The following is a 72089-nucleotide window of genomic DNA, read 5'->3' as shown; positions in this document are numbered from 1 at the left end:
CTTGTAAAAATGGAGGTTATATTGAGATTAATTTTCATATCGATATCCATAAAGTTTTGGAGTTTTGAACTCATGTGATAGGTATCATCACCAATGACTTTATCACAATAAACGTCGTGGATAAATTTTCATTTAGATGATTAAGTCCCATGAAAATGATCAGCTTTGGGTTTTGAGTCATTATAATATCTCTTTTGGGTAATTGACTCATATAGCTGACGGATGTTAAGTGTCTTGACGAATTGATATTAAGTGTGTAGGCGTTATGTATGCTTGCTTGTTGGGTAGAAGATCCAAACTCAGATGCATTCAAAAAACATCTAGCAAGAATTCCAGATTACTTGTGGATGGCTGAAGATGGACTCCGAATGCAGAGTTTCGGAAGCCAAATGTGGGATACTGGTTTCGCAGTTCAAGCACTTTTAGCAAGTGATGATCTTACAGCCGAAATTGAGGAAACTCTTATGAAGGGGCACAACTTCATAAAGTCTTCTCAGGTGCTCTTCAAAAAAATTAATACACTCCTTTAAAAAATATCATTTCATTTGTAATTCTCACTTGTTTATGTTTCTGAAGATTAAAGACAATCCCACTGGTGACTTCCGAAAAATGTTTCGTCATAATTGTAAAGGAGCTTGGACATTCTCAGATCAAGATCATGGCTGGCAAGTTTCAGATTGTACTGCAGAAGGACTTCTTGTAAGTGCCTAGCTTTGATATAAATAATAATCATATATATAGGTACCTATACTTTGCGTTATTTCAAGTTTATTATGTACAATTTATTTTGATATACTAATGAAAAAAGTATCAAATAATTTCATAGGCTTGTCTCCTGTTCTCACAATTACCACCCGAAATTGTGGGTGCAAAAATGGCAGATGAACGATTATACGATTCAGTTGATATCATCCTTTCCCTTCAGGTAATTAACTAGCTATCCTAACTATAATGTAATTACCCTCCGTTGATTGTAAGAGTATGTCGCTATATTTGTAGAGTAAAAATGGTGGTTTGGTAGCATGGGAGCCAGCATCACCTCACAAGTGGATGGAGGTAACTACTTTAATACTAATTGTATCGGAATATATACTAATTGAGGACATAAGTATGGAAGCAAACATTTTTGTTTGATTTTTTTTTAGGTTCTCAATCCAACAGAATTCTTTCAAGATACCATAGTCGAGCACGAGTAAGAATTCTTATCCCTTCTCCCTCAGAATTATTGCCGTAAAGTTGGATTGACATCACAATAAGAAAAATGTAAATGAACAATTACAGATACGTAGAGTGCACATCAGCCGGAGTTGAGGCTCTAGCAACATTTACGAAGCTACATGGTGCGTACAAGAAGATAGAAATTCAAACATTTATCGACAAGGCAGTGAAGTACTTAGAAGATCAACAAAATCCAGATGGTTCATGGTAATAACTTTATTAATATCGCATCTCATGAAAGTGGAATTCTCCCCTTAACCAGTGATTTCCGTTTCGTGCACAGGTATGGAAACTGGGGGATTTGCTTTACTTATGGGACATGGTATACATTGCGAGGTCTTGCTGCTGTTGGGAAGAACTACAAAAACAGCAACATTGTTCTTAAAGCTTGTGACTTCCTACTATCAAATCAAGAAGTATCTGGTGGCTGGGGAGAGAGTTACCTCTCATGCCCAAATAAGGTGATACATACTACCAAACCGCACAAATTGTTATCCAAGTGCTGTTATTTAACTTCGTATATGTCATTTTGGATTTATGAGAGCAATTCTCACGCAACAATATTTTATTTTTGATGTTGGCGAAACGTAGGAATATATTCCTCTAGGAAACAACAGAACAAATTTGGTACAAACTGCCTGGGCACTTATGGGTCTAATTCATGGCGGTCAGGTAAATAGTTAAGAATATCGGTTATAACACATACACTCATTTTAGCACAAATTTCGTACTGGAGGCTCAATGAAAATGACCAACGATTCCTTGTGTCATGAACTAAATAGGCCGATAGGGACTCAACGCCTTTACATTCTGCGGCAAGAGTTCTAATCAATAATGAAATGGAAAATGGTGATTTTCCCCAACAGGTAAGTTTGTAAAGAAAAACTTGTTCTAATCCTGATGTATGCATATATAATGTTTTTTATTTTTAATGCGAAACGAATTATATTTGAAGGTAATTAATTTGTGCCAGTTTTGCTGTGCGTATGATATATAATGCAAACCGACAGGAAATGACTGGGGCTTTTATGAGGAATTGCATGTTACATTATGCAGCATACCGAAATACTTTTCCAATATGGGCTCTTGGAGAATATCGAAAGAAGGTCTTAAAGAAGTCCAAAACATAATAACACCCAAAAAATTATGTAATTATTTTGATTTTATAGTTATAAACCAAAGTTTATAGTTATAGATCTACGTGTGAGCATTTGCATTCATATCTTGTTAATAACTTAATAGTGTGTATGGATCCAGTAAACGTTTTTATGTATTTATTTCGCCAACCAGCCACAGTGTTGTAAGAAATGTTGGCATATTTTATACGATACATTCTAATAAAAGATGTTTTTTTTTGTAGTGATAATAGGGAAAGATGAACAGACAGGCAAAAGTTTCAATTGATCAAAATTAGTATGTGTTACATAGATATAGTCATTTATATACCATTAGACTAACACCCTAGCTACTATATTGGACCGCACTTCCATGGGCTACAAGTCCTACAACACTCCCCCTTATGCGGTCCAGTAAAACTTCATATGCAGTGTTTCACATTTAGTGCTTCGAATTTAGTTCTTGAATTGTCGTCCTCTCATTGATGACTTGTGCCGAAATCAATTTCCTCGTTAAAACTTTGACAAGGAAAAACCCAGTGGGACAAAACCTTGGCACAACTCTTCACATGTAGTACTTCACATGTTGTCTCGTATTTTACATATAGTTCATCACATGTAATAAGATATTTAGATATCCCCGAGTCTAAGTTAATTGTCTCCTTAAAACTTTGTCAGGCTAATCCATAGGGGGAAAACCTGAACTAAAGAAAAAGAGTACAATATTAAGTAATCTTAGAACATAGTTGGATGCGTATACGTTGCCTCATTAAAACCTTGACAAGGAAAACTCAGTGGGATAAAACCTTGACGAAGGGAAAAGAGTACAACGTGACAGATGTAAGTAAAGGTGATCCATTGCGGATGATCACTTTGCTCCATTGAAGTTGACTAGTTACTTCACAACTCTTAAGGAAGAAAATCCTCGTGGGAAGACAATAGCCTTAGCTGGGAAATTACATTCCCGGTGTTTGTTGTTGTCTCATTGATAACCTTGCCGAATAACAAACCTTTTTGGAAAAAGCAACCTCGGTGAAGGAAAATAGTTCAACACACCATTAGATGCTCCCCCCGATGTCAGACAATTATCACACTTTACTTTGGTGACTTGAATGTTGATAAGACCATGTTATTGATTCTGGAAGTTACGTTGCTTAACAGGCTATCGCTTTTCATTTCTTTGGTTCAGATATTTTCAGTAATATCAACGCGATATTTATGTCTTCAACGTTCAACATACTTAATGCTTTTAGTGTTGTCTCGCTAAAAACCTTGTCGAGTAACAAAACCCTTTGGGAAAAACTATTCTCGATCGAAGGGAAAAAGAGTACAACACAACATCAAGTTCGAAGTGAAATATGTCGACATCATATCCTTGGATCCTCCCCCTGATGTCGGAATCACTCCCTGATTACTTTCAGAGTTGTTCCAGACAGTTCCTTTAGTCATGTACTTTTCGAAACTGAATATCGGTAATGACTTAGAAAATAGTCTACCATATCTCCCCCTGATTACTTTGGTTAGAGAAGCGATTATTGTTCCTTCATAATCAACAACTTTTGGATTGCACTTTCATTATAATTCCTTTTTATTTCTTTGCAGGGATAAAACAAATTTATGTTTATGGTTACTTTTAAGTACATGATTACATTCATTGTACCATTCCAATGACGTTGCGTTGGCGCTGAGCTATATCTAACTAACAAGTTCCTTAAGGATGCTAAATTTTATGGAGTACATTATTATTTATTGTACTTGGATATGGGAATTTCATCTCCCAACACATCTTCGTCATCTTCCTTTAGATAAAATGGTCACTTACTTACATTTGAACCTCGACTAATCATGGGAGTGCTATCAGGATGCATGTCTTTGTTAAATTGCCTGGCAATGCAACTTTAGACATACGCAAACTGGTGGAATAATGTACCACAAGCTTAGTATTCGGTCGAGCTTTCCCCAGATTTTTCATCTCAAATTCAAATTTGAAATAGCTTTTAAGGTCTCTTATTAAATCAAGAGTACCCATCATGTCTCTACCATCGACATAGATAGCTAAAATTCCAAATCAGGAACTTTCTTGGGAATTCGCAAGTAAAAATAAATTACTTGTCTATCCCCTCCAAATCAAATAGCCACTTAGACGGGTATACCACATTCGCCTGATTTCTTCAATCTATAAGTGAACGTTCTATCTAACTGTAAACGCACTCTGTGGTTTAGAGTCACTTGATTTGGGAAAAAAAGGCTATCAAGTACTTTTGTAAATATCTGCTATCTCTTGATTCTTTCAGAGATACGTAACAAACACATGCATATGCTGCATTTCATGTACTTTTAAAATTACCAAGCTAATTAAGTAGTGGAACGCTATTATGTTCATTACAAGAGAAAAAATCAAGGGCTTTGTGAGAAACCTCGTGCCACAAGGAGAGTTTGTATACTCTAAGACTACTTTCTTCTCATTATGCTTTGTGAAAAATTAATCATGTATGTCCAATAGGCTTTACACTTGGTTGGTTAGCACTACCACACCAAATACTTGTATATTTGTCAAAGAACCAAGTTATACATGGATTGTATGGGCCAAATATGCTATCCGTTGACATTAAGCAACAAGGAGCTTGGTTCGATATTATTTTGCTCTATTTCCTTAAGAAAGTGTGTAAGAAATTAATCATCAATATGCCTGCATGATCTTTCCATTGACCCGTGCGCATTCTCATAATCCACTTGGATGTCATTGTTCTCTGGAATCATTAAACTTCAGAGCGTCTTCCAGTTTGATTCATGGACATATTCAGAGACAATCTTATAAGATGATTTATGAGGATATAGATAAGTTGTGCCTTACTCAACTACTTCCTTTCTAGATGAGGATTTATCGAATCAAGTGGTCTTTCCAACTTCCTTTACCGAGCCACGGCCTCAACCACACTTCCATTAAATGTAGTTGTAGCACCTTGGTCTATGGTGTATATGCCTTATTATGGATTCGTAACCTTGCAGGTATGTTTGCAGCTGGTATGCGTGATCTCATCACTTTAGCGACATCAGTATACATTCTGATAATCGATTATTCTTTGTCACTTTACATTTACATTTGTGGAGTAAAAGAATCAATATGAGACACAGTGGGAACAAACCACGACATTTCCTGTCGTTCCCTTAGAAAATACTTTTTATTATCTCCCCCTAACGACGGGAAGACTGTCTCATTAAAGTGATAACCCGCAAATCTAGTGGTAAGATATCTCCTGCCAAAACTTGTAAAATGCGGATAATTGTTGGGAACTCATTTCCAACATAACTACTTAACAGTTTTGACCCATCATAGTACGATGTGGAGTCGTAATGGCACATATATAGTGCAACCAAAAATGCGTAAGAACACGAATGTCAGGTCTTAAATCCAGTTACCAACGGTACGCAGAAAAGGTTGACTAATATTGGGTTCTAAAACTAATTAAGTAAAGATGCGTGTAATATTGCATATCCCCAAAGCCATAAAATGTAGTTTGGTACGCATAACCCATTCCTTATACACCATCTGTAACCTTTGATGGTAGCCTCTACGAGACCATTGGGTATAAGATGCTCTATATTGATCCTATTAAACGTGCAATATTCATCAAGTGCTTTTGATGTCAATTCTCTAGCATTAACAAGGGTGGTGAGCCTTTGTACTTTGCATTATGTAATATGTTCTAGGAGTTTTATAAAAATTAAACGCATCGTTTGTTGTGAGCAATAACTGATTCAATGCGTCGAATCATCCACCAGAGCCATGAATCACTTGAATGGTATGCATTCTGCATGGATATATGTTCACTAACAACACTTTATTTCTTTGGAGAATGAGTTATTTACCATTTTCATCTAAGTAAAAAAGGATGGTCTCAATCATGTTTTACTAAAGAAAGACTTTGTAAAGTGAGTGGCGTGCTTTCTTACTCTAAAGCATAATGGGAAGAGGCAGTGTAAATCAAGTAACTTTAGAAATCACTGATTGCGATAGATGTCGTAACTTCGCATTCTATTAGTTCATTGTCTTTGTACACTCAAATGAAGTGATGCCCGTGTTAGTACTTTCAAAAAGGAACATCGTGTCACAACCAATGTGCCTTAGTGTTATGTCAAAGTCTTTATGAATCAATCCCAATCAGTTCATTGTTGGGGTTAATACAGATTCCATAATTCAAGTTCCAGTGATTTACAATTCACTATATTGACACATTAATTTTCTAAGAATATGCTTCCTTCCACTTTCATTAGAAATAATCTATAGATGCAATCAACTCCATTCTCACTGTAAGTTTACAAAAAAAAAGAAGATAATAGTTCACGCATGAACACCCTTTGGTGTGATTATCCCTCAGTACATACAGAGCTTAGACATTGAGTTTTAAGAGATTTAATAAGTGGTGTGGCCTTATTATGTAACAAAAGTCAGATTCAACTCAGTTACTTTATAGTGAATATATGTTACGTTTTATCCAGATATATATCAAGAGCTTTAGAGAATTTATACCTCGTGGTTTCATTCCATAAGTGCAGACATTGGATCTAGTTCAACTGAATAAGATAGTCAATTGGCCAGACAATGTTCTTGTTCCCATTAAATTTGATGTAAAAATTGGTTGTTACTATGATACACACATTACATTGTATATAACAACACTTATGACCAGGTGCGTTTCCAACTCTTTCATTTATGATGGGAGCTAGAATTACATTTTAGCGGTTGATACTTGTGTGTTGGTGTTATTACTACCGAAGACAAAAATAAATCTTTGTCTCATGATACATATGTTCTTCTGCAAATATTTCACTATGCCAGCAAGTGGATTACATCCCACAGAACATTCAAATTTGGGAAAAAATATCAAGTATCCAATGATGGTGTTCAAGTACTTCTAAACCCAAAATAAATATATTTAAATCGAGTTGGTACAACCAATTGAACAAAAGAAACCGTTCAACTATAGCCGATATCATATTCAAGAGAACAAAATAACATTAAGACCAAAATTCTTAATGATCGAGATCAACACTCATAATTTAAATTGACTGATTATGGACTTATCTTAAGAAAAAAAACAGAACTAGGCATGTTCTAAGATTCAAAATAAAATAAGCCCAGCAGGTATACAATGTAAAAAAAAACATTGCATTAGTTACATACCTCATATATTGGTTCCCGCTGTATATACACAGAATCGGAACAGCTTTGATCGCGCGCATCCGAAACAGAGAGAGAGTTTAACCCGCTGTATAATATTAGAGTTTAACCCGTGCCATTTTTATATAAATTATTATCTATAATCATGTTAAATTATTTATTGAAAATAACTTCTAGTCAAATGATTCTGGACTTTGAAATAGAAGCCTGGAGAACAGGGGCTTTTGTATACATGTAAGATCATTTTGTAAATACCAATCCATTGTCAAATTATAACGTGTAATTTGAATAATCTTATAAGTTTCTCTTTAAGTGTACCTATTAAGATAAAATCAAAATTCTATTTCCACTAAGTCTAAACAAATATAAATGGAAGATAGGTTCTTGAGAAAATCTCACCTTTCTAGACCAAAAGGTTGTGAATAGATTGAAACTCCCGACGACCTGTGATAGAAAAAATTTCATAATCTGGCTAATCACAAAATACAGGCACCCCTAAATTCAAACCATGAGGCTATTGTAATCAATAAGGTTATCTTTGAAAGTGTATACTTCAACTAAATATACAACAAATGATATTTAAGTTTTTTTATAAATGATAGAACCCCCAAAAATATGAAACAATGTAAAAAAGAAAGGATTTTGTCAAATGTTGTTAGCTCAGAGTAGTTTAAATGGTCACAAATATACGTTTTGGTGGATGAAGGTTGAGAGAAAATTGAAAGAAGATTGAGCGGAACTATTCTTTTGGATTTGAGTTTTTTCCCCTCCACAATTCATCTCCCTTCCCAACTTTCTAATTTTCGTTTGCTCCAAAGTAAGGAATTAGAGTTTTCAAACCCACTCATCCTACTGAATGTGAGCGAGAGAATCAATTGTTCAGTTTTATGGGAAGGTAGGTTTGTTATTTTCAGTTGATCAAATTTTTTCCTTTTGATTTAGACTTTTGAGATGGGAATAAGAGAATATGTAATGAATTTTTCTCAATTAATGCGTGTATTCATGGGATCGATCGAAACCGTGAATTTACCAATTGGGAGAAAAAATCAGGACTGGTATTTAACTAATAATGTTGCATGTGTTGTAAATATACAGAACTAATAATGTCCACGACTATTCACCAACATCACCACCATAAAACCACACATCGGCATTATTTTTTCCACCACCAATGATATTATCGCTTCCACCACCACTGCTTCAACCACCCACTACTTCTTCCACTACCAACCACTAATTTCTATTGATATACTTTTTATTAAAATTATTTATTAATGTAAAAATACATATTTATTTGTTATAAGAGATTAATGAGACACTAATAAATAAAACACTTATAATGATTAATTTTAATTAGAGCAAACTACACCCATGAATTTAGCTTTCCCCAGAATACATCATGACCGCTCTTTATCTAGGCTAAATTGTCCAAAGTATGCTTTATATTCTGGACTCTTTATCTAATAATAAAAATTGAGCTATATGCAAGGAAATCCAAACGTTTGGATTTTGCCTTGTATGCAGACACCTATTCAGTCAACTGAAGTTGACGGACAAAATCGGCTGTCCGTCTCGTTTTTTTCCCAAATTTATCCTTCAACCATGGTTAATATAACCAACCATAGTTACCTTATAAATTGGTTTTTAATATGGATACTTCCTATTACCCGAATCTAATATGGGTATGAGAGAGAGAGCGAAAACTGTGAAACAAAAAATGGAGAATTCTGTTTCCTTGAAAACAAAATTTGGATTTTGAGACATGGTAAAAGCATCCCAATGATAAAGGCGTCATCGTGATTTCTTTCGTTTGTTTTCTTCTATCTGCTTCGGCTCCCTTGGCTGATTTCTGATGAGGCTCGCTGGTAGTCAAGCACGACAAACTGTTCAACTAATGTAGTAGTACGTTGTTGGAGCTTTGCTTGTTAGACTTCCAACTAGTTTCTTGTAATAATGCTAGAGTTTAACTCGTGCCATTGTTATATAAATTATTATCTATAATCATGTTAAATTATTTATTGAAAATAACTTCTATTCAAATGATTCTGGAATTTAAAATAGAAGCCCGGAGAACAGGGGCTTTTGTATACATGTAAGATCATTTTGTAAATACCAATCCATTGTCAAATTATAACGTGTAATTTGAATAATCTTATAAGTTTCTCTTTAAGTGTACCTATTAAGATAAAATAAAAATTCTATTTCCACTAAGTCTGAACAAATATAAACGAAAGATAGGTTCTTGAGAAAATCTCACCTTTCTAGACCAAAAGGTTGTGAATAGATTGAAACCCCCGACGACCTGTCATAGACAAATTTTCATAATCTGGCTAATCACAAAATACATGCACCCCTAAATTCAAACCATGAGGCTATTGTGATCAATAAGGTTATCTTTGAAAGTGTATACTTCAGCTAAATATACAACAAATGATATTTAAGAAAATGATAGAACCCCCAAAAATATGAAACAATGTAAAAAAGAAAGGATTTTGTCAAATGTTGTTAGCTCAAAGTAGTTTAACTGGTCACAAATGTACGTTTTGGTGGATGAAGATTGAGAGAAAATTGAAAGAAGATTGAGCGGAACTATTCTTTTGGATTTGAGTTTTTTCCCTCCACAATTCATCTCCCTTCCCAACTTTCTAATTTTCATTTGCTCCAAAGTAAGGAATTAGAGCTTTCAAACCCACTCATCCTACCGAATGTGAGCGAGAGAATCAAGTGTTCAGTTTTATGGGAAGGTAGGTTTGTTATTTTCAGTTGATCAAATTTTTTCCTTTTGATTTAGACTTTTGAGATGGGAATAAGAGAATATGTAATGAATTTTTCTCAATTAAAGCGTGTATTTATGGGATCGATCGAAACCGTGAATTTACCAATTGGGAGGAAAAATCAGGACTGGTATTTAACTAATAATGTTGCATGTGTTGTAAATATACAGAACTAATAATGTCCACGACTATTCACCAACATCACCACCATAAAACCACACATCGGCATTATTTTTTCCACCACCAATGATATTATCGCTTCCACCACCACTGCTTCAACCACCCACTACTTCTTCCACTACCAACCACTAATTTCTATTGATATAATTTTTATTAAAATTATTTATAAATGTAAAAATACATATCTATTCGTTATAAGAGATTAATGAGACACTAATAAATAAAACACTCATAATGACTAATTTTAATTAGAACAAACTACAACCATGGATTGAGCTTTTCCCAGAATACATCATGACCGCTCTTTATCTACGCTAAGTTGTCCAAAGTATGCTTTATATTCTTGACTCTTTATCTAATAATAAAAATTGAGATATATGCAAGGAAATCCAAACGTTTGGATTTTGCCTTGTATGCAGACACCTATTGAGTCAACTGAAGTTGACGGACAAAATCGGCTGTCCGTCTCGTTTTTTTTTCCCAAATTTATCCTTCAATCATGGTTAATATAACCAACCGTAGTTACCTTATAAATTGGTTTTTAATATGGATACTTCCTATTACCCGAATCTAATATGGGTATGAGAGAGAGCGAAAACTGTGAAACAAAAAATGGAGAATTCTGTTTCCTTGAAAACAAATATTGGATTTTGAGACATGGTAAAAGCATCCCAATGAGAAAGGCGTCATCGTGACTTCTTTCGTTTGTTTTCTTCTCCGGGTTCTCCCCAATTTTTGGTTTATTTTATGAACATGTTCATTATTTGTTTTTCTAATCTCTTCATGTAAACCCTTAATTTTTGATGAATTAGTTTGATTTCATGCTAAAAGAACTAGTAATTTTCATCAATCAGGAAAATGGGGTTCTTTTGGAATATCAATTAGCTGACGAAGGTGTTAACCAAGCAAGATTAGCAGGTGAATCACTCCAAAATGCAAGTTTTTTTTTTCTTCTTCTTTCTGTTGAATTTTCATTGTATGATTGTAAATAATCAGAAACATTAGAATTTATAGTTTAGTAGTAACCAGTTGTAATGTCCCATTAGAAGTTCGGTATTATTCACTGTGTGTTAGTTAGTTAGGTGAAATCCACGGAGAATGGCATACCAAACATGACAATTTATTGTCCGTCGGACAATCAGATGAAAATTTATTAGACTTCATGTCAATATTGAATCGTAAAATCATTGCCATTTTTTTTTTTTTTTGTGATTCAGAAAATCATTACCAATTATTTGATAGATGAGGGACACCCTTTGAGCATATCAGCTACATTGAGTTTTGGGATCACATGATGATAGCCAGAGGCTTGATCTTATCCATAGGATAAATAGAAATGGTAGTCGTATAGTTAGTGAGACATGATGTGGCAACAAAAACGGATCAAATAACTTAAATATTTTGTCTATGAACCTAAAGCTTTTTGTGAATTCTTGACTTAATTACTGCATCAATTTCATTTGATTAAAGGGTTTCTTCATTTACCACTATGTGCAGGTATTAAAGGATAACAATATACCAATTGAAAATGTTAGAATTTGCTACTCTCCATCTTCAAGAACAAGACTGCTCAAGTTGCTGCTTTTGTTCTCATTGTTTCGCTCAAAGGTCCTTAGTGTAACGTAAATGATTATATATGAAAGAATAAAATTTTCTCTCCAATAGAAGCATGTTTACCCTAGGTATTTTGTTGTATATGTGTATTTAGATTGCATTAGGTCTCTTCTATTAAATGTTTAAGGGTGCATATCTCAGGTTGGTGTAAAGTTGCTGCATTTTAAATTGTTGAAATTGTTGGTTGTAGCCATGATGAGTTGGATGTGTTAATGGGGAAAATCTAATAGAGTGTAATTGTCAAGTTGTAGCGTATAATGGTCAAATGGTACTGATCCCTTAATGTTTACCAGGTGATAGTTCCCATGGAGGTACGCCAGTGTGTGTAATATTGGCGTCTGATATAGATAGCAAATCCCACGAGTCTAGTGTTTTTGGTGGGATCTGAAAATATACTAATGCATAGAGTTTGTCCTATAGAAATTACAGTTTTACTACTTTTGAGATGGTTGATAGTAACAAAGCTTACTTCTTGTTTTTGGCAATTAAATTTACCTTTGTGAAAGATATAACTCCTATACATTGGCTTAGTATCTGCTTAGTGCTTCTATCTGACAAGATTTTGAGATTTTCTGGTCCGGCAAACATGTTTCATTTTTTTTGGGCTTATAATGGTTGCATCTATTAGGCAGATATACCACATTATACATATTTAATTCTGTGAAGTTTGAGTGCCTCATACCTTTGGGAAAGTTTTCATGTGCAATAAAATAAATTGGGTAGCCTTCTACAGTATCGTATATAATAAATTGGGTAGAAACTGAATTGATCATATAAAATAAGTTGGATTTTCTTTCTTGGCTTTTAGGAAGTTTTTCGTTATGCCACTTCTGTCAAAAGTGGATTTCGTTTTAAAACTGAATGCGTAGCCATAACTATTGATAATTTACACCAAATCGCTGACATCAAGTTGGTGTAAAAGTAACAAATCTGTGGTATACTCTGTTCAAATGTTTTTCTACATTAATGCATAAAGTAGCAAGATGGGTCTATTGTTGTTATAAAGAGTATTAACAAGACAAGTCTGAATAAGCTCAGTTCTTAAAGGGAATGAGTCTTTTGACCTCACCGAGACATGATAACCTTGTCGCCAAAAAGGTCAGTTTTAGTTAGTTTTATCCCATATATTGAATGTCTGGGTTCTAAAAAGATATGGTGCATTAACTGACAAGTTTTGAGGTGTTTTTGAATTATGTTTTTAAAACTCATATTTGGTAAAACCAGTTTTATTTCATTTGTAGAAGTTCTATGGAGGCATTGGGTAGAATTTTTAACGGGCCCTCTGTATTTTGGTTTGTACTTTGTACCAAAGTTTTTCTGACAACCCCAGGATTGTACTGAAGTTGATATCCATGTATTTTTGTGTAGGTATAGAACTTACATGGGAACTAAGTAGACAAGCCATCTCTAGTTCGCCAAAGATGCATATATGTGATGCCAACATGTTCAATATAGGTACTATCTGGTTTCCCTATTAGCCTTGTTTACCTCGATAGCTGACTCTTCTTCTCCTCTGTTTTCCTTCGCAGTCACTCAGTTACTCAATTTCTTCTTATTATTATTTTTATTTGATTTCTCCGTTGAAAGTTGAGAGGAAGAACAATAAATGATTTGTATCTTGAAGAAGCTAATTGGACATACTTTTCATTATCATTTGACTGGTTCAATCAGTAATCTGATTCAGTCAATACTCAGTTACATAGTTATTATTTTGGTTCTGAATCAGAGGGATATCTATGTGGTTGTTTAGAAGCGAAAATGGTCCATCCGTGTTTTCATCTTCTAACCCAGCTGAGGAAGTAACTAATGGAATTGATGCATTTGCTCTTACTGCCATTATCACTGGTAAGTAAAGTTCTGATCGTTGTTAAGTATTTCATTTTTCTTCTTCATGAAATATATATGCTACTTCAATAATGGTTTGTGTGGATACGCCTCTAGGCGTGCTTAATTGTCGCCTAGGCTGTGCCCCTAAACATATCTCATCAGCTAGAGCCAACTATAAATGTCCATTTTGTTTAGGCTTTATATGGCTTATGTAACATACTGAAATTTACATAGGCAAGGTATGTACTTGAAATGTATAGTAGGTTTAACGTAGCTTAATCAGTTCTATCACTAAAAACTTCTTTTATCTTTAAATCCAATCAAAACCCTATGTTTTCTGAAACCCTGATTGCTGACTAACAGTTACATGTGAAGCGTTAGATATTGGTATATATACCAAGTGCCTAATCTTAGAGATACTTAAGGCCATGCACCAGACTTTCGTCAGAAAGTTGCTTGTAAATGACAGGTCCTTTTTTAGTTTACTATACACTCAACAAGCTTAGAGTTCCCAGGTGCTGTTTTGATGGTTGCGGTCCGTTGTGTTTATAACTTGTGTATATAACTTATCTTTTGTTTTATAATGCCAGTGATGCCTCTTCTCCTCCTCCAGTGTGTCACTGTAAGCGTATGCCGCAGTTTTGTTCATGTGTTTGTCGACGAAATTGCGTCTGCCATGGGGATAGTATCAAATTTCTCCAATGACGTACAAATGAGTCTGCCTAGATAAATTTCTGAGGTTTGATTACCCGTGACGTGAGCATGATTTACAAATATCGGATTTCCTTGAAGTGTATGCCAGTATGCACTGTTACTCTATGAATACCTTATTACTATTTGGGAAGTATTTAGTTTTGATTCTGTCTAAAAGTATCAACTATCTAGTACCCATTTAATTTATATGACCGTTTGGATCCGCTTCCCATTTTAATTTATACAGCCTTCTCAAAGGGGTACCCGATTTATTTCATGAGACTTTCGGAAAACCAATATATGCTTATTTGTCGTCTGGACAGTGTATTTTATGAAAAAAACGTACGAAAACTAAGTAAGCCAATAAAAATTAAAATCACCATTCATGATGACAAAGCTATGTTCTACCCCCGAGTTAAAGGGATCAATCAACAAACCACCACTGAGTTAAAGGGATAGATCAGTGAACCAGTCACAGTCCATGCCATAGCCTTTCTTCATATCCCAGTTGAAATAATAGCTCACCCATTACAAATACAGTAAGAAGGAACACCTAAAATATTATGCTGTGAAGAGTTAAAATCTCCGAAAGAACGCTTAAAATATATGACAAAGGGTTTTCTTCATCGATAAAATCTTTCGAACAGGTGAAGGGCACAATCGTTTGTAAGACTTCAGCCTGCCCAAAACAAGGTCTAGCATTGTTCTGCTTCCCTTTTCAGAAATTTGATGAATAGCTTATCATTGCATTATGTAACTGCAAGCAACCCTGCAGATGTGTAATTCTCCATCATTAGAGAAGTAAATCTCATGTAACTGCAAGCAACCCTGCAGATGTATAATTGTTCCATCATTAGATAACAACACCAGCTGTCCAAACAAACTTGGTAAAGGTTGACATCCAATCGTAAACACACAACTAGAAATATCTAGTTAGAAATTTAAGCAAAATAAAATTTAGATAGAGCTATTGATACGTATGATCTCTATACCTTGGTAACTATTACTATAAAGGCGGAATTCAAAATAATAATAGACGAGAAACTTAGAAGAACACATCACACAAGTAGTAATTCGAAGAAAATATATTCTCTAGATTATGAACAAGAAAACGATTACAATTCTCTCTTTGTTACGCTCACAATCTTCTCTAAACAGTGGATCAACCTTAAACTGTTTGCTAGGTTTTATGTGCCTAGAATCTTTGTGTAGGTGCGTCAATATCAAGAACACACTAACTAGATGTGTTTAGTTATGAGCTAAACATACCTATTTATAGGCTTGGTTTGGTTTCCCAAACCTCTTAGGAATCTATTTCCTTTTCTACGTATATTACCTAAACTAAGAATACTGCTCAAAACAATACCCCTTCCTAAACTAAGAATTTATCCTAAACAAGGAATCCTTCCTAATATATGATTTTATCTTCAATTCGTCTTGAGGATCACTAGTTCCCAGGGAAAGTAAGATACACATGTATCATGCGCCCCCCTCAAGAACTTGAACTCATGTGAAAGTTATATTTGTAGGTTAGGGAACTCGTGAGTTCCTTTCACCCTGCTGAACCATCTCTCCTTGCCGGGAACTTGACCTTGACATCTACTTAGGAAAGTCTCATTCCCTTCCTGGTGTGTCTTTGTCGCTCTTAGCTCCATAATGCAATCTTCTTCGAGTGATTCTCCTCTATCAAACCATAAGTCTTTCACATGTGGCAAGATCATCTTGTCATCTCCATCATCATCTAGTAATGGTGGTTCAAACATACTTAACCTTCTTAGGTCTTGTTCTTGTTGTTTGGTAATGTATTCCAAACTAACTCTACTCGGCTTCTCGTCAAGAGAACGGATCACAAGGAGAATGAATTTTGTACTAGCATTCACCAACCGCTTAACCTGAGTGGCTTTAATCAAACTTGCTCCTTCAAGAGGATAGTTAATAGCTCGTATTACAAAAGATTTCCCATCTTTGGTAAAGGTATACTTCTGCTGACTCCTATGTAAAACTGCATCTCGATCCCACAAGTAAGGACTACCAAGTACAACTTGACAAACATATAATAGAACCACATCGCATGTAACCTCGTCAATGTATGACTCATCAAAAGCAAACTTGAACGTGCATTGTTCTGCAACCTGTAGCCCACCTTCCTTTTGAAGCCACCCTAAAGGATAGGGTTTCGGATGTTTGAAAGTCTTCAAACCCAACTTCTGTGCCAAAGAATGTGAAAGTAAATTCTTCTGACTTCCCGGATCAATAACAACATCTATTAGTGTTGTCTTAACCTGCATCTTAACTGTGAAGAGTCGTTCCCTAAGATCGTCTTGTGTATGTTCTTCTACACCCCCTGTCATTAGAGAGAGATTTTGATTAGGTTCTGTTAGTCCTTTGACTTCTTTTGGAGCTTGTGCGACTAGTGTTGCCCTCATGGCTTCTTTCTTCTGCAACCCTTTTGGTTTTAGATTAGGATACTTCATACAACACTTGTCAACAACATGCCATGTTTGTTTGCAATAGGTGCAAGACAAACCTTCCTTGTCACTTGACTTCCCTTCTTCTTTGCTCCTTTCATCTTCTTTAGCGACTAAACTTCCAGAATTCCCCTTGAAGTTTCCCTCAACATCAGTTTTCTTCAGCCTGCCTTCAATAGTATTAGCTTTTATACTTGCTTCAGCAATATTATCAACTGAAAACATCTTCAACTCCTTCCGTATATACTCATAGAACACGGAAATATACTTCATATAGATAGTATGATCTTCCAAGTGTAAATCCAAAAACATAACTTGATTCTGAAATTCCGAAGTATATTCTTGTACGATTTGGTTGTATGACTGCTTCAAGTTGTACCACTTGAACCATCTCTCCTCAAGGTAGCCAACCGGATAAAAGTGCTTCCTTACAACTGCCTTGAATCTTTTCCACGACAATACTCTCTTAACTTGGTTTTGTCTTTGATAAGCTTTCCACCAGGTTAGAGCATGCTTTTGTAGCTTCAATGCCGCGAAAGCAATATTTTCCTTTGAACCATATTCAAAGAAAGAAAAATACGTCTCTAGACGTTCAATCCAATCATCCAATTTCTCTACGTCGACACTTCCATCATAAAGTGGGATATCAACACGGAAATCAATTTCCAGATTCTTACTATGAAGTTTAGTTGAAGTAGGACTTTTGAGAAACTCACTTTTCTTCTTTTCGTCCTCATCTTCTTCCTCCTCTTCTTCTTCTTCTTCTTCTTCTTCTTCTTCTTCTTCTTCTTCATCCTCTACTTCTAAAACTTCAGGTGAAGATATAATCTTCTTCTTCATCTTCGTTTTGGGTGTATGAGAATGAATACATTCAGTCAATTCCTTAAGGGTAACTTGAATTGACTTCATGTCTGTTTGCAGCGCAGCCACCTTTTCTTCCGTAGTTTGTGGTTCGCTTTGCTTAGGATCATCATCCAACTTTGTCATCCTTGATCCCCTTGTTCTCCTAACGTCTTCTAGCTTCTCTAGTACCTAACCAAGCTTTATGTATAGAGATCTAGTGAAAACCATAAACTACAGGGATCTACCCTAGAAACTAACCTTTCTCCTGGTACCAACTTGATACGTTTTGATCTCTGTACCTTGGTAGCTATTCCTATAAAGGCGGAATTTAGAATAATAATAGACGAAAACTAGAAAACAGAACACACTAGAAAACCAGATTCGAAGAGAATATCTTCTCTAGATTATGAAAAAGAAAACGATTACAATTCTCTCTTTGTTACGCTCACAATCTTCTCTAAACAGTGGATCAACCTTAAACTGTTTTCTTGGTTTTATGTGCCTAGAATCTGTGTGTAGGTGCGTCAATATCAAGAACACACTAACTAGATGTGTTTAGTTATTAGCTAAACATCCCTATTTATAGCCTTGGTTTGGTTTCCCAAACCTCTTAGGAATCTATTTCCTTTTCTAGGACTAATTCTTTTTCTAGGTATATTACCTAAACTAAAAATACTGCTCAAAACAATACTCCTTCCTAAACTAGGAATTTATCCTAAACAAGGAATCCTTCCTAATATATGACTATATCCTCAATTCGTCTTGAGGATCACTAGTTCTCAGGGAAAGTAAGATACACATGTATCAGCTATGGTGTTACCTATAGTATACTCGCGTGCCATTCTCTTTTTCATGCCCAGATATCAACATATTCCATTTGTGATTCATTATTTCTTGCTGCAATCGAGTCAAGGGCTTTCATTGTGTCGCATCCTTAAAAACTAAGGCATTGTCGAGTTTTGTCAATAGGAACTGGGTCTTGAAACTAAGGTGTTCCCCAGTTCCTCTATATGAAGTGAGTATATTAATGGCATGTAGGGTGGTTAGGAATCGGTACGAGTGAACTAAACGACTTTGTGGTGCTTAATGGGTGGGAGAACCTCACGTGTGATAGCTAGTCTGAACAAAGAAAAAAGTCAATTCAAAAGCTATTCATCTTAGAAAAACTCCATCGCCAGTATCTGTTGTTGGATCCATCTATAGCAATCATCAAAACTCCATAAATAGTGCTAAATTCAATCTAAATTATTCGATAACATTCACAGTTTTAAAGAGATTTGGCATGATAGAAACAGTTCTGAGTACTAAGCACAGCACTAGTTAACCCCTCTATTTACAAGCATCATTTCTACTCTATATGGGACATACCCATATTATATAGCCTAGGTTGACACAATTAAGAAAAGTAGTGTTACCTAGGATCAACATATTGGGGTATTCGCAGAAAGCTCAGTTCCAGGCTCCAGCGTATTCAAGTGGCAAACTCTCAGCAAGAACTTTGTTCTTCAATGACTATAAATTGCTTCGAATCTCAGAGATCCTTAAGGCCAGTGCAAGCGAAGTCATACTGCATAAGAGTGAACTCTAAAGATCCCAAGTAACTTAGACGGAAAAAGACTTTTGCAAATGTGTCAACGAACAATTTTGACAAAGACAGTTTGAGTCACCTAAAGAACAATTTTGCCACATAGTAACCAAATGGGGATCATGTTAAGAAATAACCTTTAATCAGCCCAATAAGAGTTATGATCAAGCGAAAGGGAGAACCAGTTTTTCCTTTGTATCCTTAGCAACGACAATCATATCACATATCTGCATTTTAAAACTTAAAGTTATCATCATGGTGGATGTTAAAAATTGCGAAATAAGGTTATTTAAAATACAGAAAACATAATAACTGGACCACAAATTTCATCTGGTTCAAGCCGCAATTCGCATTTATGGGAATACATGCATTCAACTTTTTCTCCAACTCTGCGTGACATAAGCAGGATACATCATACATGAGAAGCCTATAATCTCCAAGGCATTTCATAATTACTGGGATTAGTTTGAAATTTTCTGAGTTTTTGGTTGATTGAAGCATTTATTTACACTATCAGGCAGCTACCTGAATGCCGAAAAAATAAACAAGAAAAAAGCTCCATAATAGTTGCTTATCTATAAATCTTCAATAAAAGAAACGAAAAGAATTCCTACTGACAGATGTTAATTCACCATAACCACAATGTTCTCATGACCATGACCTTCTATTCTAGATTCTACCATCATTAAGGTTCCAGAGATGGTATCAGCAGGAAAATGGTGGAAAAATATATGTACTCCTGGTGATGCATATATATAGAGAGGAACTATAACCCTAGAAATGATTGCAATGATTGCCCAAATTGGTGTAAAAATCAGTGTTCCTCGATGAAAAGCTCAGTGGTCTGAAACGAGTGCAGGTCTGGATTTATAAAGAATTGGGTGGCTTGTCAATGCTGTTGTAAAAAACCACCCTCTTCTCCACCGTCGCCACCTCTTCCTCCGACTCCACTTCCATCACCTTTTACTGAAAACAATCAAAGCCCCGTAAAGATATGTACGGCTCAACAACAATATTTAGAGCTTAGACATTCAAAAGGCACAGATTGCGCTCTTAAACCTCGATGCGAGAATGAATGTAAGAAGAAAGGCCGTTTTAATGCAGGGAATCAATGCCTTGGAAGCTGTGGACTTGGTTGCAAGACTAACGACTATACTTGGATAGAACAATGTTGTTGTGGAAACGCAATACCCTCTCCACCTCCACCTCCATCCCCATCACCACCTCCACCTCCACCCTCACCACCGCCTCCATCTCCACCACCACCATCACCTCCTCCCCCGCCTCCTTCACCACCTCCTCCATCTCCACCACCACCATCGCCTCCTCCTCCGCCTCCTTCACCCAGGCCTCCATCCCCATCACCACCACCACCACCATCCCCTCCTCCTCCATCTCCATCAACCCCACCTCCACCATCCACCCCAATAAATATTTGCGCGCCGGGGGATGCAGTTACACAGACCATTATGGATACCAGTGATTGCACCCGCTGTACATCTTATTGTAGAAGTAAATGTATTGGAACCGGTGCTGTAATGAGAAAAATTGGATGTAGGGAAGACTCTCCTTCTACAATATTGTGCAAGTGTTGTTGTAGGAGCATTATCTCACCATTATCTGCTCTTGGTTCATTACTATTCACAGAAGCGCAGTGGATAGTACTTCAGTAAAACTAGTCTAAATCCAGTTATTGGCTAGCTAGCTGCAGCTTCTAGAATATATAACTAAGAAGATAGTTCATCTTAGGCATGTGCTTTTAAGTAAGCATATGTATTTGTTTACTAGCATATGCAATAAGGAACATGTGCTTCATATTGTTTCTTTAAGCATCTAACTAGGCGTACCTTTTTTTCCTCTTTTCTTTTCATCTTCCATTTCATGTATTTGCTAGTACTACCATTGGTACCGTGTATCGGATCGATATGCACCCAAGTATGTAGTGTGGTTTCTTTTGATTAATAACAAATTTGTCATTGCAGAAGAGAAAGGCTTGTGTTGCACAAAATTAAATTGACTATCCCCTTTAGTACATTGGTTTGTCCGACCCCCCTTACGGGGGAGGTAACCGGGGAGTAGGGATTTGATGGAAGCTTGTAAACCCCATTTTCCTTCCTATGGATAGCGATCAAGGGGGTGTCCGTAGTGCCCTGTTGGGGATATCACATGGTCGAACCAGTAGTGGGGCCCGTTCGCATCTGTTTGTGATTGTCAATGGGTGAGGCCTGCATTGCCGTATCAACGAAGAGGAGGAAAATACTAAATAAATTGGATGGCAAATCCGAACAGATATTAGCAAGTATTTTCCGATTGTGGAAATTTCGCTAGATTGGTAACTGAATAGCCTCTGTGGACCTAACGGTGATTAACTTAGTGGGTCTCGCTGCCACATCGGATTGCAGTCAAAGTGTTGTCAGTATTTTGTTTCCACCGAACTACCAATGATGACAATGTCTTACAAATTCTACATCGCCACAGAGGGATATCAATACAAGAAGGACAATGTGTTCAAGTTTATTTTGTTTTATTTGGATTGTTACGTGTTGGTCCCCAATATTTTTGGGGATATGTGTAAATGGATTGAATTTATGTTGTAGATCAAATTCTTCGGGAAATTATTGTTGAAAGCTGAAATTGATGCCAGAAAAGAGGGGTATCTCTAAAGATACTTCGGTGCTTCAGTCCAAGAGAGCTCTATGAGCAGGTGAATTGTGGAGAAAATGAATAGAAAATATGTATCTTTTCAGTTGGATGCTACCTTTATTTACAGGCAAAAACCTAAAAAAACACCTAGATTTGTTGTTGTTCTCTGGTATTGGTATCTATCCTAGAAGATTCATATCTATTTGCTCCATATTTATGCTTATCTTAAAAGATACATGTCTATCTAATCAAGATTTGAATCTATCATGGAAGATTCGTATCTATCTTCAGAAGATGTTTGTCTGGTACCTTTAAAGATCCATATCTATCCGAAAAATATTTTCGTCTATTTAAAAAAATGCATGTCTATCTCATCAAGATTCATATCTATTTTAGAAGATCCGTGTCTATCTTTCGAGATTCGTACGTCTTGGAATTCTGTCTTCCAAGATTTGTCCGTATATTGAAATTCTATCTCCTAAGATTTGTGCCCATCTCAAAATAACTTTCGAAAATAAATTTTTGGGCTTCCAAAAGCGTAGGATAGGGCTTCTAAAATAATCCAAGAAGATTTCTATAATAAACCGAATGAGCTTCCATATTAAGCCAAGTGGATTTCCATAATAAAATGAATGGGATTCCATATTAAGTCGAGTAGGTTTCCATGATAAACCAGACTTGGCTTCTATATTAACCAGGTGGTTTTCTGTAATAAAAAAATGGGCTTTCATATTAAGTCTAGTGATTTTCTAAAACAAACGGACTGGGTTTCCACATTTAGCTCCTTTTTTTTCGCCGAAGAAAAGTAAGATATTTTAGGATTCTCTCAAATCAACTATGGATCCATCTGGATCTTAATTGGATGTCATGCCACATGATCCTAAAACTTATGCAGCAGAAGCATCATTTCACGGAGCCGGTTTTTGCAAACTAAGGTTATTTCTTTTTTATGGAAATTCAAACTATTACAAAACTTTAATAAGAAATGTCCATTCAAACCTATCAAAGGTTTTGGACATTTCCAGTCTTAAATAAAGCCATCAACGTATCTGCCACATTTTAATTTTCATAGAATCCGTTGTTCCTTATGCAATGCCTATGATATCACTAATCAATCTCCTACCAAACAAGGTGAAACTTCCTTTTCCATAAGTTGTTTCATTCTATTAAACAAGATTTTGGAAATTACCATATGAAGTGTTACATAAGATAAGATTTTAGAAATTAGCATATGAAGTGTTACATAAGACGATTGGCATGCAGTAGTCTCCCAAAGAAAAAAAAATACTAAAATCATTTAAAAGCTCTTATATTTTGTTGTTAGTGCACCTTCTATTTTATATTTAGTTCACTAAAATCCATATATTTATATGCAAAACAAATTTAGCCTCCTCATTTTTAATTTCTGGCTTCTCCATAGCATATTTATTAAGATGCTCTGTATACCCATCAAAATTGAGCATAATCTGAGACATACATAACATCACTATCTACCAATCTGATCAATAGCCGTTGAAGATAAAGGTTGGTATTATAATTAGTAGATTGTGCAATTTTGTATCTCAAAATACACTAACTTTTTATAAAAATGTCGATCACGGTGAATAAAGCATATTCACAAAGGATGAAATATTAGGTTCAAATTCGTAGTTATTTGGGATTTCAAAAGTGGCGTTGAAATTGTGAAAAATAGTGTTTCTTTTCATTATCTTCCAATAAATTTTAAGTCAAACTCTTAAACGCAATCTATTAAAATGAAATACGATATTTAATAGTTTGAACGAGATCCAATCAGATCAACTAAAATCGAAAGGGAAATATGATCTTCATCAATGCACACGCTGTGACATGGACTATTTTCGTGGAAATTAATTGATTCAAAATAAAATAAAAACAAAAATTATATTTTCTTCTTATGTAATTTGTGCAGTTGTGGCATGTGTACCAAAAAATAAAACAAATGAAAGAAAAAAAAAATTGTAAAATGTTTGAATATATTGTTATGGGTTCAGGTGGGTAGCCAAGTCAGATTTTCCTCTATAAATAGAGAAGTTCTCGGTCACACAAATAGGCACCACTAAAGCTTCTAAAGTCTTATCACAAATCAAGCATGGTGGTTTCTAAGAGCTGCAAAATTCGGTTGTTTTTCTTTGCAATATTTTTTTATCCGTCAACTTTGGTAAGTATCAGCAAATCATAAATGTCTAGCTAACGAACTTCTTGTAGATCAAGTCTTATGGTGGAATCCAACCTATTCCAATCTCGGAAAAAGTGCGGATGTCAAGTCTAATGGATTCCAAGTTGGTGCAATCCATACTTTTTCTAAATCATGTTCCATGATTTTGTGGAATGGTGTATGAAATCCAAAGAAAACGTTATTCAAAATAACGTGCTAAAAGACGAAATACATTATTTTGAATAGCTTTAAACAAACACTATTCATAATAGTTTTTCATCTTTTAACACAATTCAAATGCATATAAGTCACTCTTAATATCAACCATGCAAATATTTTAGTCAAATACCATTGAACAAGTCAAACGATATTCTTTTTAGCGTTAATTAAAGGCTATTCTTTTTAGGATTTATGTGATTCCACCAATAGACTTGATCTTTCATAAACAATTCAAAATAGTGAGGTGGCACCATAAGGCTTACTCTTACTAAACTAGTTTGTTTTGGGATCGTTAGTATCTAACGATATGCATTTGATGACATTTATGTTTACAGACAAAACGTCGGCACAAAACCCTTTTACATGTTGACATCGTGGGACTACCAAGTATCAACGAACTTCCATAGAGTTTTTGGAACTTTGCTCGAAGCTAAATATACTTCTATCCTACTTGAATGCGAAGCTAAATGTAAAGCGCAGGGAAGAAATATGACTTGGGGTATTTGCGAGTAGAAAATTATACAACCGTTGTACGCATTCACAACTTGCTGTGGATTTGTTGCTTGTCCTCCACCACCACCACCTCCTCCTCCATGTCTACCATTACCCCCTCCTTCATCGCCACCAGCAACTGATCAACCATCACCCCTGCCTCCATCTCAAGCACCAGAATTACCACCAAGTGATCAATGAGGATATGTATGATCCATCTGAGACCTTCTTATTCAAAGCAAGAAACAAGTTTTTCGGCTTGTACAACTTATAATAGTGACAGATAGTATCAGGAAATCGGAGCTAAACAATCGCCATGTTTTTTATTTTACTTTCTACTACATCTGTTGTTGCACTAAAAGTTCCCTTATATCATCGACTAGGAATAATAGTACTCGTGGTTCATCATGATTCAATGCAGCACAATAAAGCTAGCTAGCTGCAGTTAAGATTATCTTTATGCCAATGTTAAAATTATCTTTATGTTAAAATTATTTTGATGCAGTTAAGAAGCAAATCCCCAACCAATTTTCCATGTTTGCAAGAGATTCAATTTTGTGGTAATATAATCGTATTAAGCATGCACAAGATTATCTATTCGCAGTACCAATCAGTGGGCTTAATCAATGCATTGGACCAAGACAGTTTAGAGTTGTTCTTTGTTATCGTCTTGGCATCTCTTTGTTTGTGGAGAATGGTGTGTGCTAAAGCTGCAATAGATCTATGGACATATCTGGTGACCACGCGCTCCATTGTGCTAAGGATGTTGGAATCAAGTTTCGTCATGATCATGTATGTGATGTAATTGCTGACATTTGCTACAAGGCTGGAGTGCATGCGCGTAAGGAAGTTGCTCTTGGGTTTTTGTCTGATAATGACAGAGATTTACGTCCTGCTGATATCCTTGTTCATAACTGGGAGAATGGACAGGATGTTTATATGGATGTCACTAGTGTTTCGCCTTTCACTGGTGAAGGTATCCGTGCCTTTCTTCCAGGTAAAGCTATTTCGACAACTGTTTCGCGCAAACGCACTAAATACCTGGACAAATGTGTCTCACATGGTTATGGTTTGGGTGTTCTTGCTTTCTCGATTTAGGAGAGTTTAGTGAAGATACTTTGTGTTTTTATAAGCGTCTGAAAATCTGTCTTGTTAGTAATGATGCTAGTAGTGGTTTTGGTAGTTTTATTTTTCATAGATTAGGCATTGCTATTCAAAAGGATATTGGAGCTCAGCTTGTTGTTAGGCTACCAACCAAAGCTCGGTATGAGTCATGATGTAATTTTGACTTATATAAAATAATGAAAATAAGGTGTGTGGCTTATTTTGTTTGTTACAAGAGTTTTGGGTGTAGTCTCAAGTTCAAGAGGTAGATTTTGGTAGTGTGAAATATCAATCGTGATACAAAAACGCAAATGTTGGGTCGTTGACCAGATTTTATATCGGCTAAGAAATGAACAAAGTTCAAATTGCAACAAAATCAATTTTGATGATCTGATCCACAATAATGGGGAAAACTATATAGAGAATCCCATGTTCACCCGTCGCATTAGTATTCAGGACGAAATAGTGATAGGTTTTTATGTCTCTGTGAGTTAAACATTTGTCCCAGGATCTACATCGAAAGCTTCTAGTTCATCTCTGTTATTAATTGGTATAAATTAACTGGAGTATACTGACTGGGACCTTATCTAAAATCTTTCCCAAATCAACAAGCATGAGAAATTATGATACCAATGCAAACTAAACCATACGATGTGCGACTTCTGCATAGAATATCAATTACACCTACGAAATATTAACTAAATTAATCTGACTTCCTTCCATTTCCCTGTGCGTTTTAACTCCAAAACCGTGTTGAGTTCGTGGTATACATTTTTTTATCAATATGATGACTTGCATACAGTGGATACATGGCAATAGTCGGTTGAAAAAGAGGAAATATGATAACAAAATCACAGGTTCCATATTCAAAAACCAAAGCAAACCTCGATGATCTGTGTGGATACAAAATATCGTCTCGCCATATTCAAGAAAGTTAAGGGCACGACAAACAGAAAGTGTCACGATGACTAGATAACGATAGGGGTTGATGATGAAATAAGCACGATAAGGATGTATCACAATAAGAATGTGGATATAAACCACGATGATCAGTCGAACTCAGCACGAACATCTCGGCGATAAAGACAAAGTTCGCATAAAAAGCGTGATATCAGTGCGATAAGATCATTGACCTTGGATTATGCGATAAGGAGACAACAGAGCAAGGGTTGAGTTTGTAGGGGAACAAATCACTTTATTAGCTGTCATCCCATATGTAAAAGACCTATATAAGGGGGAAGAGGGCCATGTGGAGGGTAATGAGGTTTTTTTCTAGCCCAAGTGATAGATTGGTGAGAAAAGTTGTAAGAGTGAATTAGGGTTTGTATTCTTTGAGAAATATCTCCACCTATGTGTATAAACCTTATGAGAAAATAATAAAATGGCTTAAATCTTATTATTTTCATTAGTTTTGGTAAGTTTGAGTGTGAGCAATCATTTGGGTGTAGTCGTAGGATTTCATGCGGCTATATTTTGGCGCTAGAAACTGGGAGGATTATCCTCATCTGTGAGTTATTATTTAGAATCATGGTATAAGTTTTAAGTTTTGCTCAGTTTCTTTGCCATCATGGTTGCAGATTCCGTTTTTTGTCATCGTGTTTTTTGTTTCATCATCTAAGTTCTATTTTTTCCACGTAAAAATTTGGTTTTATAAGTTTCTTGTCTCAAGTTTTATTAGATCTTAAAGTTTTCTGTCATAACTTGTTTTAAGCATGTGGATCTAAGAAACCTTTAAGGTTTATCGAGTTTTTATCAAGTTTTCAAGTAAAGAAGAAGAGTTATAACCTAGATCAGGTTTGCATCGGACTGGTGATAGAGGATTATTAAGCTTGAGGAAAGAGATCATTATCTTGTATCGAAATATTTTTAGATTTCAGTAGAAGTTTTTTTTATTTGAGAGTTTTAATCATCAGACAATTACTTCCTTTTTCTTGGATCTGTCAAAACCGTTATCCGTTGGGTCAGTTTAGAAAATATCTTCGTGCCAAGTCACATATCTATACCTTGAATCGTACGATTTAGGGTTCAGAGTACAGTATCTTGTCAGTACAACATAACTGCAGTCAAGTAACACAGGAAAATATTCATGGTGAGAGCGGGCGGAACACTTTATAGATACACGAAGAAGCAGGCGGGTTGTAGAAGGGAGAGGAATTGAATGCTGGCGAAACTTCCGCTGCAGGAAAAAGGCGTGGTACAATCCAGAAGCCAAATGTTAACCCTAATAGAGACACTTACGCAGAAGGATCAGTCTACACAACCGACACCGATACTGCAGAAGATGAAGAGCAACCATTTCGCGATGAGAGAAGGGAAGCGGACGATAAGGAGAATATGACTATTGAAGAACTGAGGCAGAGGCTGGCCCAGGAAAATAGGATAGAGAGAGAACTGGAACAGGAAAGGGAAGATCTCGTGCGACATCACATAGAATTGATGGAAGAGAACGATAGACTCAACGAAGAAAGATTCACGCGTACCCAAGCGAGATCGGAAACCTAAACAAGCAGAACGACATCTAGATAAAGAAGAAAATATCTCCGAGACCAAAACGAAGGAAGAGGCGATAATAAAGTAGAAGAACGAGGAATAGGGCGACATCCCAGAGAAGCCAACGAAGGAAGAGAAATGTGAGAAGGTGAAGCAGAAGAACGTGGGAGAAGGAGACACCGCAGAGAAGATCATGAAGAGAGAAAAGTCCGAAGAGATGAAGATCAAGATGAGAACAGAGGTCGTCAAAGGCGTCACAGAGATAGTAGCGAGGAAAGGGATTTACGAAGGTCTATAGAATAAAGTGGGCGCGACTACAAAAACTTGCAAATGGAAAGGGAGCAAAGCCGGAGAGAGGAGCAAGAAAGAAAAACGAAGCATGCAAACGAACAAAATCTAAACTGTGCAGTATTGAATGAACTGAAGGGAATGCGAGCGCTAATGAGCAATACATGAGGTGGAGGAGGAGGTATTCAGTTAGCAGAAGCTATCGAGGAAGCAAGAAGGTCACCCTTCACTATCGAAATATTGTATGGAGAGATACCCAACAAATGTTTACTTCCTATCTTCAACAGTATATTAGATAGAGAAGGAAATGCGGTGCAACACATCAGACTGTACAATTTATCATTGCTGCAGTGTGAAGGAAATGATGCAATGAATTGTAAGTACTTTCCTGCAAGCCTATCGGGTAAGGCCATAATATGGTTCAATGCCTTGCCAGAAGGTACCATTGCATCATTTGAAGAACTACAGAGTGTGTTCCTTGAAACCTATATGCACAAAAATTTGCTAAGTCCGAGAATGGAGACTATTTAATTTAAAAACAAAACAAGGAGAAAGTCTATGAAACTTGGTGAATCAATGGAGGATTTTGTGCAGCGAGCTCGGAGATTAGCTTAATTCTCGCATTCGTTAAGGCACTATTTGGGACGGATATTCTATATATACAGATATTCAGAATTAAAGACACCATGAGAATGAAAGAATTGCGATGAGTACCAGGAAAAATATATTGCTTTAGAAGAAAAACAGAAGGAGGTGGTAGATATTACATTCAAGCAAAAAAGAGGAACTTCAGTTCTTCTTCCGAGAACAACAAATGTGTAGAAAAATATTGAATAAATAAGCACGAAAGAAGTGCAAGATGATAAGAAACAAAAAGGATTATAAACAAATATAGGCATGATTTATTATCCGATAGATAACCATAAGCCTATTTTTTTCATATTTGTAAATCTAGACCTCCATCCATGTTACCATCCAAATCCGTTATTTTTGTCAATTAATCGGTCAACACGGTCAATTTCTTATTAGATGAGATGAGTTAATGACACCTAATTATCCATTTGCCCTCTATGCACGTGTAACCTTTTTAAATCTGTAAGAAAATGAACTCGTAGGATCCACATTTGAAGGCATCGAAAGTTGTCAGGTGTCGCAAATAATTAATCTATCATCTATCTAAGTTTATCTCTAAAAACATCAACGGTCCTAATAAACCACCTTTAAAAACCCCGAAAGCCTTTTAGCAAACTTAACATTTCATCGTCTTCTTCACTATCTTCTTCTACACAGTGCCTTTGTATAGACGGAAAATAACTTCTTTCGTATTCGATCTAACCCTAGATAAATCAGCGATTTTAGGAACTTTTAATTCGATTATTTATATCAAGTTGAAGAAAAAATTTCAATGTTTTGATCAGTTCAATTGATTTGGCAGAGAATTGAAAGTTATGAAACTAATTGGATTCAATCTTCATCATTAAAAAGAAAATTTGAGTATCAATTAGCACCCGGTTCAGCGAGATTCAACATGCATAGAAACCTAAAATCGTCATCAGCGTCATCTGTACTTCTAAAAAATTCGATGAGATTCAATATCACCAAATCAATTCGACAATTTCATCAGCAAAATCGATCCAGAAGATAAGTTTAATCTCCTATTATACTTTCTATTTAATCGATTCTAATGTATGAACATGATTGGAAGTTTTTCTAGAACTGTTTATATAGAAAGTGTTGTAGGTAGTTGTTGCCGCAAAAAAGAATTAGAAGTTGGGAAGAATGTTTGTTCCCATGGGAAGGCGTTGATGTCGTTTGCCAAGGGTTTGAGTGGATTTATGTTGCTGTGGACGTTTGAGTATTGTTTCTTGTAAGGGGTTGATAGTGATAATCTGCATATGCTGAGAAGAAGGTAATGGTGCAGATGGTAAGATATCCGGTGTTGGTAATGACTGGGTTATGCAAAAGAAATTGGTAGAATGGTTTGAGGTGGTCGCTGTGGAGAAGCAGGGAATGGTTGGTGGTTAATGTAGGAATGATGTTGCAGCTGTGTTTGAGTAGTTTGATGATTGAGTGGCTGTGGAGAAGACAACACAGGGGTGCTGTGGTTGGATTTGAATTCGAATTCAGGGACAAATGAAGATGGTGCTTAGGTGGTGGTTTGTACAGAACTTGGGGTTTAGTATGGGTCTGAAATTGAGTACAAGTGAAGGGTTCTTGAATGATAAGGCAGGAATGGGATTCAATCAACCAGGGTTTATGGTGAATTTATACTGCACTGCGAAGCTGGGTCCTGATGTTGGTTGGTAACAATGGAATCTGGATGGGTGTTGACTGGTTTTAACTGCTATGTGCAGAAATAAGTAAATGAAAAGCTTAGTTTCATTGAGTTTAAGCTTATAAACTTGGAGGTAATTACTGAATTAATGACCAAGGATTTTTGAGAATTATGATGTTATGACAGCTTATGTTGTTCTCTCGCAACTGAGATATACTCCCTCCGTCCCACTCCTAAGTGACCTATTTGAAATTTGCACAATTTTTAAAGCAAGCAAGGAAGATATTACTTTTAAGCATTTTTTACAATTATACCCTTATGAATAATAACTATCGAAATTTAGAAATGGTTTACCTCTCAAAATACTCCACGGATGTTCGCAAACTTCATACCATTGAAAAGCATTTTAAAACACCTACGTAACGAATATAAACATGCCTATCAAATTATGCATATTTCGTATATTCTTTATAATTAACTAAAAGGATAATTCCGGAATATCTCATTGTTTAATGATATAGGTCACTTATCATTGGGACAAAATCTAAAATCAAATAGGTCATTTAGGAGTGGGACGGAGGGAGTATTTTGCTTGTCAATTTAGTCTATATCTGGATCTAACTCGAATTTCTTAGGTATATTTCAAATGGTTAAAGATGCTTTTAACCCCTGTTCTGCAATTTTGTAAATTTTATTCATACGCTCTACAAAACTTCACCTGTGAATAGAACAAAGGGCGTATATACTGCTGCATCAGCTAGCCAGCAGAACTTGGGAAACATTTTGATGAAATTTAATCGTTACTGTTAAAACAGTTTTGTAGTTAAGAAAGTGTTTGGGTCAATTTCAGTCGAAGCGTGGTGGCTGTAATGGTTGTATGTGTTTGATGGATGGATTGCAGGTGGTTATGTCATGCTAAATTGCAGCAGCGAGATGGAGTTCTTGATATCCTCATTTTTGAAGTGCCACGTGTCAACTAGTGGTGATGTGTACATGGCCACGTGGACAGAAGCTGTACACATGAGATACATATCGATATGAGTTATATAATGGAACTCATTGAGTTGGAGAACTGAAATATAAGTTGAAGGACATAAAAGTATTTTTCCAGTATTTTAACGGTGCCATAAAACTACATAACTGCTGTTAGCCGTTTTTTCAATAAAACGGTCAAAACCGACCTACATTTGTAAAATTTTAAAAAGCGGACCTATGATTGTAACCTTGAAAAAAAACAGGCCTATATCTGTTTTTTCACCCCAAACAAAAACAAGTGGCCATTTCCAATAAAGATGAGGAATGGTTCGACAGAGAATACAGAAATAAGCAATATCAAGGTAGCAATCAGGGGAATAACCAAGAAAGAAAGTACAACAACCAAGGAGGAGGGTATAATCACGATTCACAAGGGATGGTATAATGACCCGAGATCTGGAGGGCGAAAACAAGGGTTCAAAGAGATAAAATTTCCTAGGCTTAACACGACAATCGACAAAATTTGGGAGTCAGTCGTGTTAACTGAAGAAATTCCAGTTCTAGGAAGGCAATGAAACCCCCTCCTGGGCCTCAGAATCATGAGTTATGTTCGTATCACGGGTTTCACAGCCACACAACAGCTAATTGCAGGAATGTCCAAAGGTTAATACTTCATACAGCAAGGACGACTAAACCATTTCTTAGAAGCACCACTTTTCCCACCACCACCGATTCTGCAGGAACATCAACCACAGACACGACAGCGGGGACAAGTGTATCGCATAGCAATAGAAAGAGATGCTCAGCATTTGTAATGCAATTCAATTATTCATTCAGTAAAGAATATCGCAGAGTTCCACGAGAAGGTTTTAAGCAGAGTGCATAAAAGAGATTATGACGGCAACGAGATTCTTAGTGTCACAAAGGCTTCAATTCTCAACGATTGGCAAAAACAGCCAATCACATTCTCATCTGAGGAAGCTCGAAATGGAGGAAGATAACATACGGATCCTCTCGTGGTCACGATGACTAAAGGCCAAAGTTACAAATGGGAAGACGATATCACAGTAAAGAAGAATAAATTTCCAATAGACAGAATCCCCGTGGATATAGGAATTTCAGTCCACATCTTATTCTATCATACCTGCAAAACTATGGGGTATTCAGATTTAGAACTAATTCCATCTGTTTATAACATATATGGGTTTAATGAAATAACTTCAAAGCCGAAAGGCGAGATAGTGATGAATATCCTTGCGGGATTGTTAGATACAGAAGTTATACTATGTGTGGTGGACATTGAATCTCTCTACAATGCTCTTACTGGGAGGTCGTGGATTCACATAATCAAAGGGGTAACATCAACTTGGTACTAGTGTATCCGATTCCCAATGCCTATTGGGATAGGATAAATACCATGAGATGCTAGAGAAGCCAAAGTCTGCAATAAGAAAGATGTACGTAACTACGAAGGGAAAACAAGAAAGAAGGCAGAGCAGAAAAAGAAAGCTCTGGGAAGATAAGACGGAGGAAGAACTCTTGTGAAGAGTAAAAATGTATCAGTGAAATAATAAAGGAAATATATTATGTAGTGATAAAGAAAAGTGTTTTAATGAGAGTGGAATATTTTCTAAAAAATGAAGAATGCGTATCGGCGATAAAGCACCTAAGTGAGCACGGAAAGTGCAAAAGAATACAATAAGACCTTCAACAACAAGGCAAAATAATATCTTATAAAAATTTATATTTAAAACCTCGCTAGGAGGCTAGGTACCCAATTTTTGGAGTGCACCCTGGTTCGCACAAAAATGCAAGAGGCAACAATAACACCTATCACACGTCATATTGGGTAAACCCTAATATATGGATTAGGGAAATCAAACTTGGTTCATGAGATAGGGGCGACACAAAAGCCTATCCGTCAGGAATCGTTGAGCAAAAAACTCGGCGCGATATCTGGCATGGGGTATAAAAACATGTTTCAGTTAGACATAGTTCTGGCAGTGATACATCCGGTCCCATAGAAACCCCACTTAGGGTGTGATCTCGTAACCAAGAGCCTCATCGGCGAAGGGATAAGAGATCACGATAACAGTGATTGTCGGCATAACATGACGGGAGGAGCCCAACTACATCAGTTAGGGGTAATGTTCCTCGAAGGTGAAGTCAAGGGGAATATAAAGGGACGGCACCCACCATTAGGGATCTCCTGAAAATTAAGGGAAAAATGTGGATACAAAATATCGTCTCGCCATATTCAAGAAAATTAAGGGCACGACAAATAGAAATTGTCACTATGACTAGATAGCGATAGGGGTTGACGATGAAATAAACACGATAAAGATGTATCACGATAAGAATGTGGATCAGACCATGATGATCAGTCGAACTCAGCACGAACATCTCGACGATAAAGACAAAGATCACATGAAAAGCGTGATATCAGTGCGATAAGATCATTGACCTTGGATTATGCGATAAGCAGACAACAGATAAAGGGTATGGCCGAGTTTGTAGGGTATGAAATCATTTTATTAGATGTCATCCAATATGTAAAAGACCTATATAAGGGGGGAGAGGGCTATGTAGAGGGTAATGAGGTTATTTCTAGTCCAAGTGATAGTTTGGTGAGAAAAGTTGTAAGAGTGAATTAGGGTTTGTGTTCTTTGAGAAACATCTCCACCTCTGTGTATAAACCTTATGAGAAAATAATAAAATGGCTTGAATCTTATCCTTTTCATTAGTTTTGGTAAGTTTGAGTGTGAGTAATCATTTAGGTGTAGTCGTAGGATTTCCTGCGGCTACAATCTGATTCGTAAATTAAAAATTGTCCAACCAGGATATCACAAGTTCAAACATCAATATCATGTTGTAGGAATTTAGGCCTATGCGTTTGCAGCTTATCTATATGTACACGCTCCACGTTTACCGATTCACGAGGGTAAAAATTATTTGGTTTAACTGGTTCTTTTAAGTCTAAGTTGTATGGTTTATGATGGTTTATACATTGGTGTTATTGCAATGAACGAATCTCTCTATATATTTGAAATTGTTAGGCTTAGTGTTATCGGTAGTCAAGGTTCAGGGCTTGACACGTCAACTTGAATCAATGATAAGTGCATAATTAATATGATTTTAGTTTCCATTCCATACTTGTTTTAGCTATTATTCTTGCATGTATTCGTATTATTACTATTGTTTCTCTTACTTTCCTCTAATGGGTGAATCATCCAAAAAGGAGCTACAAAGTGCTGAAAAGAGCTAGGAAGAGAAGTATTCCAAGTATCCAAGTGCCCAAATCCAAGAGAAGAGGAAGAAGTGCGACGAAAAAGAGCAAAACGCTCAAAATCAAGAGAAGAGCCAAAGACCGATCTTAAATCATTTAAATTAAGGATTTTTCATCACCATTTTGAATAGAATTGAAATATAAAAATAATGCAAAAATAATGAGGTCATTCCGAGTTCGGACGAAGAAGTCGTGACCAAAACAAGCATTTATCGAATACCGAAGACAGTAAAATATGCAAACGGGTACGCATACTAAAATTCCGAAATTTTCTGCTGGAATTTGAGGTACGCATACCGGTACGTATACCTTAAGGAGTATAAAAACGTGTATGCATACTTGTGAAGGCCTAAGGTCGCGGTTAGGGTCTTTATGTCGTATTTTAGGGTCGGGTTCTTGAACCGAACTAGTTACTTGATGGCCAAGCAATGTAAACCTATAAAAATAGGTATTAGGCCTTTCACATAAATCGAATATCATCTGATATCACAAGTTATCCATCAAAAACCTATCACCATTATTCATCATCTTTGTAATATGAGTAGCTAAATCCTTTGTTGATTAAGGATGAATTCAATGTTCTAAGCGTGAAGCTTTATTAATAATACAAATCTATTGAGAGTTTTCATCATCATCGTTTGTCTTTTCCATATCTAGGGTTTATGAGTGATTCTTAGATTGATTTGGGATGCATACTAGATTAGTCTATTGATCGTTCTATTGCTAGTAGAAGTTATGAGATAAGTAATCGTCTATTAACTCTCTACACAAGTAGAAATCGCGAGACCTTGCAGAGGGATTATGTGGAGCAATGTGTCTGAAGAAAACACCATCAAGTAAACCTTGATCTAAGAGTTTAACTACTGGGATCAACCTAAATTCACAAAGCTTAAGGCGTTCGATTGGATTACACCTTGAGTGATCTACTACTTGGTGGTTCGTTGGGTAGAATCTGTTAGTCGAGAACTTCCGTATCCAGTGATTGAAGGAGTTTTGGGGATAACACTGATCTAGCTGTTATTCCATGGTTGGTGATGAATGGTTCTAACGGAAGATAAATAAGTATTATAATCCTGCTATCGCAGTAACGTCGAAGGATTCCTTAATCATCCCTTTCTTCTTATTGTATCTTTATTTATCTTAAAACCAATCCCCCTTTGTGAGTTACTTTATTTTGCTGATACAAATAATCTGTCAATTACACAGCTCTCTGTGGGAACGATCTCTTACTACCGGTATATTACCAGTTAATTAGTGGGAAACATATTTACGAATTTGTTGTGCCTACGACAACGCATCAATCAACGACCAAGTTCTATCGTGATTTAAATTTGAATCAAGATAGCGCCAAACCATTTTGGTGCCAAAAAATTTGAGCTATGAGATTTTAAATTCTAAAATAGAATCTGATGGATGATATTTAAAGCGCCAATGATTTGGCACAAAAAACTTAACCATTAGATTTTAATTTGTAACATAAAATCTGATAGTTGAATTTAAAGCGACTAATGGTTTAGCACAAATAGTAAGTTCTCCGGCACAAAACCATTGGGCGTCGCAGAGTTCATTACAGATTTCTTTCACACTATTGCTTGAACGCAATATAGTAGAGTGGGTTTTCGCTACACTTTTGTCCAACGATAACACTAGGCCTTATAGTAGTGTGGATCTTGAATCTTGACCAACGATAACACTTTGCCTTATAGTTTTCTTGTTATATTCAACGATAACACTAAATTTGAACTATGGTCATTGGGTTAGATGGTTCATTGGTCGACTTTTTCTTCTTATATCCGGATTCAATGTTCTAAGGGAAGTGATTTGGGTTCAACGATATTCATATTTGGGTTCAAAGGGAATGAAACATCGCACCAGATAAATAATGTTCGCTTCCTTCAATTAAAGGCGAATTTGCGACCCCTTAGTTTAGATATTTATTTAGACTTTTATGAAATCTATTGAGATATATTTGTTCAATTTTGGATTTTTATTAAACTAGTTTTTATTAAGATAGTTATATATCCATTGAGATATATCCATCGTGGAATAGGTCAAGGACCTCAGGCCTATAAGTTTAAAAGGTACCATCTATAAAGTCATCTCTAAAGTGTTAGCGGAGAGGTTAAAAACGGTGCTCCCCAAGCTCATTTCTAAGAAGCAAACGACTTTTGTTAAAGGTAGACAAATCTTGGACAACATTTTGATTGCTAATGAGTGCATGGACTCAAGACTCAAATCCCAGATTCCAGACATTATTTGAAAAATCGATCTCAAGAAAGCCTTCAACAACGTTAAATGGTCCTTTGTAGATGAGGTTTTGGTTAAAATGGGATTCAATGCAACTTGGAGGATGTGGATTGCTTGCGGTATCAAGTGTATTCCCTTTTCTATTCTTGTCAATGGTTGCTCGTGCGGCAGATTTACTATCCATAAAGGATTACGCCAAGGTGATCCTCTCTCACCCATCCTATTTCTTTTTATTTCTGAAGTTTTAACTACTATGTTCACAAAGGCGAAGGAGGTGGGTTGGATGGGTGGATTTGAAATTAAGGAAAACGAAACTAAAATTAGTCATTTTGCAGTTTGCCGATGATACTTTAGTTTTTCTAGATGCGGACATTAACCAAATCACATATCTCAAGCACAATCTTCTTCTTTTCGAATATGCTTCGGGTTTGAAAACTAACTTTAGTAAAAGTAATATTTTTGTTGTTGGCGATGACGTATTTAACTTGGAAAACTTAGCTAAAGTCTTTGGGTGTTCAGTTGTGGCTTTTCCATCAACATATTTAGGTCTTCCGTTAGGAGAGAAATACTTATCTTGCTCTAAATGGGATAGGATTATCGAATTTTGTAAGATCAAGCTAGCATCATTGAAAAAGGGTTTTCTATCCAAGGCTGGTAAGCTTACTATTATAAGAATTGTGCTTATCAGCATTCCTGTGTGTACAACTTCTCTCTGTTTATATGCCCGAATAAAGTTATTTCTAAAATCGAGAAAATCTTCCGCGATTTTCTGTGGTATGATATGGATAATAGAAAGAAGCATCATTGGATTTGTTCGAAATGTGTTTTTCAACCATTTAGGAAGGGGGGCCTGGCAATTAGAAGCTTGAAAAAGATGAATAAAAGTTTGCTGATGAAGTGGTGGTGGAGATTTGGTAAGGAAGAACATGCTCTTTGGGCGATAATAATAAAGGAAAAGTATGTGGTAGCTGATTTTGGTTGGAGAACAAAATTAGCCAAAATTCCTTATGGGGTCAGTCTTTGGAGGCATATAGATGATGTCAAAGAGGAATTTTTTAAAAACATTCAGTTTAAAGTGGGCAAATGGGATAAGATTCGTCTATGGGAAGATAAATGGTGTAGCCGCGGTGCGATGTATGAGATCTTCCCTACCCTTTACAATTTGTCTCAAAATAAGCATCAGACTTTGGTGCAATTGCACTCTACAGACGCTACTGGTCTTTCTTGGAACCTTGGACTTACTCATAGAAAATTCTCAGATATAAAGATTGAAGAATTATATGTTTTATTCTCTCACCTGGATGCAAGTGGTTTCTCTCCTGATGAAGAAGACTCCTTGGTGTGGGTTGGAGATAGATCTGTGAAATTTTCACTTAAGTCTGCTTACATTGCTGCTTCATCACAATAGGTTGGTGTTCAAGACTTTCCTTCTCGCGGAGTTTGGTCTAGGTTATGGCCGCACAAAGTTTCTTACTTTCTTTCGCAGAACGTATTAAATAGGCTCCAACTATGGATAATCTGCATAAGCATAACATTAATCTTATTTTCCTAGTGAGAATCAAGTAGTTAATCTCTGTTGCTTTTGTAAAACTTCTCCTAAGTCGAACCGCCACATTTTTTTATCATGCTCCTTTGCGCAGGAAGTTTGGTTGCCTTTCTTTGTTGCTGCTTGTATTTATATAAATCCTTTTGGGGCTACCATGGAACTCATTAAGAGCTGGAAATGTCCTAACCTCACTACTCGTGGTAAAGAGATATGGAAGAGAATCCAACTGCTGTAATGTGGTGTCTGTGGTTGGAGAGAAATGATAGATCATTTAACCTCAAAGAGAAAAAGCCTGAAGATATTGTCACTGAAATTAAGATTAAAGCTTTTCATTGGGCTTCCAAGGCTAGTTGTATGAGGGATCTTTCAGTTAGTGATGTTATTGTTATCTGGGTTGATATATTCTTAATTAGGTCTGTCTAGTGTAAGTTCTTTTCCTTTTCCCTTCGTTTTTGGGTTGTTTTTTTGGCTTTCACCTTGTTTTCTTGCTGCAGTTGTTGTTCTCTTGGGGGTCTGTTGTTGTGGTCTTCCTAACATCTTTCCTTTCTTTATAAAATTTATTTTTTACCGAGCAAAAAAATAAATTTTATTAAACTAGTTATATATAAGGGGAAATTAGGGGGAGACCCAAAAAAATAATATTCTCATTCTCAGGCCCACAATTAATTTTAGGTACCGTGACACCCATATTTATATGAAATTATTAAAAATGTATGCATGACGGATTATGCATCCGCATGACGGGTTATGCATCAGGGGTATAATTGGTAACGCAAATTGGATATAACATATCTAAAAATCCGCGCCTTGGAATTTTACAAATTTTATATCTTTGGAAATCTTTTTAAGAGAGCTACGCAACGAGTACAAACAAGAATATCAAATTTTTGTTTTTCACGAAAAAATCGGAGGTGATCATCATTTTAGGTAAAATTTTCGAAAACTTGATACATAACCATTATGCAGCCACCAAAAAAGATGCATAACACATTCTGCGGACGCATAACGAATTATGCAACCATTTTCTCCACTGCGTAACAAATTATGCATATGCATAACAAAGTTATGCATCTATAACAAGTTATGTAACCATTATTTTGATTAATTTTAGTGCGTACATAAAAGAATTTGATGCATAATGCACTATGCATCCATATTTATGGATGCATATCAGGTTATGCATTTATTTCTCGATGCATAAAAGATTATGCAACAATTTTCTCGATGCATAATGCATTATGCAGTCATATTTTCGGATGCATAATAGGTTATGCATCCATTTTCTCGACTGCATAACATGTTATGCAGATATTATTATAGGTACATAACGTGTTATGCAGTCTATTTTTTTTATTGGTTTCAATAGTAACAAACATCCACGACTTTACTGTGAGCATTGTAACAAAGTAGAACATACAAAATATATGTGTTATAAAATTCATGGGTACCCGAGAAAAGCTAAGGAATGTACTACACTTGTTTCATCTTCTCAAAATCCATATATAGATACTGCAACATCAAGTTCACCTTCTCCATTGTTCAACCCCACTCAAGAATAATATTCGCTACTGGCTATGCTTCCCACTAATGTTAGTATGGAAGATTCCCTTAGTGTAAGTTTAGTGGATTGGTAGGGTAATATTTTCAACGACCTGGTCAAAAGGTAACATCATTCATAATGTACACAACAAGCTAGCAACTATACCAATTTAGTGTAAGTTTGGACTGTTACGTTTACGTACCAAACCACTGCATCTCTCTCTGCATTCGCAAAGTGACCGAGTGAAGCTGAGACGAAGGTGACAACTTGGCAGCTAAATTGCACAATCACTTATACTGTATTCCACCAGTACTAAATAGTAATCACCAGATCTTCCCAAAACAACATTACTAATTCATTCCATTCGTGAATTCAACTCCACAGTGATAGCATAATACCCTTGTCTTCCATCACCGAGCATCAGTGCCAGTAATCAGTCAATTCTAAATTCAAAACTTTCATCGCTCTTTATAATCAACAGCCACGCCACTGTAATATCTGCTCCATTCCCTAGCCAAGACCTTCCAAGTAATTGCCATCACCATCTCAAAGCACTCTCGACTGAAATATGGAGGCACTGTATCTCTTTGCCGTACACTCTGCTTTGAACACCAGTCCAGACAACCATCAGTTCATCCACCACCGCCATTTTCTAATTTTCCTTACTAACAGCAGCACCATCTCACAAAATCATCTTCTTGTTCTCGGAGTAAAGCTCAAACAAAACCCATTTCCTATAATTTCAACTGCGACCACAATTCTGTCCGAATCACACACTCGTATCAACTGTTGCTCAAACAAGATCCTTACTCACCTTTGGAAGAGTTTATGATCGATTCTTTTAATGTTGCTTCTTCAAAATTTCTCCAATCATAATTGAGATCTAAAGCCTGGTATCGAAAATTCCAAATCAAAACCAAAACCTAAAAACAAAAAGTCGAATCAGTCTGAACTAAATTTGAACGAAGAAGAGAAAAATTGATGAGAATCAAAAGTTGGAATCTCTGGAACTTGGAGAGAATCTCAATTTGAAACGAAATCTACATCTTCTAATTTATTCTCGCCTCTCCCCGTATCTTTTTCTATTTAAAAATAATGGATCTCCTAATAATTTTTTCTAAATAAATGGATGCGCCCGCGAGGTTTTTGGACGGTGGGTTTCACAGTGAGAAGAATTCTAAAAATGGGTGTGGCTGTAGTTTCCACTATATATAATCAGGGGCGGAACTATGCACAGGCTAGCCCTGGCCTAAGCCACCCCTAGGGGGAAAAATTGTTTACATAGTTACTAAAAGACAGCCCTTTTTGGTTCAAGCCCACGTACTCCTAAAGCCAAGCCAGGGTAAAAATCAAGAGCCGAGCTAGGGTAATATCAAGAGCCAAGCCAGCCCTCAGCAGCCAAGGTAAAAATCAACGCGAGAAAGAAGAAACATGTTGTTTTTTTTTGCTTCTGTTGGCGGGAGAAAGAGAGAAAAAGAAAAGAAGAAACCCTAGGTACCATTTTAACAGGTAAGGTTACTGATTACTCAACTGATTTGATATGATCTAATGGGATACAGATGAAACATTTATCAACTTGCTTGATTATTTTCATGAAAAGGACAAGTGATTTGATGTTATCTTGGGTTTGTTAATTGAAACTTAGGTGATTTTGCTGATTTGACGTGATCTAATGGGTTAAGGATGAAATTTTATCAAACTTAATTGCTTTCTTTCATGAAAAAGGTATGGGGTTTTCTTAATTTTAGGTTAATTTCACTTGGGTTTATGTAATTGAAAATTTGAATGAAATTTTAGGTTTAATCTTTGATGTTTTTTTCAAAAAGAAAAAATCTTTGATGTTATAAGTGAATGTGAATCCGTGATTATCAAATTAGGCGACTTAGTTGACAGGATTCATGGGAATTGAATGTTGATGGTGTGAGTCCTGATTGTGATTGTTTTTTTTTTTTGGCTAAGAATTTTTGAAATTTTTTGGTTTGTATAACAGAAGTATGCACATCAACACTCTGATTTTTGTGAATTATGATGCGAATCCCATGCTCCATTTTGCATAAAGGTTCAGTATCTTGGCTTGATATTCAGGACCGCCTGATTACACACATAGAGATGGAAAAGATTGTGTGCTAGCTTCTTGCTACTTTGTATAGGTCAATGTTTGCTTATGTATGACAAGTAGAAATGTAGAGGATAGTAGTGTTTACATTTTTATCATATATATATTATTAAATAAACTAAAATTGCAGGTTGATAGGATACGATGCTGACTCTCCGTCCACCAGTGAGACTTAAATGAGGAAGATTGGAAGCGTTTTACCAGCCTATACCTGAAGAAGCTGAATCGGAATCGTTTGCTGGTAACATTGAGCTTGATGAAGTTGTCCACATAGTTGAACCCGAAGATTTTCTCACCCAAAGAACTCAATTAGAAGAAGTCAGACCCTCAGGAAAAGATCGTTACAGGTTACAAGTAATTTTATTTTTGTCTATCTTTACTGTCTCTTTGAAGTAATTTGTGTCATTGTGTGAACATTATTGCTTGGTTGTTTTTGTTTGCAGTTGTGATATGTGCTCAGAAACCCATACAAAATTTACTACAATTGTCTGGATTGGTTACTGGAAGTTCAGAAATTCTGCAACTGTCCTCGACTAGGTAATCCTCTTTTATTTTTTGCAGCCCAAAAAAACAAATTCTTACAAGTGTGCATAAAAATTTTCCAAGCCCCCCCTAGTCCTCAATCCTGGTTCCGCCCCTGTATATATTTGATTGAATAGAGGTTGTTTAGAATATGCTTATGTCCGGGTTTCCACAAGAACCTCCGGCGAAGCTATGGTACCATTGGTTGATAATGTTATATCCTACAGTTGCATGATGCACTATGTGATCTGGACCGCTGAAAGTCTATATGCATTATGCACATTATCTTCCACAATACTGAAACAAAAGCTCCACAACCACAAACACTAAAAGCATTTATTTATTTATTTTGAAGCGAAGGTATAAATTTTATGGAAATTAAAAAGAATACTACAAACCCATTATAAGTAGTCTCGATACCCAGCCCCGTTAACTATTTCTATCAACTGAAGCTTCTCAGTAGTTCACAAGATCAGTAAACGAAATCAATCTAAACCAGTTTCTAATTGAACCCCATTGAAACACTAGTCTCTTAACCTCAATAATGATCTAATCTTGTTGCCTGGCACGTTTATTGGCCATAATTAGTGTATTTCTCTGGAGCCAAATGGCCCAAGAGATTGCATAGGGCATCATCCTCCAGATATTTTTGGCAACCGTCCTATGTTGTGTGGATCTCCATGGATCAATCTGATCTCTAATATTGTCTTTATGCACCCATCCACAAACAGTAAAACAGTAATGCTAAACTAGACTGTGAAAGCTAATGCTAGCTCGGTTTTTTTTTTTTTTTGAAGAAAATCCCAAGGAAGAGTAGCCTGGAGGCTGAAACCTAATTTCATCATTTCCTAATAGGCTAGTGATACAAGGGCTCTCCAGACCACAATTAGATTCTCTCTCCAAAATTTGCTCTGGATAAAAAATGGTCAGTATAGAACCACTCAACTGTTAATGTCATAATTTTTATTGTTGTTGAAACATGTGAGTACCATAGTTGATTCAGCGCGTCTTATGCTTAGAAAACCCATGCACTGTTTGGGAAAACTAGTCGGTGGGTGATTGCTTCAAAACAAAATTCATTAGTTTTTTGCTTGGTTATTGATTTTGATTCCTTCTAAAATCGATCAAATATTTATTTATATTTTCGATTCCTCGTAAAAGCAATCAAATAAATATAAATACAATTGAAAAATGATTTCCCTATTGTTGCTTCTCAAAAAATAATCTAGTTTTCAGTTTGAACGAATCATTTGTGCAACATATCGGGCGTGGCATCTGCAGTTCAAAACACATTATTAGTGTTAAAACTAAAATCAGTGAATATAAATATATTTTTGTGTTTTTTAATAGGTCTAAGTAGGTTATCTAAGAAGGATTGCATATGCCTTCTTCTTCTATAAAAAGACAAGATTTTGATCACATAATCCACCACTTCAAGTTACAAAGTCAGTCATAATCATGGTGTCTTTTATGAGTTTCCGAGTACGGTTGTTGCTTATCTTTGCAGTTCTTTCTCTGACTGCATACTTGGGTAAACTATCTACTTTTCTTTTTCATGCGATTATATTGCCAAACTGTCTGTTATTAAGTTGTTTCCTTTTTCTTAAATATTTGTAGATGTGGCATCAGCACAATGTCTCCCTGGGCAAAGGTTTTTGAAGAGATTCCCAACCTTATGTGGTTTATGTAATGGCAAGTGTAATTTCAAATGTAACATTTTTGCGGGTGGCCAACCAGGTAATGGTATTTGCACCGGAGGTGGTCTGGGCATGTGCACATGTTGTTGTGGAAGAGCGAATCCCCCAAAACCAGTCCCAGCCAAATCCCCGCCACCGCCATCACCACCTCCTCCATCTCCACCACCGCCGCCACCATCACCCCCTCCTCCATCTCCACCACCGCCGCCGCCATCACCACCTCCTCCATCTCCACCACCACCACCTCCATCACCACCTCCTCCATCTCCACCTCCATCTCCACCACCGCCATCCCCACCTCCGCCTCCGCCTCCACCTCCAACAGCTCCAGTAGGTTTTTGCAGTGCCGGTCAGACTTCTGAGGTGTCTCCCATGACCGATTGTAGTGGCTGTACAAGAGCATATTGTGCAACTAAATGTCCAGGAGGCCAAGCTTCAGTGAAGAAAGTGGGCGGCTGCAATGACATTTCAAAAGCATGTAGGTGTTGTTGCAGTAGCAGTACCCTCTCATCATCTACTAATGCTCTTCGTACATCGTTATTCACAGCAGCACAGTGAATAATGATTTTCAGTAAAACAATCACGTACGTAATAAAAATAAGAAGTCTGTGTTTTTATTGAGTTTGTTTAAGCATGTAGTAGCTAGCCAGTGAGTGATCTGTATTTTTCATCTTACATTGATGTATCAATCGCAGATCAGAAAACGACATCTTTTCATTTACAGGCCTCTTAATGCCCTGATTTTTAATTAATTAGGCAATACGTCTTCCGAATAGCTTGCACAACTTGCATTGATTGCAGATCCCAAAATGGTTCATCCAGCATCGTCAATTCCTTAATTTGAACGCAAGCGCATTAACATATCTTTCTTATCCTATGAACCCATCATTAGGAGGAAAAATATAGCAACAAACACACACAAGTTCAAATTGTGAAATCTGTTTTGAGGCATACTCATTTTTTTTTTGAGGCATACTCATTCATTATACCATCTAGGGTGGGTTGATAAGGGGTGTCTAAAGGTAGCATAATTACCTATATATCCTTAAACAATTTAAATTACTAGAGTGTTCTTATCCTCAAAAACCTAAAATCAAAATAAACTTTAAACTCAAACATCTTGGACTCCAATTCAATCAAGGAATTGATCAAGCAAAGCAAACACGAATCGAAGTGAGCGATGTTGGAGTGCGAAATCCAAATCTCAATTGCTCTTAGATGTATTTTAGAATGTATGTGTAACAAACCCATCTTGTTTTTGATTGATTTTAGTTTGTTTGATGGATATAATATGATTTCAAAGATGAAATTAGGTTTTCCGAAGATCAGTTCGGCTGATCTTGGAGTATTAATTTTGAGCCGAACCTAGTGTATGATTTAGAGAAACACTATGCTCGGCTAATTCGACTTTGCTAGACTTTGTTCGAATCAGCCGAACCAAAATTCATCAGTTACAGAGTGAAGTTCGGCTGATAACTTTTCAGACGAACCTCAGTTTTTTGAAAATATACCTAGGTGCGGCTGATAACTTGTCAGCCGAACCTAGGCATATTTTCAAAAAACTGAGGTTCGGCTGAAAAGCTATCAGCCGAACTGTTCATCCGTTCAGTAGACCTGGGTTTTAAAAATTCAATTTTTTGACAGATTCAACTTATAAAAAGAAATTAAACCTCGTATAGAAGTCTACCTATGATTTGAATCACACATTGTGGTCACTTCTAATCACTAAAATCTCAAAATTCAAAACCCAAGTTTTTTTTTCACTTCTTCTTCTTCCTCTCAAAATCCCAACTCTCTCACATAAATTTGATTTATCTACTAATTCACCACTAAGAATTTAATTTTAATCAATCCTTAAAGTTCCTAGCTAATCAAATCTAATCATAATCATTAACACCAATTATGTAAGGGTAGTTATGCCATTATCAAAAAGGGTGGATAAGGGATGATGTTGTTTTTTATTTAGTGACCCTATTTTGGCATTATTTAGTATGCTTCAAAAAAATTCAGTATGCCTCAAAATAGGTTTCCAAATTATCGTCTAGTTAGCTATGCATGTGCCTAGAGGGGTTAGAAGAACAACATTCTTTCGTAATGCTGGAGTAATGTCCAGTGGAGAGGTTAGAAGCCCATTTTCCTACCGCGGTACCGATAGGAGTGAGGTGGGATTGTCCACAACTGGGCCTAAATAAGGACCATGCACTTGAGAAAGAACGATTTTTTAGGGACCATGGTTTTTTTGAGGGGACCATGGTTTTATTAGGCCACCTTCCCTATAGTTATAAGGGGTGTCCTAAAACATTAAAATGACTAACCTACCTTTAACCTAATTTAATTTAAAACCAACCCAATAACCACCTATATATATATATATATATATATATAACCACCACCTCCTTCCACCACCACCTCCCACCATCGCCGATTACCACCACCACCATCTCCGATTATCACCACCACCAACCACCGATTACCACCACCACCACCTCCCACCACCACCACCTCTGATTATCACCACCACCAACCACCGATTACCACCACCACCTTCGATTACCACCACCACCACCACTATATATATATATATAGCTTAATTTAAAACATTAACAAAGATATTCTCACAAATCCATTACTTGTCATTCGTTTTTGGTTGAATAAATGAGAAATAATCATTAAAATGAGTTGGAAATGGAAGTTGCAGAGAGGATTAATGGAGGACTCTTTTTTTTAGAGAAAAGTTCGATTATCACGATTTAATTTTTTCTTAAGTTCGGTTGATTCGCAAAAAAATACTTTTAACCGAACTCCTTGTATTAGAACAACACAAGTCCATAAGTTCGGTTCCTTCGCAAAATAAGGATATCACCGAACTTTAGTTTACGAAAATAATGAGAAGTCCACAAGTTCGGTTTGTTCGCAAAAATGTTAAGTTTTCTTTGTAACCGAACTCTACCTAATTCTCCAAGAAATAAATTTCGTAGTAACCGAACGTTTGCCTAATTGCATATATGCATATATAAGCCCAGTTCAGTTGATTCGTAAAATATGTTGAAGTTTGCGAACCAACCGAACTTCTAACACTAGGTTACTTTTAACTTGCAATTCGGTTGGGAACTTGGTTGCGTTGAAGTTTGCGAACTAACCGAACACACAAGATGTACCCAAATAAATTGTTTAGTTCAAAGTTCGGTTACCTACCATTTTATCCTAGGTAACCGAACATTACACTGTACGACCAAAACCTCCATTAACGAGTGAGTTCGGTAACATGCGTGTTTGGAAAACGTAACCGAACTACACTTTCAGGTGTGTTCGGTTACATGTTCTTGACATATGGTAACCGAACTGGCCCAAATCTACATAAAAAATTTCATTTTTTTTTGAAAGTTTGGAGCAATTCAACCAACATTATCTAAGTTTGAAGCCTACCTGGGTACCCAAATATCCTTCCTCCGGTTGTGGTTGGTAAAATCCATCGTTTTTCATGTTTTCCTTCTTCATCTTCTCTAACTTTACTCTCTCAATAATTCTACTTCTTTAAAAAAACATCTGATTTTTTAATCTCACTAATTATCTTTAACTTAATCATCTCACTAATCATTACACTAACTATTATTAACACTAGCTAATCATCACCCAAAATTAATCAGGAGGGTAATTTAGGTATTAATATAAATATCTAGATAAGGGGTGACCTAGATTTACTTCTAATGTCTTTACCCAAAATAAAATCATGGTCCCCAAGAAAACCATGGTCCCCAAAAAATCGTTCTTGAGAAACGTTGTCATTCTCTTTTCGGACGAAACTGAGAAGTCAGAAGGTTCATTAAGACCATGTTGACATAATGATGTTGTGTTCAAAATGTTCGAACAGGCAACGATGGTGAATCATGAATTTGATCATCCATAGATTCAAAATCCGCTGGATCCGGTCATGAGGATTATTTTATTTATATGGATTTGGTAATTCCGGGGATCTGGTAAACCCTACGGCAGACAGGCAAATTCCAACTAAGTTGGAAAAGGCAAATGCTTATACGTTTGCAAATGCACCCCATTGCTAACCATCACTTACCATCTTAAATGTGGCTCGATCCATCACCCCCAAGTCACCCATCCACCACCATCTTATAAATTAATCTGCCTCTTTTTATCACTCCCTACACACCCTCACTCAACCACAACATTTAGTTGTTGGAAGGAATATTAGTAACAAATCTTAAATTTCAAAAGCTAATCTTCATTAAGACATTAACAATTGTTACTTTCTTTTGTCAATGTTCAATGTATGTTTTTTGTTTCCTAACAACCCAACCATTTCTCTCCATTTCTAAAATAATTTACTGATTTATAAGCCAATCAAATTTTAGGATTTTATGCTAACATCACCTGAAATATATATTTCATTAATTGCATTTGGCCAATATACACAAACTATATTCTATTTTCTTTGTTCTATGTGCCATGTATTCTTCTAATAATTATAGCCGACAATCAAACATGAAAATTTTGTTTTGTTTTCTCAATTCTATTGATTAAAAATAAAAGAGTATGACCCAAAAATTAAAAAATAAAATGAAATCTTATCTTTAAATATGTATAAAGGGAATATTTTTGCATCTTCTTCCATGCATCGATGTCTAATATTGGCTATAGATACCAAATTTTCGGTGCTTTCATGATTGTATAAATGATCGTATCTTTTGTCTCTCTAGCAAAAGTAGTCAATGGATTAGAAGAGGGCGAATGACTAGAGATGTGATGATGGTGATGATGAAATGATATTTGAAGTGCCCATTCATCCATCCCCACGAGGGGATGAATTAAGATTGAAGACTCCTTACAAACATATAGAAACAACGTTTGAAAACATGTCATGTGAAATAGGAAGAACGCACCTCTACTTGCATCAAATTCCAATATGGATCATCCCTACGGCCCCTACCACACATGCAAACTAGCAAGTTGGTATGCTATTTCAACTCTTTTATCAACTTGGACATGGCGGAAGAACGACTGATTTTGCTTCTTGTCGTATTTAGATATTGTTTAGGATTTCATGTTCTCGTAACTCTAGGGATTGATAAATGTGATACAATATGCTAGTGGAGATATCAATCCGGGATCCAGTTGTCAGAAGTGTTTTTCTCTTAATATATATCTCGGGAACCTAGTGTAAAATGTGCCCCGTTACTCAAAATTTGTTGTTACAGATGACCCGAAAACTACATTACTGTTATCTGCAATCGGATAGATGCAGTATAGCCGTCTTTCATCCTTTTCTAAAGGATATAATCCTTACGTTCATCATGTTTCTTTTGATGCTTCAAAAGAAATCAAACTTTTTCCTTTCCACATTGGACTACGCACCCTCCTTTGTGCACATCTACCCTACAAAGCACAACTCATATAACAGTATGACCAAACATTTCTCGTTGTAAATTCCCAATTTTCAGCGAATAACGTATTTCGTTATGCTTTTTGGGTTCTCACTTCTTTTGTTAGTTGGAACCGAATATGTTATTGCCTTCTCCATCTCTGTTTTTAAAGTGACATTTTGTAGGTCATGTTTTTCTTGTCCATGGAACCAATTTATTTCTATTCCTTCCATAAAACCTTTGTCTTCTCACAGTCACACAACAAATATTTTGTCTCTCAATTTCTTTATTTATTTTTTTTAAGATTATTTTGTAATTATTTGAGGGAATAAAAATCTCAGAGTCAATCAAGTTGGGAGGTGAAGGACCCTTACCAACACATCCATCAAGCCAAAATCTGATTTCTTGGGCCATCTTTTCACATGCCTCGGTCTCTCATTTATCATCACATGCTTAGAACTGAAAAAAAGAAAGCTAACCGTCTTTGTGCTAGCTAGAATTCGAATTTAAATTAATACTTTGATTTTCCTTTTCTGGGACCCTCTGATCGTAAAAGGGAAAAACATCAGCAAAGAGAATTACAATGGCCGATGATACTGTATTGTGGGGTAAAATTTTCAGGTGATGATACTAATGAGTAGTGACTCGAGTTTTTCGAAACTCGATAGCACCTCAAGCATCTATAATAAATTTCAATGCCTTCACAAAGAAATTTTGAATCATTCTTTATGGGAAAATACATTTCTAAGTCGATGATAAGCATCTAAGATGTGTTCTCTTAAGTAACTAGCTCGAGTAGTGTCTTAACTACATAAACAACACTTTAGCCCAACGTAGATGCACAAAATCAAAAACATCTCTCACAACTCACAGGAGTCTTTTTCAGATCCAGTTGAGAAAGCTAGGGAGGGAATTGATCATTGAAAGTGATTATGGTATGAAAAACAATTTATCTGTTACAAATCTTACCCAAAGATGTCATGGGCCAAAAACCATTATAGTACCATCAAAGTGACCCGACAATTGTGTGAACTTACTCCATCCCTGATAGCTTAGTTTTCTTGACCACTTGTTTATCAATCTTTATGAGAGATTGAGAGTCCATATACTTTGCGATACACATCCCAACTTCCAGATATACTACTACCTGGAGCCAAGCTAAGAGTATTGATATGGTTAGGCCATTTTGCTTAGCTTTAGCTTAGTTACAACCAAGAGATAGCCAAGCAATACACCTTCTACTATAGGTCTCCTTTGTTTCGAACGATTTTTTGAGGATCATGGTTTTTTGGGGGACCATGGTTTTATTTTGGGTGAAGGCATTAGAAGTAATTTTAGGTCACCCCATATCTAGTTATTTATTTAATACCTAATCTACCCTCTTAATTAATTTTAGGTTATGATTAGTGAATGATTTAGTTAAAAACAATTAGTGAGATTAAATTATAAGATGGGTTTATTATTAGTTGAGTAGAATTATTGAGAGAGTAGAGTTAGAGAAGATGAAGGAGAAAAACATGGAAAATAATTTTTTTTTCCAATTCACTAAGTTTGAGTATTCAAATGATGAAAACTCATCTGATTCTTCATCTCCATCCTCTCCTAGAATATTTGTTAGTCTTCAAAATGATCCGGATTTGAACTGGATTTTGAACAGTTCGGTTACTTTATATGAAGAACAAGTAACCGAAATCATCTGAAGATGTAGTTCGGTTGCCCCGTAAGATGAACAAGTAACCGAACTCATCTGAGAGTGTAGTTTGGTTACTTGTTCCAAACACGCAGGTTACCGAACTCTCAAATAATAGAATTTCAAAGAGTTACAGCGTTATGTTCGGTTGGTTCTCAACGAACCGAACTTTGGTGTACAAAGTTCGGTTGGTTCGCAAAATGCATGCACTTTTGATCTAACCGAACTTTACGTAATATAAGAGTATATAAGTTTACAAAGTTCGGTTCTTTCACAAACTTGAACCTAACAGCTAACCAACCGAACTCTGAGTTCGGTTTCTGCGATAAAATTGTGAAGTTACCGAACTTAACAAACGAAAAAAATGTGAAGTTCCAGCGTCTATTGGCTAAGTTCGGTTACTTTGTAGTTTTAAAAGTTTTTGCGAACAAACCAAACTCTATTAACTAAGTTCGGTTATTTTGGAACTCAACATAGTGGCCACAACAACACAGTTCGGTTAGACTGGATTTGTTTTTTTTCGGTTCTAAGGGTGGAGTTCGGTTACTTTGTAGTTTTAAATTTTTTTGCGAAACAACCGAACAGAGAGTTCGGTGACTTAGTTTTAAATCCAATAGAACAGAACTATTCTTCGTGTTCTTCATTTTCAAGAAGTTCGGTTAGTAAACTAGGATTTTTTTGAAAATCGGCCTAACCGAACATGGCTCTGTAACTCCTATTAAAACCCTATTTTGATGATTTCTATTCGATTGAAGCAATCAAAATCAAATTAAAGTGAAGGGTTTGTTGGAAAATACCTCCGGAGTGGTCCCATGGCAGAATCAGGTTGCGGTTGGCGTCTTTTATACTCGATAAAATTATTATGTAACCGAACTTAATTGTGATTACATTGATGTTGTTACATTTCTTAAATAGGCGGTGGCGGTAGTGGTGGTAGGAGGTGGTGGTGGTAATCGGTGGTTGGTGGTGGTGATAATCGGAGGTGGTGGTGATGGTAATCGGTGGTGGTGGGTGGTGGTGGTGGTGGTAATCGGTGGTTGGTGGTGGTGGTAACCGGAGGTGGTGGTGGTGGTAATCGGCGGTTGGTGGTGGTGATAATCGGAGGTGGTGGTGATGGTAATCGGCGGTGGTGGGCGGTGGTGGTGGTGGTAATCGGTGGTTGGTGGTGGTGATAATCGGAGGTGGTGGTGGTAGTAATCGGCGGTGGTGGGCGGTGGTGGTGGTAGGAGGTGGTGGTTATATATATAGGTGGTTATTAGGCTGGTTTTAAATTAAATTAGGTTAAGAGTAGGTTAGTCATTTCAACGTTTTATGACACCCCTTATCATTATAGGGAAGGTGGCCTAATAAAATCATGATCCCTCAAAAAAAACATGATCCCTGAAAAAATCATTTTTTGTTTCTTAGCTTATATGAGTTTCCGTCCATTGATTTTTCGTCCCACATAGTATAAAGCAGAACTAAAGCTTTTCATTGTGGGCCCCAAAAAATTACTTTTGGTCGGGTTAAGCTTAGCTTAAAGGAGGATCAGATGTGATCCACCCTTTAGCTAAGCCAAGAAATTCATTAGACTTGAGCCAAGCTATGCCTCATAATACTTTTCTTTCACTTTATTTAAGCTATAACTAAGAGAAATAGGCTACCGTACTGCTTGCTTGGCCTTAGGTAAAGTAAGTAAAAATGGAGTTAGGATGGGCAACTGCACACCCATTTCACAAACTGTCTCCACCGTCGAAGTAATATTCTTTTTCTTCCCATCTATCTTATATTGTAGGCGGAGGAAAAAGTTACAGAGGTTTCTTTTCACTCTAGTAAAGATCCACCTGCTAAACAGAATTTACAGTTTATTTAAGCATGCCTAAATTACAATGCATCATACGGAAAATTACTTATGTATCTATCACGAAAAGCACATTATTTCCAAAAAGGGGTTTTTAATAAAATGCCCATGTGAAAAAATGCATTTAGAAAAATGTCCACGGTTTTTTCATTATATATTTAGTGTCCATATTTTGACCTTTTTCGTCCCGTTTTATTGAGAAAACGGCTAACGGACGTTACTGTGTAGTGGCAATAAATCAGGTTTGGGAAAAGACATCTAAACCCCTGAATCGTCTTACTATAACCGGGTTAGAACAAAAATCGGTTTTGAATCATTAACGAGTTAAGAAGTGAGTAAGACAATCATTTTTCTTAACCACGTGTAGCCATCTTGGCAGGTTAATCCTAAGCCATGGATTTATTAAACGAATGGTCACAGATGACTATCAGTTAGTAAGGGCAGTTTAGTAATTAGGTCCACCATTTTCTCATCTCATATGACGACAAATTGACTAAGTAAACGACATTTTACTGAAACGGTGGGTTTCGACGGAATTCCTTACGGTTTGGGTATTAAATATATAATGAAAAAAACGTGGATACTTTCTTAAATGCATTTCCCCACACGCGCATTTTTCTTAAAATCCCCTTCGGAAAATCCAGCTACCTGTTTATGCGAGTTCGAGCTTTCCATAGAAATAATTCTTTTCATCTATCTGTACATATGAACAATATTTTTCTACCAATTGGGACATCCTGATCTTTTACTCTGTTTATCCTAATGGTGTAAACTCATGTCAAAAATGGTCCAACAAAAACAAGAAAAAGCTTGTTATAACATTTTTGATATGAACCCACGTGATTGGACTTTTATGGACCATACATCTCATTGATCAATCCTATCAAGTGACTATATAACAAAATGTTTGACGTTGAGCATAGTAGAATGAATGAAAGAATTTTTGTCTTCTATGCTTTGGAATGAATGACATTGAAGCTTTAATCATTGTAAGATATCTCATTATTGATTATCCATAAATTAGTGTTTGATTAAGAGAATGAAAGCTTATTTTAGATCGTGTGATTTTAATAATGTAGTTATTAAGGGAGAAAGGGGGAAGAATGTGTTCATTGTTAATGCACCGGCCCGGTCCGGCGCCCACGGTAGAATTAGAATTTTAGTTGTTAGAGGACAACTTAGGCTAGGTTTGGTAATGTTTTTTTTTTCTTTAAAAAACACTTTCAAATCGTATATATGATAATAATTTTTGACATCGGTATTTGGTAAAAAAAAATTTAAAATAATGTTTATCCAAAGTATTTCTAAAATTTCCCAACTTTTAAAAATTGGGTAGAGGGAGCTTTTAAAAACTAGAAAAACATAAGTTTTGGCCCATCTAGTTTTAATGTTTGGTTTACCTTTTCTATATACCTATTTTATGTTACAAGCGCCAAAGATTATCCTTAAATTTTAATTGTGAACACGTAAATCACGAAGGCATCTATATGTTCACAAACAATGTTCGCACTCTAGGTACCGTCTCGCACTGATAATACGATTGCATTGATTCCTTGGCTCAAAACCCTCGGGTTTATCATAGCCTCATCTAATAACATCGCGAGGGGCGTTTACGCAGGGGAAGATAAAGAAAACGAAGTATAAAAGTAAAACTCAAGGAGCGTTAGGCGAATATAAAGTGCTGAAATGTAAATAAGACTGGGATTTACGTGGTTCAGTACTAAGTCCTACATCCACGGGGTTGTTGTTTCACTATATACTTAATGGTTACAGGGATAGTCGAATGACTTTGGAGTTTACATAGATCTGTATATTGTAAAGGACTAACTTACACTCACAATCTTTCTCTCTCCTTCTCTCCCTCCTCTTTCCGATTCCCTCACTCTTGGTGGAGAGAGGGTATTTATAGGGTTAGAGTGTAGGACCCATTTCTGAGGGCCGTTGGAACCTTATCTTCTTGTGTTTTGTGTCCATCACGCGGAGGTCTTCGTTCCTTACTTGATCACGCAGAGCCATCCTCGTTCGTTCCACGGGTTGATCGACACGTATACTGCTCGGAGTGTTTAATGCGGGTAGTTGAGGCGCCTGCTCGTGTCAGACAAGTGTCTTCTGCCCCTGTCACGTCCATGTCAGTTAACTTCCTCTTCACCGTTGATCTTAGCTTCTTTTTGGGATGAGATAAAGTAACTCTTCGGGAGTTATTTGGTGCTCCGCAGTACATCGTGTTTTCGGTGCATCTTTTAACTTCTGCCCTTAGATTTGTTCGGGCAAAGATCCGACGTCGCCGGGATAGGCTTCTTGGCTATGGGCATGCGTCATCGTGTTTTGATGACTTTGCTTGCATGCTCTCCACGTATCTTCCTATATACGCGTGTTCGACGATGAAATATGTACACACAATTTGCCCCTTTTCTTTGGGCTTGAGTGTTTAGTGGGAGCATTGAAGAAAACAGACGTTACATATTCTTCCTCTCTCCTAATAACTTATCCTAGATACTTGGGCATGTGTTCTTATTCGTGCATTAACTGCTCATTTAATGGGCACATTTCCCATTCCTCCATTAACTTCCTTCTCTTTCTTTCGAGTATATTAAGAAGGGAAGAAGAATTAATTTCATTCTCCTTGAAAATTAATTTCATTCTCCCTAAAAATTAATTTCATTCTCCCTGAAAATTAATTTCATTCTCCCTGTCAGTCTTCATTCTTTGTTCTTCAACCATTAAATTCTCTCTGCCTTAGCATTAATCACGCTCGCTTCTTCTTCGTTTCTGGTTTGTTGTCCTCTTCCTGCTGCTGTTTGTGGTGGTGAGGTTTCTTTTCTTTGTTCCTGTTGTTTTAAGCTGTGTTGATTGTAAATTTTCTGCTGTTGATCGTATCGTAGCCTCCCATTTCTGCTGCTGTCGTCCCTTGTTTGTGATGAAGAACCTCTTTTAATGCTTGTATGCTAGTTTTCCCCTGTTCTTCGTCTCAAATCGAGGAGGCCATTGTTTTACTTGTATTGATTGGACTTTTGAGTTTAGGTTTTTAGGGTTTTGGGGAACTTCAAGCATGTATGCTAGTTTTAGGGTTTATGTGCTATGTTGAGATGAACTGCTAATTTTGTGGTTTTTTGATCTTTGGTGATGTCCTTGTGTTTGTTTCTAACTTGTTTATGTTATGCCTCTTCGCAGCCATGTCTGATCGTCCGCGGCTTCCTTATCAAACTCCGGGTTCTAGTCTGCCGAGATCCCCTCCGCGCAGAGAGTCTCAAATGGATCCCCGTGGTATTAGAGTTTCTTCTTCTGGGGCGAAGGCCTCTCCTCTTAGGAAAGAGGGTCCCTCAAAAAATCCTTCCGGGTCTCGAAACGCTACCGATCGTGCGGTTTCTCGTCCTCGTGATGACGTTAGGTGTACGCAGACACCTCCTCGTGGTGTCGTCTTTGATGTTCCTCCTCTGCGTTCTGTAGTGCCCGTGCAGCACCCTCTGCCGCCGCCTCCAGTACTTTATTTCAAAGGGAAGAACACCAAAGGTGGTGTCCCGGGAGCTGAATCTTCTAAGAATCCTTCTTTGAAAAGAAGAGCTTCCGAGGCTTTTGTTGGTTCGTCCGATCCCGCGGAAGAGGATGAGGATGCCCCGGTGATACGCAGCGTTTCGGTCAGCAAGAAGAAAGTTACGTTCAAGCATATTGACCTTGAAGTTTTCAAGGAAAAGCATGAGCTTCAAGCCTTCGAGGTTCGTTTCTATGCCCCTGAGGATGATATTACTTATGAGCTCATCTCGAAGTATCAGTTTGATGAGTTTCACCTTTTGACTACGGTTGGAGCCTTAGAGGCGGGTCTTATGCTGCCGTTGTACAAGTCTGGTGACTCCTTTTATTACGATGTGCTTGCTGGTCGTGAAGGCTCTTCCACCAATACTCACAATCGTTCTGTGTCGCAATTATCGAGGAATTATCTCCGTGCACTGAGGGAGTGTTATCTGCGAAGTAAGGGGGAGACGACGATGACGTGTTACGTTCCAAATCCCGCAGAGAGGGAATGGTATACTCCTAAAAACTTCAACAACTCCTTTGGTGATTACGTCCATAGTAGGAACCGTAAACCGTTGAGTGTTATCCTTCGGAATCTCGCTGCTCCTCGGGGCGAAATTCGTCTGTTAAGTGAGGTGAGCGATGCCAAACTGAAGTATGTTCCAGGAACCGAGGGGTCTAGTCAGTGGAAACTTTTTCCGGCACGTGATAAGATCAAGCGTGACCATGATTATGAGTGGCACGCTACTGTTATTGAAATTGTTGGTCCTTGGGCGTACGGTTGGATTCCCGGTCCGCGCGGTTGGCGTCCTTCAGATAGTAGCAGGCCACGTGAATATCCTCCTGCTCGTTATGGAGATTTCTGTCCCTGGCGTTTAAATTTCTAAGGCTTGAACTTTCCTTATGCCTTCAACGTCGATGAAGAAGACGAGGAGGAAGGTTCTGGTGTTATACTTCCACCGAAGAGTGCCACTACTGCCAAGGTATGGTTATTGCAGATTCTGGCCGCGCCTCTCCTCCTTTTTCTTAAAAAATCAAACTGTTCGAGAAAAAAAAATAACTCTTTTTGTGGAACGTGTTGGTTTGCAGGTGTCGAAGAAGAAAAAGATTGGGCCGAAGCAGTCTTCTACCATTGTGACGGGTGAGGCTGAGGTTCATGAAGAAGTTACTAGTACGGTAAACGAAGAGTTTTCCGAGGATGAGGAGATTTCTGATGGGGAAGAACGCACTGATACTTCCCCTCCTAATGTCGAGAAGGAGATTGGTGCGGGTTGTGATGGTGATGAGGGGAGAAATAATGTCGCGGTAGCTGATGGCAGTGTTATCGCTGATATGTCTATTCCTGTTGGTGATGCTGCGAAACTCTCCCCACCATTTCTCAAGAGTTCTCTTTTGACAGGATTTATTCCGCAGGGGAACTCTTTGATGATGCTCTCGATTTTCCTGAAGACTTCTCTCTGCTTTCCCCCAATGATGATTGGGATGTGCTCGGGGGTTCTGGTAAGGAAGACGCTGATGTTCAGGATGGGGGCGCGGATGATCATGATGCGCATGTTGATGCCGAAACTTGTGTTGATGGGGCAATATCAGCAAAGGGGAAGTCCGTGGTTGACTCGCCTTCCGAGGATTTCCCTCATTCGCTGACGTTTGAGGGTGAGGACGCCATAATGGATTGGCTCAAGAAAAAGGGTCTGCTGTTTGTCCCTCATCCTTCCCCGGTGGTTGCTGGTGAAAAGGATTCCGATGCTTATACCCGTCGGATGATGGAACTATCTTCCAAGGCGCGGGTATCTGAGATGTGGGGGAAAATCTTGAGTGTTCCCGAAGCGACCCTCGTATCGGAGCCTCCTACTTCTGTCGCGGATATGATGGCCATAGCCGATGGGTACCAATATGGTTTTCCTCAGCAGCGTGTCTTGGAGGTAAGTCTTCGTACATATCTCTTCGTGACGATTGAATCCTTCGGTGTAATAATGTTTGCCGTTTTGATGTGTAGATGATGAGGAGTGAGCATTGTAACCATGTGCTGTATCAATTCTTTAAAGCGAAATCTTTGAAGCTGGAGGCTAAGCTTCGTCACAGAGAAAAGGAATTATCCGCGGCTGAGGTGGAAATAGAAGAACTGAAGAAAAGCCTTAAAGAGAAAGAAAGGCTGGGTGAAGCGGAGGCTGGTCTTCGTTCAGAGCTTGCTGCCGTTCGCGCTGAGTTAGAGCAAACTCGCGGCCAAGTTTCAGCTTTCACAGGTTTGGTTATTTTTCCTCTTTTACCCTCGCAGTTCGTCGTAATTTCTCTATACTACTTAATTGTTCTGTCTGAGTCTCCCCACCCTATCTCCAATGGGTGGCGTCCCCGAGCTGATATGGCTTCGAAACGAAAGGGCACGGCAAAAATCTCGTATCAAAGAGCTGGTCGAGAAAATTAAGAGCGAAGCCAAAAAGTGGGACGCTCGGGCTGAGGGATGGCTCGCAAGGCATGTTCAAATGGTTGATATGCAGAATCTGTATAACCATGACCGTACTTTGTTCAATGGTAAGCTGCTGTGGACACGTGAGAATCTGCGGGAATCCCGTGAGCGCACTTCGTTGTTGGAGTCTAGGATACATCTTCTGGAAGAGGAATTACGAAAGGCTCGCTCCCTTCCTTTTCCGGGAGTTAAGGAGAGCATGTTGTGTCTTACCAGAGAAAGGGACGATGCCAGAGCCGAAGTTGGGGCTCTAAGCAAATCCCTTGCTGCGTCTCGCGCTGAAATAGCCCGCCATGCTGAGTCTGAGAGAAATCTCGAAGTATGTATGTACATACTTAGCAAAGGGGTATCAGAGATAAACAACGAAGTCAACCACCTTCGTCACATGGATTCGATGAAATAGGTAGAATTAGATGCCAGTCAATTTACTCTCACCAACCTTCAACTAGATTATAAGAAATTATCCGCGGAATATGACCATCTTGATGAAGCGCGAGATGCGGTTGTTAATGAGTATGAAGAGGCTTCGGCTTGTGTCGAAGGTATAACCCTATTTCATCGAGTGTGATTGTGTCTTTTCTGTGCTAACTCCCTGGTGTTGTCTTTTTCAGAGCTCGAGGGACAACTCCGCGTTGCAAATTAAAAATTTGAAAGGCTCAATCTTCCTTAGCGCAGCAGGAAGAACAGACTAATCATTTTAAGAGTTTGGCGGCATCCCGCGAGGAGGCCGTTGGTGCTGCTTCTAAAGAAGTGAATCGTCTATCTTCGTTGTTATCCCAAGCCCAGCAGCGGACGACAGTTATTATGCATAAGGCTCGGTGTCAATTGGATGAGGAGACAAACAAGATGCTGGAGAAGATTGAGCTTGGCCTTAAGACCGAGCATGGCCTCGTGAAGAGCTATCCGCGTCGTCCAGTACCTGCCTCCTTGCCTGGCTCCTTGGGACCCTCATCTGGTGGGAGCGTCCCTTCAACTCTTCGGAACAACCCTGCTGATGGGGCGGTGATGAGTGCCAAATATTGTATATATTTATCCCTTTTTGTTGGCATTTTAACTCATCTTTTGTGCATTAATTCTACATTTTATCCCATATTCTGTATTTTCATTGTTTTCAAGAATAAATATTTTTATTAATTAATTTTGCATTTTTAGGTAATAAATAAAGTTCGGATGAGTCGCGGAGCGAAAAGAGCAGAAAAGTAGTGAAAAGCCGGGAGAAATTACGCAAGGAAGCCGCAAAGAATGGTGCGCACAACCTCATTTTCTTCACACAAAAGCGCCTCCGTTCTCAGCCATCAGATCAGTTCTCAGAAGCATCCGACGGTCGCTCCTTCATAGAGCATCAAAATCTGAAGTCTCTGCCGAGCACCACAGCGCTGAAATTCCAAGCCTTCAGATTAGATGGTAGTTGAATCCAACGGTCGCTCCCTTGCTGTGCATCAACGTTTGATATCTTCGCCTTACACTACAACACCTAACCCCATCTAGAGCCGTTAACTTCGTTGTATAAAAAAATCTGACGGTCGCTACCAACCTCATCAGGAGGAACCATCCGATCCACCTACCAGCTTCACATCCCACGGCCCATCTCACGAAATATCATCTCTTGATGGACCCGCCTCACACCCTATCACCCGAGCCCTACCACCTAACCAAACACCCCCCTTCTCCCAAACCATCGAGCCCCTCTCCTCCATCACCTCCCCTCTGCAGCTCTGCAGACACCATGTCCGCCACCACCTTCTCCACCTCTGTCACCACCTGCTCCGCCACCCACTCTCTGTCACCACGTCAAACAATGATAACCCATCATTGTTCCCATCTCCCTAGTCCATCTAATTCACTTATTCCACACATTTTCAACCGAAACCCTAAAGTGTGAAATAGGTAAATTAGGTCGAGCTAGAGTGAAATTGAAGGCATGGAGAGGTAGAGAAGGACAAATAGAGTAATGGGTCGAGTTCAATTTGATGTTGCTACATCAAATTAGGTGAGTAATTACCAAACCCTAGCTCTGTCAGTTTGGGGATTTTTGGGTGAAAATGGGTAGAACCCAAATTGTGTTATGGGTATAAATATGTACTATGGGTGTGTTGTAAAAACCATGCTTGGAGTAGCCAACATCCAGGACTTTCATGTCCTGTTAAATGTTAATGTGTTCTGTTAATATTTTCACTTTCATTTATGTTCATGTTCATGTTCTGTTAATGCTATTTTCTCCTGTTATTTATAGTTAATGCTCTGTTAATGCTCCTGTTATTTATGTTAATGTGATCATGTTCTGTTAATGCCTGTTACTTATGTCCTGTTAATGCTATTCTCTCCTGTTGATGTTTGTTACATGTTCACTGTTGTGTTTAATTTGCTGTCACATTTGATGGAATGCTAGGCTAGATACATTTGAAGCAATGAACTAATTGTGCAATGGAAGAAATCAGTGCTCATAGCAAGCTGATTTTCTTGCCATTCCTTGTGTATGCTTAGGTTGCACTGTTGATTGAGCATTGGGAGAAACTAGTGCTCATAGCAAGCTAGTTTTCTTCCCATTCTATATGTTTGCCTGTATTCTGCCTTAGCCTTGCTCATTTTAGTTTTTCCACATCCCTGCCCTTGGCCTTAGGCCTTGGTTCATCTTGCTTCATTCTTTGTTTTTGCCACTGTTTTACTTTCACTTCCATGTTCATTTTGTTTGCTGTTTTCTTCCTTGCTTGTGCATTCTGTCACTGCTGTGTTGCTGTTTAGTTACCCACTGCCTCTGCTTTGTTATTCTTGCTGCATTTTATTGCCTGTACATTCTGTTGCTGCTGCTTTCTCTGCTGCACTGCTGCTGCAGCTGCTGTTGCTGTTGCTGTTGCTTGTGCCCTGCAGCTGCTGTGCAGCACTTGTGCTGCTGCTGCATTGCTTTTCTCCTGCTGTGCATTTTCTTCACTGCAGTACTGCTACCTGGTGCTGCCAGTTCTTCCCTTGCAGCTGCCCTGCTACCCCTGCTGTTGCTGCTCACTTGTGCTGCTGCCACTTCTTCTGATGCTGCTGCCCTTCTGCTGTGCAGTCTTGCTACTGCTGCTGCCTTCCAAAGCTAGCTAAGCCCAATCCAGTTCTTTGAAACCAAAGGTTCAAAGCCCAAGGCCCAGTGCAATTCCAAAACAAAAGCCCAAGGTTTAGTTCACTGAGGCCCATTTCATTAAGGCTCAAAGCCCAGTTTAGGTTAAGGTTAAAAGCCCAATTCAGTCAACTGTGGGCTTAATCAAAAGCTTAAGTTTGAGGCCAAAGCCCATTTACACTTCAAAGACCAACTGAGCCCAAGCTCAGTTCCTTTTATTATTATCAAACCCATTAGTACTTAAAGCCCAATTTAAGCCAAAAGGCTTCATAGCCCAATAGTAATTTAGGAACCCAATTAGCTAGAAAACTCCAAAACACACCCGATCTCTGTGGATCGACCCGTACTTGCACGAGCTACAACTGACGACCGTGCACTTGTGGTATTACTGTAGGCCCCCGTTTTTATCACGCTTAATTTCTATACCCCTTTCGAGGCCTGCCAAGTTTTTGGCGCCGTTGCCGGGGATTGGTGCTGTGTTTTATCTGTGTTTTTCTTTAGCTATTTTGCATTTCATTTCATAGCATTTGCATCTGCATCTGCTTCACTTCATTTGCTGTTGGACCTGCTGTTCTGAACCTGTTTTTCCTCTGCTGGGACGCCACCAAGGAAAAGAACCAAAACCCAACTGGGTTTTTGCAACAATATCAGAGCAGCTGGGCTGTGCTAAAAAGGTAAGCCTAAACCCATTCCATTGAGAGAACCCAACCTGTGGGCTTCCAAATTTCTTTAATTGTGGGCTTGTAATAATTAACCCAATTTTTTGGGCTTTTTATTTTTCTATTTTGGGTTTGTAATAATTTATTTGTGGGCTTGTTGTTTAATTTGTGGGCTTGTATTTATTTTGTGTGGGCTTGTTTAAATTCTTCCATTGGACTTGTATTATGGACTCTGGGTTTAAACCCAGCTGAGCTTATTACTGATTGTGGACTTGCTTCCACTCAAGAGTGGACCTCGAAACCAAAGTTTTAAAACAAACGTCGGGCCTTAACCAACTGGGCCAAATTAAACTTTCAAAATTAAAACTTAGTGTTTCTTGAGCCGCAGCCTTCCATTCCATTAGAGGACCAACAGTGGGCTTGCTCCCAATTTTAAAAACCAAATTTTATTTTCTTAATTTTATTTTCTTTCTTAAAAAAAAAAAAAAAAAAAAATTTCTTTTGCTCCCATTTTAAACCAAATTTTTTTTATTTTTACTCCCAATTTTAAACCAAAATTTCTTTTATATCCCACCAAAACCAATTTTTTCCCAAAAATCCAAACCCATCAAAAACCAAATTTTTAAAACCCATTAAAAACCAAATAGTGGGCTTTTTGTCATTTCAAAATGGACCAACCTCGTGCTCTCCATGAATACATGTATCCATCAGTAAAAATTCCATTATCATGTATTGTATTACCTCAAACCAATAACCCTTTTAAAATAAATGCAAACATGATACAAATACTTCCTATATTTCGAGGGTTCGATTCTGAGAACCCCTATACTCATGTAAGAGAGTTTGAGCAAATTTGTCGGACTATGCAACCTGATCATTTGTCCGAAGACTCTCTGAAATTGCGTTTGTTTACATTTTCTTTAAAAGAAAGGGCCAAAACATGGTTTTACGGTTTGAGACCACAATCAATCACCACTTGGGAACAACTCACTAATCAATTTTTCCAAAAAAATTTTCCACATCATAGGACCATCGCTATTCGTCAAAATATCAATTGTTTTGTCCAATTAGATGAGGAAACTGTTTTTCACTATTTTGAACGTTTTAATGATTTGTTGAGTGAATGTCCGCACCATGGAATTGAGAAGTGGAGACTTGTCGTCATCCTCTATGAGGGACTAGACTTTGAATCTCGAACCATGGTTGAGTCTATGTGTAATGGTGAGTTTATTGATAAATCTGTGGATGATGCATGGAATTTTTTAGCCGAGATTGCAGAGAAAACCCATCAATGGGAATCCGTTAGGAAAACAGGAACAACACCACATGATATGAATCATCCCCATGAATTAGAGTTTTATTCTTGTAATAGCTCTGACCTTAGGATTGAAAATTATCCTAGATTGCAAAATCCCTATCATGATGATGATGATGATTATGATGTTATGTTAGAAGAACATGTCTATACTGAAAATGTTATGGAACCTTTGGGTTCAAATACATTAGGCTTCTCTGCCCCGACCTTAATGCATGATATTTCTTCTAGTATTCCATGTGATGTTTCCCCTGATGTGCCGATACACGAGAATAAATCTGTTGATGATGTTGATAATTCTGATTGTAATCTTGCCAATTTGATTGACGATTGTGAGCATGATGTGACATGTGTAGATGAGTTAGAAGATTTTGATTTGATTGATAATGATATGCCTATTCTTCTACCTAAGTCACAATTTGGTGGCCTTCCACCCAACCTAGATTTGGTTTGTACCCATATTGCAAAACCAATTTTTCTGAAAATTCCTAATCTAGGATTGGAACTGTGTGCTTCCCAAGTCCTCTTGGACTATTTTGCTTCAAAATATAACACTTTTAAAGAGCCACAGTTGGAAATTGCATGTTTGCCCATCCCGAAAACAGTCCATTATGAGTTAGACCTTTTGAATCCTGAACCCTTAAAATTAAAAGATTTTGTGCTTAAAAGTAAACCTGTTGAAAAATTTAGGTTTAGGGGTGATTCATTCGGTTTTTCACTCTCACTCCCATTTAAGTCCAATTTTAGTGTTTTGAAACTTCCTTTGTCTCTACACTTTTTCTTTTGGGTTGATCCTCAACTCTTTAGACTTTTGGTGTATGGTGAATTTTTTGTATATAATCCAGTAGCTAAAATTTCTTAAAAAAACCCTTTTGTTCCTTTTGTATATATTTTGCTAATCCAATATGATCTCGGCTGAAATATGTTGGATTTTTGCCTTGAATAAACGGAGTTTTAATTCTGCTTTCGCCGAAATCGGGTATTCTCTCTCCTTTTACTCTACTCATCATGTCCCTTTCCATATGTTGCATTTTAATTCTTTCCATATTTTGAAACATTGAGGACAATGTTTAGTTTAGGTTTGGGGGTATAGAGTAGATACCACGATATTATGCCATAATTGAAAACAAAACTTCTTCTTTTTGAAAAAATTGAAAAATTCCAAAAAATTTGAAAAATCAAAATTCAAAAAAAAAAAAATTAGAAAAATGAAAAAATCATAAAAATGGAGCTCATTTACCTTGAAATGTTGACTCTTGTGCAAATATGTATTTTTATTAGGAGTCTTAGTCTAGATATTTAGGCACCCTGATTCTAGCACAATTCACATAGTGATAAGAAATTTGCACACGCACGATCTACCAATACATGTATGGCCTCGATCTTCAAGGTGTTGGATAGGAAGTTACGATTTCCAATCACTTTAGAATACTGAACGAAACTTGACTAGCTTGTTCTTTGGTTGGTTGGGATAGAAGGTGGAGGTTACATTAAGAAAGACAACCATCGAATTTAACTGGGTGCATCAAAAAGGGCTACCTCTTGCAAAGTGTCATGTAATCTTTTGTTTCCTTTTGTATATGTATCAAAAGTGTTTCTTTATTCAAAAAAATAAATAAATAAATAAATAAAAAAATCAAGTATTTATCAATTCCATTCTCTCTTGTTCCAAAAATAAAAGAGAGTAGTCAATGTAAATAAGAGTCATGTAAAGAGTCATTTTGTTGTTTCATTGTAATAAGCAAGGAAGGGTGTATGCCATTGATGTACAACGCGAGTAATTGTGAAATTCCTCCAACTCATTCACAATTCTCGTAAAGTCCGGACAGCTAGCTAGATTTCGACCTTGGTTCTTAGCCTGAGAAACTATCTCTTGGTGATTAGTAGTCATAACTTCAGATCTTTCTTTACACATGTGTAGATACACTTTACACTCTTATCACATGTCTTTTTTTGTTATCAGTGCTAGGATTGTGCCTTAGATAGCTAGATTGACATCTCCATTTTGCTGTGAGCTTAAACTGACTTGCACATGTCACATTTGATGGAATCTGAGCTCATATTTTGTCCTTAGGTTTTGTAGGCACACCTCTGGTAAACCTTCACGAGACTTCAACTCGTCCACTAGGGACACTTAGTGGTTTAAAAGGCTTAGTGCATACGCTAAATGCATTCGAGAGACCAGCGACAGTGGTATAGTTATGATTTCCTTAGTTTTGTTTTACTTGAGGACAAGTAAAATTCAGGTTTGGGGGTATTTGATGAGTGCCAAATATTGTATATATTTATCCCTTTTTGTTGGCATTTAACTCATCTTTTATGCATTAATTCTACATTTTATCCCATATTCTGTATTTTCATTGTTTTCAAGAATAAATATTTTTATTAATTAATTTTGCATTTTTAGGTAATAAATAAAGTTCGGATGACTTGCGGAGCAAAAAGAGCAGAAAAGTAGTGAAAAGCCGAGAGAAATCACGCAAGGAAGCCGCGAAGAATGGTGCGCACAACCTCATTTTCTACACACAAAAACGCCTCCGTTCTCAGCCATCAGATCAGTTCTCAGAAGCATCCGACGGTCGCTCCTTCATAGATCATCAAAATCTGAAGTCTCTGCCAAGCACCACAGCGCTGAAATTCCAAGCCTTCAGATTAGATGGTAGTTGAATCCAACGGTTGCTCCCTTGCTGTTCATCGAAGATTGATATCTCCGCCTTACACTACAGTACCTAACTCCATCAAGTACCGTTCGTTTCGTTGTATCCATTCATCCGACGGTCGCTCCTCGCTTGCCTCCGCATCACCGTCCGATTCACCTACCAGCTTCGCATCCAGTGACTCAGCATCGCAGAACATCAAACTCGATACGCCCGCCTAACACCCAAATACCTAATACCCTCCTTCCCAAAACAGTCGACCTCTCCTCCCTCACTTCTCCACAGCAGAGAACCACCATCACCTTCCCCTTCCACCGTACGCCACCATCTCCTCCATCTGCTCCACCATCACCACCATAAGTACCACAGCATCAAACAATGATAACCCATCATTGTTCCCATCTCCCTAGTCCATCTACTTTACTTATTCCACACATTTTCAACCGAAACCCTAAAGTGTGAAATAGGTAAATTAGGTCGAGCTAGAGTGAAATTGAAGGCATGGAGAGGTAGAGAAGGACAAATAGAGTAATGGGTCGAGTTCAATTTGATGTTGCTACATCAAATTAGGTGAGTAATTACCAAACCCTAGCTCTGTCAGTTTGGGGATTTTTGGGTGAAAATGGGTAGAACCCAAATTGTGTTATGGGTATAAATATGTACTATGGGTGTGTTGTAAAAACCATGCTTGGAGTAGCCAACATCCAGGACTTTCATGTCCTGTTAAATGTTAATGTGTTCTGTTAATATTTTCACTTTCATTTATGTTCATGTTCATGTTCTGTTAATGCTATTTTCTCCTGTTATTTATAGTTAATGCTCTGTTAATGCTCCTGTTATTTATGTTAATGTGATCATGTTCTGTTAATGCCTATTACTTGTGTCCTGTTAATGCTATTCTCTCCTGTTGATGTTTGTTACATGTTCACTGTTGTGTTTAATTTGCTGTCACATTTGATGGAATGCTAGGCTAGATACATTTGAAGCAATGAACTAATTGTGCAATGGAAGAAATCAGTGCTCATAGCAAGCTGATTTTCTTGCCATTCCTTGTGTATGCTTAGGTTGCACTGTTGATTGAGCATTGGGAGAAACTAGTGCTCATAGCAAGCTAGTTTTCTTCCCATTCTATATGTTTGCCTGTATTCTGCCTTAGCCTTGCTCATTTTAGTTTTTCCACATCCCTGCCCTTGGCCTTAGGCCTTGGTTCATCTTGCTTCATTCTTTGTTTTTGCCACTGTTTTACTTTCACTTCCATGTTCATTTTGTTTGCTGTTTTCTTCCTTGCTTGTGCATTCTGTCACTGCTGTGTTGCTGTTTAGTTACCCACTGCCTCTGCTTTGTTATTCTTGCTGCATTTTATTGCCTGTACATTCTGTTGCTGCTGCTTTCTCTGCTGCACTGCTGCTGCAGCTGCTGTTGCTGTTGCTGTTGCTTGTGCCCTGCAGCTGCTGTGCAGCACTTGTGCTGCTGCTGCATTGCTTTTCTCCTGCTGTGCATTTTCTTCACTGCAGTACTGCTACCTGGTGCTGCCAGTTCTTCCCTTGCAGCTGCCCTGCTACCCCTGCTGTTGCTGCTCACTTGTGCTGCTGCCACTTCTTCTGATGCTGCTGCCCTTCTGCTGTGCAGTCTTGCTACTGCTGCTGCCTTCCAAAGCTAGCTAAGCCCAATCCAGTTCTTTGAAACCAAAGGTTCAAAGCCCAAGGCCCAGTGCAATTCCAAAACAAAAGCCCAAGGTTTAGTTCACTGAGGCCCATTTCATTAAGGCTCAAAGCCCAGTTTAGGTTAAGGTTAAAAGCCCAATTCAGTCAACTGTGGGCTTAATCAAAAGCTTAAGTTTGAGGCCAAAGCCCATTTACACTTCAAAGACCAACTGAGCCCAAGCTCAGTTCCTTTTATTATTATCAAACCCATTAGTACTTAAAGCCCAATTTAAGCCAAAAGGCTTCATAGCCCAATAGTAATTTAGGAACCCAATTAGCTAGAAAACTCCAAAACACACCCGATCTCTGTGGATCGACCCGTACTTGCACGAGCTACAACTGACGACCGTGCACTTGCGGTATTACTGTAGGCCCCCGTTTTTATCACGCTTAATTTCTATACCTTTTCCAGGCCTGCCAGGCGGCATCATCTAAGTAGAGACCGCGACATCTAAGTAGAGACCGCAGCAGGAAGACCGCGGCATCAATATCCTTCCGTTAGATTTTGCTAGTATTTTGTAAAAAGAATATTTTTGATGTGTAGTCCTTGTATTGGCCTTGCCGCTTTTTGTAACCAACCTTTATGAAATGGATCATTTTTTTGATATACTTGCAATATAAGTTTGTTGTTTATTTTAAGCATTGTGATGAAGGACACTAAAAACAAAAGAAGAGTTTTTTAAGTGTTTGGGTGCGATACCGAAGGGAGGTACCTTCGTGATCGTCTTGAGACCTGTCACCCCGCTGGCGAACCCTTGGCCAGAGGATTCCCAGACGATGGGGGCCGAGGCAACGTTCTAGGATATGGGGTTAAAATATTTACATACACCCATTCCGTCGACCCGTTGCCTTAAGATTGGTTGGGTATCTCTTTCTACTGGGTGCCTTCCCCCTGGTCTTACACTTATGGACACTGATGGGGGAGACCTGAGAGATTGTAGATTAACTACTTTCCCCAATATTGTTGATAGGTTTTGTTTACTTGAATTTTAAAAGCTTGTTTGATTGATAGGTTGAGGCCTGCAATTCCTCGTCCAGAGATAGAAACATGTAGAGCGGTCACGCTGCCTTCTTCTTCTTTTCTTCACGCAGATGCAAAGCTGCGTTGCTCCTATGGGTAATATGGTTTAAGCCACTTAGCATTCCAAGGATGCCGGAGGACCTCGCCTTTCAGATTGCGAAGGTAGTAGGAACCGTTTCCCGCAATGTCGTGTATTATAAAAGGTCCTCCCCACGTAGGTGCTAACTTTCCCCATCTCTTTTCTCGTTGATACTGTGGGATTGTCTCAACACATACTGCCCCTCTACAAAATTTCGAAGCTTTACCTTTTTGTTGTACTCCCTTGCTAGTTTCGTTGATAATTTTCCATCTTTGCAATGCTGCTTCCCTTCTTCCTTCTAGATCGTCCAATCTCTCTAACATCATGTCTGTTGTGAGATTTTTCTCCCATGCTTCGGTCTTTGTGGTTGGCATGAGGATCTCTGTTGGGATGACTGCTTCAGCTCCATAAGTGAGGAGAAACGGGGATTCCCCAGTGGCAGATCTTCTTGTTGTTCTGTATGCCCATAACACATTATGCAACTGTTCACACCATCGCCCCTTATGTTCGTCTAATTGTTTTTTGAGGATAAGGGCGAGGGTCTTGTTAGTGGCTTCCGCCTGTCCATTGCTTTGAGGGTATATGGGGGTGGATTTGTTTTCCTTATTTTGAAAGTATCGAAGAGCATGTCTATGTTTTTCCCCTGTAATTCTTACCATTATCGGACACGATTTCTGCTGGTATGCCGAACCTGCAAATGATGTTCTGGAATATGAAAGTAAACACATCCACGTCTCTGATCCTGGCTAAGGCTTTAGCTTCCACCCATTTACTGAAGTAGTCCGTGGCTACTATCAAAAATCGTCTTTTCCCTGACCCTTCGACGAAAGGCCCGACGATATCTATGCCCATTTTGAAAATGGTCACGGTCTGTCTACAGAATTTAACATTGTTGCCGGCGCGTGTATCTTTTTGGCGAAGCGCTGACATTCTTTACACCGTCGGGACATCCTTGCGGCATCCTGTATCATTGTGGGCCAGTAATATCCTTGCGTTTTTGCTTTGTCGGCTAGTGATCTCATGCCGCTATGATTCCCTGTGTCACCATAATGGATGTCATTTAGAATTAGATGCCCCTCTTTCCGGGATAAGCAACGTAGTAACGGTCCGAGGAAGGATTTCTTGTACAGAACCCCATCCCAGAGATCATATCTTCCTACTTTGGAGAGTATTTTCCTAGCTTGTTTATGATCCGCGGGTAAGCTTCCCTTTTCGAGAAATGCATGGATCACCATTCTCCAATCATCTTCGTTGCTGAAGTCGTCGTCTTGATTTGCTCTTGACAGGATATCTTCTTCGTCAAAATCGTTATGGATGTCTTCTCCTACCTGGTCTTCGATATTTTCTTCCAATGTATCTTGATTGGTAGCGAAGGAGAATTTATATGCAATCGAAGGCTCGTATACCCTTGTTATTTTAATAGCTTCGACGCTTTTATCCTTCAGCATGGATGATATATATGCTAGGGCATCCGCGTACCTGAGATCCCTTCTGCATAAGTGCCGGAACTTGATGTTCGGAATTTGTGATGCGAATGTTTGGACCAAGGCCATGTAAGCTG

At 37.6% G+C, this 72089-nt stretch overlaps 3 protein-coding genes and 1 long non-coding RNA gene across 6 annotated transcripts in view; 3 read left to right on the top strand and 1 right to left on the bottom strand.

Moving 5' to 3' along the window:
- LOC113340264 (beta-amyrin synthase-like) overlaps window positions 1-2555 on the top strand; it is a 5167-nt gene extending 2612 nt beyond the window's left edge. Inside the window, exons 8-17 of the mRNA XM_026585470.1 lie at window positions 261-497; window positions 577-699; window positions 827-925; window positions 1000-1056; window positions 1146-1192; window positions 1282-1425; window positions 1502-1679; window positions 1810-1890; window positions 2001-2084; window positions 2229-2555. Coding sequence (XP_026441255.1) covers window positions 261-497; window positions 577-699; window positions 827-925; window positions 1000-1056; window positions 1146-1192; window positions 1282-1425; window positions 1502-1679; window positions 1810-1890; window positions 2001-2084; window positions 2229-2348 — 1170 coding nt within the window. The 3' untranslated portion in view covers window positions 2349-2555. The remainder of the gene's footprint in view (window positions 1-260; window positions 498-576; window positions 700-826; window positions 926-999; window positions 1057-1145; window positions 1193-1281; window positions 1426-1501; window positions 1680-1809; window positions 1891-2000; window positions 2085-2228) is intronic.
- Window positions 2556-11051: 8496 nt separating this feature from the next.
- On the top strand, window positions 11052-14839 carry LOC113340270. 2 transcript variants are annotated; one of them, XR_003355426.1, is made up of 5 exons: window positions 11052-11387; window positions 11967-12077; window positions 13452-13538; window positions 13810-13928; window positions 14501-14839. It is a non-coding gene; the product is annotated as an uncharacterized LOC113340270 (long non-coding RNA). The 2 variants fall into 2 exon arrangements; XR_003355427.1 differs by having other exon boundaries at window positions 11967-12091.
- Window positions 14840-20388: 5549 nt separating this feature from the next.
- On the bottom strand, window positions 20389-20967 carry LOC113339647 (putative glycine-rich cell wall structural protein 1). Its single transcript, XM_026584887.1, has 2 exons — window positions 20691-20967; window positions 20389-20465 (listed from the first exon to the last, which is right to left on the bottom strand). The coding sequence occupies exons 1-2, from the start codon at window positions 20965-20967 to the stop codon at window positions 20389-20391; spliced, it is 354 nt and encodes a 117-aa protein (XP_026440672.1).
- Window positions 20968-42203: 21236 nt separating this feature from the next.
- On the top strand, window positions 42204-45867 carry LOC113340279 (leucine-rich repeat extensin-like protein 3). 2 transcript variants are annotated; one of them, XM_026585484.1, is made up of 6 exons: window positions 42237-42289; window positions 42426-42505; window positions 43027-43243; window positions 43340-43433; window positions 44769-44949; window positions 45036-45867. In XM_026585484.1, the coding sequence occupies exons 5-6, from the start codon at window positions 44877-44879 to the stop codon at window positions 45671-45673; spliced, it is 711 nt and encodes a 236-aa protein (XP_026441269.1). In that variant the 5' UTR covers window positions 42237-42289; window positions 42426-42505; window positions 43027-43243; window positions 43340-43433; window positions 44769-44876; the 3' UTR covers window positions 45674-45867. The 2 variants fall into 2 exon arrangements, with proteins under 2 accessions (XP_026441270.1, XP_026441269.1); XM_026585485.1 differs by lacking the exon at window positions 42426-42505 and having other exon boundaries at window positions 42204-42289.
- Window positions 45868-72089: the final 26222 nt, after the last annotated feature.

The sequence above is a fragment of the Papaver somniferum genome, unplaced genomic scaffold (assembly GCF_003573695.1).
Source record: "Papaver somniferum cultivar HN1 unplaced genomic scaffold, ASM357369v1 unplaced-scaffold_21, whole genome shotgun sequence".
NCBI classification, from domain to species: Eukaryota; Viridiplantae; Streptophyta; class Magnoliopsida; order Ranunculales; family Papaveraceae; genus Papaver; species Papaver somniferum.
Note: the sequence above shows the minus strand (reverse complement) of the source record. Positions and strands in the feature narration are given on the sequence as shown.

Coding starts and splice junctions, on each gene's coding strand:
- LOC113340279 (XM_026585485.1), top strand. CDS start 44,877: ATGGTGTCTTTTATGAGTTTCCGAGTACGGTTGTTGCTTATCTTTGCA. Junction 44,950..45,035: donor TTCTCTGACTGCATACTTGG/GTAAACTATCTA, acceptor AAATATTTGTAG/ATGTGGCATCAGCACAATGT.
- LOC113339647 (XM_026584887.1), bottom strand. CDS start 20,967: ATGGTCTGTGTAACTGCATCCCCCGGCGCGCAAATATTTATTGGGGTG. Junction 20,466..20,690: donor TGGAGGTGGAGGTGGAGAGG/GTATTGCGTTTC, acceptor GATTGTTTTCAG/TAAAAGGTGATGGAAGTGGA.